Genomic DNA, 72,089 nt, shown 5'->3' with positions numbered 1-72,089 from the left:
CCCAATACTGACCCCTGGGAAACTCCACTACAAACCTTCCTCCAGCCCAAAAAATATCCATTAACGATTATTTGCTGTTTCCTATTACTCAGCCAACTTTGCATCCACGGTGCTACTGTCCCTTTTATTCATGAGCTATAACTTTTCTCACAAATCACTTTTCTGTTGTGCGGCATTGTATGGAAAGCCTTTTGGAAGTCCATGTACACTACATCAACAGCATTACCCTCATCAACCCTCTCTGTTACCTCTTCAAAAAACTCTAGCAAATTATTTAAACATGATTTTCCCTTAAGAAATCCATGCTGGCTCTTCCTAATCAACCCACGTTTTTCCATGTGACCATTAAATCTATCCCAAATAATTGTTTCTAGAAGCTTCCCCACCACCAAAGTTAAACTGACTGGTCTGTAATTACTAGGTCATCCTTACAACCTTTTTTAAACAAGCAATTATTTTGCAACCAGCTGCTATAAGGAAACCAACACTTTCCACTTAGGCAAGCCCCACCTCTGCCAGTTTATAGACCCTTGCTATTGGCAAGCTGTTAGAGTGGTGAGGACCAGTGACATAAAGAACTGAACTTGGTAAAGAAGTAGCTGGCTGAACTATACAGGCCAGACAAGTCTTAGATGCAATTCTCAATTTGTACTTATTTAATTATTCTCCGTTAGGTCAGCAATAGGGGTGCTACAACTGGCCTTAGTGCCTCTGGGTCAAGGAGAGATGACAACAAAAATAGGGGTGATATTGATGGAAACATGCTACCAGCCCTGCTTGAAGTATCCCCATCAAGGCTCAAGGCAATCATAATGTAACAATCATCGAGGATTTTTACTCTAAAGTAAAACAGACAGAACAGGAACAATCAAAAGGGAGGGGCAAAAGTGCAAGCAATTTCATAGAGATAAGAAGTGGCAGCGCAATAAAGGAGCAACTATAGGATTGTGAGAAAGTTTAAAGGAAGAATTAATTGGGAAAGTGAGCTAAAATATAAAATAGAGAAAATAATGATTGGGCTAAAGACTACTGTTAAAATAACGGTGAGATTCATAGGGGTCTCTGTTCTTTATGTGCAAACGCCACAGCAACTTCAGGTGAGGGCAGATTTTAGGCATTTTTTAAAGCGTATTCCTTTTAGGGATGTGAATAAAGTATATATCCTTTTGAGGAAAATTAGCAATAACACTGGGCTGAAATTGTACTGTGCAGTATGGTGACACGTTTACGTGAGATTCCTGTGCTATTTTAAACACTGTCCACCAATATCCATTACAAGCCTACCGACTCCCACAGCTACCTCGACTACAGCTCCTCACACCCCGCTTCCTGTAAGGACTCCATCCCATTCTCTCAGTTCCTTCGCCTCTGTCGCATCTGTTCTGAATTCAGTTGTTTCAAAAACAATTCCTCTGACATGTCCTTCTTCTTCCTTAACCGAGGTTTTCCACCCATAGTGGTTGAAATGGCCCTCAATTATGTCTGACCCATCTCCTGCGCATCCGCCCTCACACCTTCTTCTCCCTCCCAGAAACATGATAGGATCCCCTTGTCCTCACTTATCACCCCACTAGCCTCCGCATTCAAAGGATCATCCTCCGCCATTTCCGCCAACTGCAGCATGATGCCACCACCTAACACATCTTCCCTTCACCCCCCCTGGTGGTATTCTGTAGTGATCGTTCCCTCCGTGACACCCTGGTCCACTCCTCCATCACCCCTTCACCTCAACCCCCTCTCACGGCACCTTCCCATGCAACCGCAGAAGATGCAACACCTGCCCCTTTACTTCCCCTCTCCTCACCGTCCAAGGGCCCAAACACTCATTTCAAGTGAAGCAGCATTTCACTTGCACTTCCCTCAACTTAGTCTACTGCATTCATTGCTCCCAATGCGGTTTCCTCTACATTGGAGAGACCAAACGCAGACTGGGTGACCGCTTTGCAGAACACCTTCGGTCTGTCCGCAAGCATTACCCAGACATCCCTGTCGCTTGCCATTTCAACACTCCACCCTGCTCTCATGCCCACATGTCCATCCTTGGCATGCTGCATTGTTCCAGTGAAGCTCAACGCAAACTGGAGGAACAGCACCTCATCTTCCGACTAGGCACTTTATAGCCTTCCGGACTGAATATTGAGTTCAACAATTTTAGATCATGAACTCTCTCCTCCATCCCCACCCCCTTTCCGATTCCCCCCCTTTTTTCCCCAATAATTTATATAGATTTTTCTTTTCCCACCTATTTCCATTATTTTAAATGTATTTCCATCCATTGTTTTATCTCTACCTTTTAGCCTATTTCGATCCCTTCCCCCCACCCCACCCCCACTAGGGCTATCTGTACCTTGCTCGTCCTGCTTTCTACCCTTAATTAGCACATTCCTTTAGATAATATCACCACCTTCAAAACCTCTTTGTCCTTTTGTCTGTGACATCTTTTGGTTGTCTCTACCTATCACTGGCCCTCTAATCAGCTCTGCTTGTCCCACAACCGCCCCCCCCACCGCCCCTTAAACCAGCTTCTATTTCACCCGTTTTCTATTTTTCCTTAGTTCTGTTGAAGAGTCATACGGACTTGAAACGTTAACTGTGCTCCTCTCCACAGATGCTGCCCGACCTGCTGAGTTTTTCCAGGTATTTTTGTTTTTGTTTTGGATTTTCAGCATCCGCAGTTTTTTGCTTTTATGTTAATTTTTTTAAATGAGTTAGCTTTTCCTAAAACAGTAGAGAAATAATATGTCATAGTAATTAGTTGACAGATTTGCTACTGACATACAGTCTAATTTCAATCCACAAAATTGAATTGCTGGATAAGGATGACATAAATAACATGAAGGTGAATAAAGGTGACTTTAAAAGATACAAGTAAGCATTATAGCAGTTAGGAATGGGAGACATAGAAAACTAAAGTTACAGGATGTAAGAGGCAGTAGAAAGATGGATTGTAGATAGCAACAAGAATGACCTAAAGAAATACCGCCACTATACAAGTAACGGATGGGAATGTTAATGTCCAGAAATGTCTAAGGAATGCATTGGTTAGAAATATTATGGGATTAGCTCCCCCTAAGGGCATTATGTGGTATAGTACTAGGCCACACAGACAATAAGATGCAAGGTTTAACCTCACGCATGCATCTCACCTGGGCAGCAATTGGACAGGGAAGGGGAAATCAATCATGGTGTGGGTATTATCAGTGCCCATGTACTGCTGCTAGAAAGTCAACAAACATGGAAATTGAATGAAGACAGGATCAGATATTGGCAGTGATGATCCTGTACAGACTGCAGATTCTCTCCTATTTCCTTTCCCTTCCTGTGAATTGTGCACATTTAAAATGTTGTGCATCAGAAAGCTGATGTCATCTGACACTATTTGCAATGAGAAAACCAGATACGGGGTTCAGTACAGTTAACATGGTGAGCTGTTGTGGAAAGAAATCAAGAGAAAAAAGTCAAGGGTAAAATTGCACGCTGGATGCTAAATTCTGCTGTAAAGTCATAGAACGACTACTGCATGAAAGGAAGCCATGCGACCTGTTGTGTTCTTGCTGGCTCTCTGCTAGAGAACTCATCTCGTCCCTTTCCCTTGCCTTCTCCCTGTAGCTTTGCAATTTTTTTCTCTTCAGGCAATTATCCAGTTGCATTTTGAAAGCCACAGTTGTACCTGCCTCTACCACATTTCCAGGTAGTGCATTCCAGATCTTAATCACTTGCTGTGTAAACTATTTTTTCCTCATGTCTTCTCTTCTTTAACGAGAATAACCCCAGCTTCTTCAATCTATCCATTTAATTGATGTCCCTCTTCCCTGGAACCACTTTTCCTCACTGTTATGATCCCTGTAGAGACCGATAACATAAAAGAAGCAAAGTTCCCAGACAACCCCACGGAAGAAACCGATGGACAAAATTTCACTTTTTAAACTTTTACTGCAATAATCAAACCAAAATCAACATAAATGAAACATGAATTAACTGATAAATTGTATTCAGTGGAGACTATAAATTACACTTTAAATAGCAATAAAGATAGATCTCACAGATTTACTGACAGCTCCTTTGGCATTAATCTCAGCCTCAGAGCCCCTCAAAAACTCTGTTCTTCCTAGGTAGAGGTTCAGTTCCTGTATTGACGCTGGTGTTAGGCATGAAACCCCATCCAACAGCTGCTTTACTACACCTGAGTTCCACAGGTACAATGTCCACCAAAGGGCATACTTTCCCACATCTGTCTCAGCTCTGCTCACAAAACCATCCTTTTTGGTCTTCTCTTCCAACTGCACTGCGACTTCCTCCCTTAGTTGTTTCACATACACAGCCACTGAACTGTTCTCCTCCTGCTGAAAAACCCCACCAGGTGTGTTTATGATGGGGAGGCAGATAAAATATAACAGATGGCTAGCCCACTGCTTTCCACCCTCCCCCGACTTGGTCTCCATAAAACCAGGCGAGGGGTGTGTGAGTAGGTAAACCACTTACTAGACTGCCCACCCTTATGCCTATTGGGGCCAGTTATTGCCCCATTAAGGCCCTCAAACCACCTCCACTGCCATAATACACTGCACAGTGGCAGGCAGGTGAGAGTGAGAAGACTGTTTCTTTCGCCCAAGTTGGTGAAAATTTGGGAAGGAAGGAGGGTGCATCATTTGGAGGGTACCCTGTGTGCATCAGGAGCACCCCCTTAAGATCATACCCCCTACCTTTATATCTCTCCGTCTGGCCTCCAAAACCTGCTCCCCGCCCTCCTCACCCCCTTCCCTGGGGTGCCCGATCCCTCCCCGACCTAAAACCTGGGACTTACGTGGGTCCAGAGTCCATCTTTGCTGTCACTGAGTTCTGGTGCTGCTGGAACTACAAGAGCTGCCACCCAATCAGATAGGCTGGCAGATCTCAAAGGCAGTACTTTCTCTCACTTAGGGACAGAAGTGCCACTCTCTGCTTGTTTAGACCACCTGTGGTGTGTTATTACTGTGGGGCGACCATTTTGAAAGTCGGTTGGTTTGGTACCGACTTTTTGTCTGGGGGACAAGCAGTACACCCCCCCATAAAACCCAGGACCATGATCTGTAAGTTTTTTCTGGCCAGTGGCTGAACTTTGACTTCTCAGATTTGTGTTTCTCCTTCCCAAACAGCTTAAGCTTCCCTAGCAACCTGAACTACAGGCTGATTTCTCAGGATCTGATGTAACAGTCAAGAATTCGAATTTACAACCACCTTTCCCACTTGCAATTCTCCAGTGCTCTGACACCGCCCTCATACCTAAGGAGGATTGGAAGATCATGACCAGTATCACTGCAATTTACACCCTTACATTCCTCAGCAATTTCGGTTTCACCCATCCAGCCAAGGTGACTTATCAATTTTAACTACAGCAGCCTTTCTAATGGCTTCTTTTTTACCAATTTTTACTCCATCCAGTATCTCCGCTACCTCCACTTTCACTATGACTGGACAACATCTTCTCTTGTGGCAAAGCCTGATGCAAAATATTCATTTAGCACCTCAGCCATGTCCTCTCTCTCCAAATGTTGATCCTCATTCTGTTGACCTATTTTTTTTAACTGTTTATATGCTTAAAGAAGACTTGTGGATTCCCTTTTATGATAGTTGTCTATCTCTTCTCTCTTTGCCTCGCTGATTTAAATTTTTACTTTCTCTCTGAACTTCCTATATTCAGCCTGGTCAAAATGTGCCATCCATGAGGCGCTGCGGGCCATCAGCAGCAGCAGGATTGTATTTAACCATAAGCTGTAACTTCATGGCCCAGCAGATCCCTTACTTTACCATTGCCATCAAGCCAGTGGGTCAACCCTGATTTAATAAAGAGTGCAGGAGAGCACTTCAGGAGCAGCACCAGGCATACTTAAAAATGAGATGCCAGTCTTAAACACAGGAGAGGCGCTTGCATCGTGATATTGTCACCATACTGGTATTCCAGAGACCCAGGGTAATACTCTGGGGACCCGGGTTCGGATCCCACCCCAGCAGATGGTGAAATTTGAATTCAATAAAAACCTGGAATTAAAAGTCTGATGATGACTATGAAACCACTGTCAATTGTTAAAAAAAACCATCTGGTCACTAATGGGCTTCAGGGGAGGAAATCTGTTGTCCTTACTTGGTCTGGCCTACATGTGACTCCAGACCCACAGCAATGTGGTTGACTCTTAAAAATGCCCTCTGAACAAGGGCAATTAGAGATGGGCAATAAATGCTGCCTAGCTAGCATCACCCCACATCCCATGAATTAATTTTTAAAAAACATACATACAGTTGTTAAGGACAGTGTTGAGAGAGAACTGAAACCCCAATTCCCTTCCCTTACTGACTATAATCAGTGTGTTTTTGAAAAGGAAGATGTGTGTGTTTCTTAACCCCTGAGTGTGTGGTCAATTTGAATAACTAGCAGCAAACTTTCATGGGTTTAAATAAAGAGGATTATTTATTCACGCATTTACCCCAAATGTCTAACGCTATGTCACTTACTCAGCACACAAACATACACATGCTGGAGAAAAATATATTTAAAGAGAATAGTACACTTTTACAAGTCATAAACAAAAGGGTGGTTCGTAACATGTTTGTCTCGTCTTAGGAAAAAGCATACATTGCAGGGCTGGTGAAGAAGTTTTCACTCCTGATGGGTAGGCAGGTGGATTCAGTTGCCATTGTTGTACATCAAGATTATTGCAGGATTCTCTCAAAGGGATTGATTTTAAGAAGGTCACAAAGTTAATTACTTGGAGTCTTCATACCAGGAGGTCAGTTTTCTGTACTGATGGATTTGAAAAGGAACAGGCTTGGAGACTTTAAGATATTGCAGTCTCCAATTTTTAAAGGTTTAGATGTTGCTGCCCTTTCTGTTGCTGCCCTGCAGTTGTTGTCTGCAGACTGAATGGTTTCTCCTGGTTCTTGGGGTAATAAGACCTGTAGTCAGTTTAGTTCACGTGATCCATACTTCTATTGTCCACACAGCATGATTTAAAGTTAGAAGCCTTTGCTATACAATGGCAAGTGGATGGTGGCCATTCACACCTACTTATGATTTGACTGTTTTTTCTGCAACTTTCATTGTTAATTTTTGAGCTTGGTGACAGTAAGTCTAGGAATCCATGATTCTGAGTTTTGGGTAAGTCCACAAATAATAGAAGATGTGAATTTCACAGATCTTTTTCATCCTGGTATGTCCATTCAAAGGGCCAACCCATGGTCAATCAATTAGAAACTTTGCAGAGACTTGATGTAGTCTGTGCAAAAATTGCAAATATCACCTGACCCTCGGCAGCCATCTTAGCAGCCTTTTTAATGACTATTTTTAAAAGAAAAGACTGTTCCAGGAAATTCTGTACAGAATACAGTCCATGTTTAAAGTTATAAATAAGACTTGCTTTTCCTGGGCATGACAATGCAAAAGTAACATGCAGAGCTAAGCAATCCTATAACCAACCTATCAGATCAAGGCTTTGCCATCCTACCACATCCAGTCGTGAATGGTGGTGGACAACTAAATAACTAATCAGAAGAGGAGGCTCCACAGACTTCTCCACCCTCAATGATGTGGAGCCCATCATGTCTTTGCAAAAGACAAGGCTGAATGAAATTTTTAAACCACCTTCAGCCAGAAATGCTCAGTGGATGATCCATCTTGACCTCCTCCTGAAGTCACAACATCACAGATGTCAGTCTTCAGCCAATTCAGCACTAGCCACACCCCTAGCCAGGCTGCTCCAATACAGTTACAACACTGGTATCTGCCCGACAATGTGGAAAATTGCCCAAGTATGTCCTGTCTTCAAAAAGCAAGCCAAATCCAATCCAGCCAATTACCACCTCATTAATCTACTCATGATTATCAGTAAAGTGATGGAAGGCATCATCGACAGTGCTATCAAGTGGCATTTACACAGCAATAACTTGCTTACTTATGCCAAGTTTGGGTTTTGCCAGGCCACTTGACTCCAGACCTCATGATAGCCTTTTTCCAAAAGTGGACAAAAGGGCTGAATTCAAGAGGTGAGGTGAGATTGGTTTGACATCAAGGCAACCTTTTTGGCATTAAGGGGGTCTAGAAAGATTGAAAATGGGAATCAGGGGAAACCCCTCCATTGGTTGGAGTCACATTTAACTCAAAGGAAGATGTGGTTGTGTCCAAGTATCTCAGCCCCAGGACAGTGCTGTAGGAGTTCCTCAGGGTAGTGCTGTGGCTCAACCATTTTCAACTGCTCCGTCAATGACCTTCCCTCCATCATAAGATTAGAAGTGTGTATGTTGCTGATGACTGCACACTGTTCTGTACCATTTGCGACTGCTCAGAAACTGAAGAAGCCATTCCACATGCAACAAGACTTGGTTAACGTGGGTTGATAAGTGGCAAGTAACATTCGCACCACAAGTGCCAGGCAATGACCATCTCCATAAAGAGAAAATCTAACCATTTCCCCATAACATTCAGTAGCATGATGGATTTCTGAGGTCATGAACATAGGAGCAGGAGTAGGCCATTCGGCCCCTCAAGTCTGTTCCACCATTTAACTAGATCATGGTTGATCTACCTCAATGCCAACTTCCCGTACTAATCCCCTATCCTTTCACGTCATTGGCACCTAGAATCTATCAATATTTATAGAAAGACACTATGTAATTACAAGTCTTTATTACAAAGCATCCCAGCCACCACTTTAAATATTCACTCCCTCCACCACCAGCGCAAAGTGGCATCAGTGTGTACCAAAACGTGCATTGTAGCAATTCACCAAGCCTCTTTGTACAGCACCTTCCAATCCCACCACCTCTACCATCGAGAAAGATAAGGACAAAAGATGCATGGGAACACCATCATCTGCAAGTTCCTCTCCCAGCCACAAACCATCTGACTTGGAACTATATCACCATTCCTTCAATGTTGCTGGGTCAAATACCTGGAACTCCATCCCTAACAGTACTATGCGTGTACCCACACCAGATGGACTCCAGTGGTTCAAGAAGGCTCACCAACACCTTCTCAAGGGCAATTAGTGATGGCTAACCAATGCTGGTTTAGCCAGCAACACTCACACCCCATGAACGAATAAGAAAACTTAGTAGGCAGTCAACTGCTTAACATTCTTTCAGGTGACCATTCCTTGGGCTCACTTCAACTCATTTACCAAAGGCGGTATTTTCTGTGCCCATTGGCTGTGCTTGGTGGCGTGAACAGAGAATATGGCGAGAAGGCCAAAAATTGGTTTCATGATGTCGTGAAACCAGTTTGCAAACATCCGCTCTGCCCATCAATGGCGGGCCGCATTTTCCGACGTCGGACGTCAGGCACTTCATTGTAATACATCTGCATGTCATTATAAGCCCAGCTCGCTGGAATCATCCTCCCATGTTAAATTTACGGCCCACCTTCGTGGGAAATCATGCCAGTACACAACACGTCATGACAAGTGTGATGTGCAGAAGTCAGGACTTAATGTCAGGGCCTTGTTCACATCATAGACATCCAAGGACCAGAATATGCAACGGGACCCTGGAGGAACATCCATCGCATACTGGGTGGATTCTCATGAACATGACTCCGCCACGAAGCAGCTCACGGAAGGTGGAAAGTTATTGTTGAGGGTCTGCTCAGTGTCTTGGCCATGGTCTGCATTGGATGATCATTGAGGGGGAGAGGAAGGTCCAGCTGTGTTTGGGAGCAGAAGATGTACTGGGGGGTGGGAGAAGAAGGTCTAGTTGCAACTGGGAGAGGAAGGTGTGTTGGGGATGGGAGGTTGTGAGGTTGTGAGTGCGGTGGGGGGAACAAAGGTGTCAGGAGGGTAAGGTTGGAAGGTGGACAACGAAGGTGGTGTGGGGACGAGGTTGCAAGGAGTGAACAAAAGTGTCGGGGGGTGAGGTTGAGGGGGCAGGGAGTATGGGGGAGGAGGGGCTAATGGGGAGATTACAGCAACTAGGGAGGTAGGTGTAAGGGAAGGAGTCCAGATAGGAGAAGGAGTCCAGGGGGAGGAAGGAGCCCAGAGAGAGGAAGGAGTCCAGAGAAGGGAAGAAATCCAGGGGAGGAAGGAGTCCAGCAAGGATAAGGAGTCCAGGGGCAGGAAGGAGTCCAGAGAGGGGTAAGAGTTAGGGTGGAGGAAGGTGTCAGGGAGGACTAAGTGTGGGGGGAAGGAGTCCAGGTGGGGGAGGAGTCCGGGAGAGAAGGAGTTCCAAGGGGGGAAAGTCCAGAGTGGGGGGATGTCCAGGTGAATGTGCAAGGGAGTCGATGAATGCCTCCTGGGGAACGAATGAGGGTGGGCATGGTAGGAGTGAATAATGAGAATGACCGAGGTCAGAGTGAGGCAGTAGGGTGGGAGGGTGAGGGTGCGACGGTATTGGTAGAAGGGACGGCAAGGGTGGTTGGTGGGGACTCGGTTGCAGACACGGACCCAGGGGTTGGGAAGAAGGAGGTCATGGAGGTTAATCTGGATGGAGATGGGATTTTTGGGAAGGTAGGGAACATGCACGCTCACCTGGACACCCGGAAAAGAAAAGGGTTGTGGCTGGTAGGTGACGGTGGGGAGATGGAAGTGGGGTGCCTGGGGGGTTGACAATGATGGCAGAAAGGAAATGGGTGACTGGGGCAGGGGAAAGGACAGGAGACCTGAAGAAAAACTGTACTATTACCATGCTTGTCAAATCGAAAGTGAAATGAGACTCGTGGTGGGTGAGCACAGGCGCTGCATGGGAGTGTGATCAGTGTGTGGGCGGAGATGCACGACTGAAAGCGAACCCCAGCAGGCAGCATTGAAAATGTTCAGGTCATTGAGATGAGTGTGATGGGGGAAGGATCCATGTGCGCGGGAGAGTGCTTGCACAAGACTCCAAAAGACCCTGCACCACACACACCTCACCCTCCAGAATCACCCATGGGCTGGCTGAACTGCTGGTGGAGGGGTGGGGGGAAGCGGATGCAGGAGCTGACTTGCAAAGTCTGTAAATGAAGCTGAAACATACCATTACACATTATTCAGTGAAAGTGAATATATTTTCAGATTGTAAAGTGACAAAATGTGTTCACCCATGCAACCAACTGTGATCAGAATTTCTTAACTTGATTATGCCTTAAACTTCTAGGTGCTGCCCTGACATCCGCAGAAGGGGTGGAGACAGCCTGTGCAATAGTTGGCCTTGTTGCCTCTGATGACTTTGGCCTGTTGGAGAGCTGAGGCCTTGGGGGCACTAGCTTGCTTTGGCTGTCCTCCTGTGGGCCAGCTGCTCCCTCTGCAGTGACAGAGGATGAGGTTGAGGGGGTCACAGGCAAGGGGACTCGGAGGGAGAGGACAGCCTCTGAGATTCCTGAGTGGATGACCCAGGGATTTCCAGCTGCCACTCCTCCTCCATTCAGGTGCCCAAAGGCCCCGGCCTGATTCCATGAGGGGCAGGAGCACCTGGAGGGACATTGAGGTGCCCCGTATCCCTCTCATGTTGCCACTGCAGAAACTCACTCATGGCTACTACGATGGAGTGCATGTCTGCGTGCATTTCTGCATTCTGCTGGACCAGGGTCTCCATGGTGTCCGCTATCCTTCCCATGGAGACATCCATATGTGCACATGTGGGCACCACTTCATCAGAGAGCAGGGGTCGCACTTCTCTGCTGAGGGCTTCCAATAGCTCTGCGTGATGTTCCCCCGCCTTCTGCTAACTCTCCATGATAAGTTGGAAGGCCAAATCCAGAGGCTCGTCATCTGACTCGGACTTTACAGATGCCTCTTCCCCAACAGTCCTCCGAGTGCTGGGGTGCTCGCCAGAACTTGCCGCCTCCTGCTGCGGACACGTGCCCATGTGGTGACCACCAGATTGTGAACCAGAGCCTGCTCTGGATCTAGGTCCTACTGAGGTATGTGTCTCTGTGCTGGTGGAGGGTGTGGGTAAGTGCCGTGACAGGTCTTCCAGGTTGTTTTAAACCAGCTCTTCGATAGAGGTGGTGTCCTCTTGGCTGGAGATGTGGACCTGGATGTGGATGTTGGTTGCCTGACAGAGCTCCCTGTGAACCAAAGTAGAGATAATTAGTGCTTGGCAGCAAAGTCAAAAGCAAGAGAGAAAGCACTCACATTTGCATTGAGAGAGGGATGATGTGGTGCAGGATCCTCATGTGGGTGTTTGCCGCTGACCTCACCGTCGCTGCAAGCGTGGTCCACGTCCTCACCAGTCAGCTCCTCAAAGTGAGTGAGGGCCTAATGTGGCCTACTCCACCTCCAGCCTGGGACCTCTCCCTGCTTTTAGCCAGCTTCTCCTGCATGAAAACAGGTGGAGTGTGAGCAGGACGCATGGGACTACATGGAATGTTTGTGTAGCGAGCAGAGCCAGGGACAGGATGAGGACGCGAGCCGGAGAGGATATGTGAGGATGTATGTGAGAGTTAGTGGTGCTGTCCCTTGAAGTGTGAGATCCCTGTGAATGTGTGATGGATTTGAGAGCGTATGAGTTGAGAATGATGAAGTGGTTGACTTACCTTGGCAGAATGGATGCGACCACTCATCCTCTTGCGGCACTGGGTAGCTGTTCTCTTTTGCAGATCATTGGTGCTGACCACCTCTGCCACCGCCTCTCATGCAGGATTGGTGACTTTGCTTGCAGTTCTTGGCCCAGACCGGGATAGAGGACATCACGGTTGGCCACCATGGCATCCAAAAGGTGCTTGAGGGACGCGCCATTAAACCTGAGAGGGGGGCTGCACTCTCCTTGTATTTTGGGGCCATGTCTTCTATGCAGCAGTCCTAGTCTGGAAGTACTGATGTGTGCGTGCACGGCTGCACTTTAAATATGGCGCCCAGCATGAGGAGGTGGCGAGGTGACAGCATGGCGTGCAAATGAGAACCTGCCCACCACATCGAAATGGCGTGTTTCCTGGGATTACATGATTAATAGGGTGGGATTAGGACGATATAGCGTGAAAAGCCGCCATTGCGGCTAGCAGCTAAATAGGCCATTTTTCCTGCCTGCTACTGCACATGGCGCAAATCTGGGATGATTCCACCCCAAGATGGTGTCTTATGGTAAATGTGGGCTAAATTACCATTGCAACTCAAGACCTCATTTATGGTCTCAATAGGGTTGAGGCTTTTGGGTTTTCACGATTCAAAGAAAAGAATGATGAGAAAAAGGAGATTTCGCTTTTTGTGTTTACAAGAGTTTTGCATTGTATATGGGGATCTTGCATTTTTACATATGGAGATTTGCACTTTTGAACAGGAGGGCTCACATTACTACTATGCACCCTATTTGCTAGTTTTGACAGTTGTATTTCTCCCCACCCTCCTTGGATTACATTCTCAAAGTTCATTGATGGGTGCCCATAATAAAAACTAACACAACCGACGCCAATATTTAACATATTGGATGTTTGATGTCAATGGTTATGACAGTTAGTGCACAAAAAAGCATCCCAGTGAGAAGAGTCACAGATATCACCGGATGTATTTACAGTACACAATTCACAATAGCTTCAGGTCACTTTTGCTAATGTAGCTGCCTGCAAATTGTAATGTAAACTGTCAGGTCATGTGTAGAGACAGTTTTGTTGCAAGTAGCTTTAGGGAAATACATAAAACCAATATTGTTGTAATGTTGGTTTTTCAAAGTGAAAACATGACCTAGTTCCAAAACCTGGAGGAAGGTACCGCATAAAAATAGAAAGACGTTCAGCCTATTTTCCAAAAAGTAGCTATGTTTTATATCCCTCAGTTTTATTGTGCAGCTGCTCTACTTAAAACCTTTGCTACAATGCTGATATATCTCAAGTACATGAGGTAGAATAATAGTCATGTATTGTGTTTTTATAAAATTTGATAATTATTCGATGCACGTCGTGCCTCACCATCCTCTATCAACCTTGTTACTGTCATATTCTTAATTATGCTAATTTGAGTTTGACCATTTTTTAAATACTTAACTAATACTGAGAGGGAGAGGAACAATTTGCCAACAGCTATAGATATGGTAAATCGATCATTTTACAACCATGTTTAGTTAAATAAAGGTATAATGCGAAACATCTGTATTGGAAATGTATTCCAAAACATGCCCTGTACCTTTTATGATTTCTTATAATGTAGATTTATCTACACTTATCTGCTAAACAGTAAAAAAGCATCCAAATATTAAAACTATGATTTGTAAGATGAAAACCTTCACCCTGCTAGTAAAAGATGGGCCAGAATGTTGCCATCGGCTTGCGGGGACGGGCCCCGACATGCCGACGCGCAAAATGACACGTGATGATGTCAGACGTGCGTCCTGACGTCATCGCGTGTCATTTAGATATTTCATTCAGCGAGCATGCGCCAGAGGCATCTATGTGCCTGCCGAACTGCCAACGTCCTATTAAGGCCATTAAAAAAACAATTAAAGTTGTTTGCAATGTTGCCCATCCAACCTTAAAGTTGAAGAGTCCAAGCAACCTTCAAGTTTTTTAGGAAACCTCATCCATGAGTGGGATGAGGTTTCCTAAAGCTTTAATTAATTAAATGAAAAAATTTTCCTAAATATAAAATAATGTCCCAGCTCATGTGACACTGTCACATGAGGGGACATGTTTAAATAATTTTGTACTTTATTTATGACATTTTTTTAATCAATTTAATCTCCCTGAGGCAGCTCCATGCCTCAGGGAGATTGCTGTGCTCTTTCGCGTGCATGCACGAAAGAGCACAGGCCCCGACTCTCCCTCCTCCCCCCACCCGCACAGGCAGCACTGAGCACTACCAGCCGTGCATCACACTGAGTGGGCCTTAATTGGCCCGCCCACATAAATTGGTAGCATGCAGCCAATCACGGCCGGCAGTCGGCTCTGCGCCTGCTCCCGCCCAGCCCGCTCGACATAAGTAAGTTTCTGGCCATGATCTCTGTAGATATCTGGGGTTGCCACAGCAATAAACTGTGTTTTATAAAAAATAAAAGGAGGCAAGTAAAGCTCAGAGGTGAGAGATTTGTGTATTAGGTAATACCTTGATCCACAATGCACAAAAATATAAATTTATCCCAAACAGTCTGGTGACTGAAGTGGCTTTCTTGCTGGCTTTCTGATTTAACTCTTCTATCCCAGACTGCTCTTCCTTCAGGGCTATATCCTCTCCAACAATCCTACGAGGCATCAGATGCTCAACTTGCAGTGGTTATTGGACAGCCTAAGATGACAGCCTTGAAGTAAGCCATTACATTCTTGAGGCACTTGTAACAGACCTTCACATTCCTCTCAGTTTAGGAGACTTCAATTATTTGGTGTGCTATATCTACACAACAGTTTGAAGTATAGGAAGATGGCCGTGTTCTGAGGGAATGTTGAAACCTCAAACTCTGTAACAGAGGAATATAACAAAGCTTTTGTCTATCTATTTTATATTCTAAATAGTAAGTGTTCTCAGGATTCTGAAGGTAATGTGTCAGTAGGTGGCACTGTCAATGTAATGTTCTATGACAGTTTGAAAACAATGAGATGTGGCCTAAAGCCTCCTTACACTGTGAGGCCTCTTAACACATACCCGATAAATTGTCAAACTGATTGCATGCCTTTGTCGTCGCTGTCCCTCAATTCAATGATGATGCCTACTCAGGGTCACAAGTTTCTGCCCTGGGTCTTGGTGTAAATAAACAGGCCAATTCTCAACATGCAGATATTAGGGCACAAGTGGCATGATGTTCCACGAGGTAGTGGGATCCGGAGTGCAGGATTTGCTTCCTTTCCTTTCTCAGCTGCCCCTCCGCCTCATCACTAAGACATTGGGACTCAAAAAGTGAGGCAGCTCAATGGACAAGTTATCGCCATTCTGAATGATTAGTGGCAAGCTCCTCCTAGTCGTTAAGGTCAATTCAACCATGGTTCAAGAAGAGCTTCAGAGTGTTTTTTAAGTGTTTCTTTGTCCTCCCTTAGAATGTTAGCCATTTGAGAATTGAGAAAACAGGACCTGGTGGCAGAGACAATTTTCGGGCATCCGGACACAGTGTTCAGTCATGGAAGTTGATTTTGCAGTTTTGCCTGAATGCTTGTAAAGCTGACTTCAAGGACTGTCCTCCCATTGTATCTGGAGGATGCAGCGGAGCATTGCTGGTGGAATTTCTTTATTGGCCTTATGTGTCGCTGATACACATTCCATGTCTCACTGCAGTACAGGAACATGGTGACGACTACACTGGGACTTTTCTTGACTTGTGAAGGTCTTTGTTGTCAAACACTCGCTGCTGTAGTTTGTAGAAAACTGAACTGGTGCGGCTGATCCAATGTTGGATCTCCTTGTCAATAGTGGCTTTTTGAGACAGATGGCTGCCAAGGTATGAGAAGTGCTACAGAGTGTCTCCTTCTACATATATGGGAGGTGGAATATCTGGCTGACCATGTGTGGTTGATATGTGAGTTTTGGTTTGGCACAAGTGCCCGGTGTTGTTTTTGACATTTTTTGGGGGGGACTTCCTTAGCCACAGAAAATAGGCAATTCAGGGGAATGCATGCCAGGATTTTTCCCTGCTATGGACACGAAGGAAATAACTCAATAGTTTCCACAGCATGATTTATCTCCCTTTGATCCAAACAATGACATAATCCAGGAAGTGCCAGTGCTTTGATCTAGGATGCCTCCATGTGATTTTGTATTTTTTTTTGGTGGAAGAGTGTGTTTGTTATAATGAGGCCATGCTGAGCACTTATGTCAGCAGGAAGATGCCATTTGCATTGGCTTTTCCCACCCCGTTTTTCCCAGTGGTTTCCCTCCAGACATCAGAGTCGGTCAGCCTTGGCATTAAAGGCCCCCAGAGGGATGAGCTTTTATTCTTTTGGGATGGCAGTGAGGACTTCATCAAGGTCAGAATAGAGCTCACCCTTATCACTTCATCAGAGCTAGGGGTCAAGGCATAAGCACTGATGTTAGTCATATGTTGTTTATGGTTGAGCTGTAGGTGAAGTGTCATGAGTCTTTCATTTACACAATTATGGGTTTCTAGCAGTGCATCCAAGATCCTATTCTGGATAAAACCATCATTGTGGACACAAGCTTTGCTGTCTGCCTTTTGTTTTCCAGTAGAAGGTGTGTCGCCCTGCTTGTTCCTTCAGTTGCCCCTCCCCGGGAAGCAGGTCTCACTGAGGGCAACAATTTTGATTTGGAGTCTTCATACCTCATTGATACCAATGCACTTCTTCTTTCCAGGCAGTGATTCTTGAAATGAACCATGAGTGTTCTAACATACCGAGTTACAAAATTTGGTGTTTTCTTTATTAACCACAAAGATGGTGATCCTGCAGGGTGTTTATCCCCAGCCAGGTGAAAGTGGGACAGCTTATTTTTAGAGCACTTTACTAGTCCTCCCCCCTTCCGAGTGAGTGGAGGTATTCTGAAGAGACAGTTATATTCTGTTATCCAAAGACGCTTCTGTCCGAACATAGGTGCCCAACAACCTTCATGTCGCCTGTGTGCAGATTCTTGACTAGGGGCTCCCTGGTTCACAGCCCTGTCCTTGTTGCCAATCCTCCATTGCCACAGGACTTGAAAGATGGATGCTGGTAGAAGCCTGCATGAGAATTCATTTAACTTGAGGACCTTAGGGTTCCATGATTGTCTACATGATCTTGATAGATTGATGGTCAGACTTCAGTGACGTGTCAAAGTATGATGACCAGGACCACCTTGCCTCTGCAGCCATCTTCCACCTTTGCAGCTGGTGAGTGCATAGTCTTCCTTCGCCTGTTCTGCCTTCGACAATTTTTAGACCACACTTAGTCTGGCACCTCCCCCCAACTTTGCCTCCATGGGTGGCCCTACAAAGATCAAGGAGCTCCCAATGGCATTGTTCAAGGGATCATCAGAACACACAATCCTCTCCACCAAGTAAAGCTGGTGATCCATGGAGAAGGTTGCTCACTTAACTCAGGATATGTGAGGGTCTTTCAAGGATGTGTGTTTTGCCTCATTTGTCAACATTCATGCATCTCATCTTTATTAATGGAACCAGCCTCAAATAATAGTTAACTCCCCACCTGAAAGACAATGAGCTGAACTACTGCAGACAGATACAGACTAATACCATAAGACCATAAGATGTAGGAGCAGAGGTAGGCCATTTGGCCCATCGAGTCTGCTCCTCCATTCATTGGGATCATGGTTGATAATCCTCAACTTCACTTTCCTGCCTTTTCCCCATAACCCTTAATTCCCTTACTGATTAAAAATCTGTCTATCTCAGCCTTGAATATACTTAATGACCCAACCTCTACAGCCCTCTGCAGCAAAGAATTTCACAGATTTACTACCCTCTGAGAGAAGAAGTTCCTCCTCATCTCTGTTTTAAATGGGCACCCCCTTACTCTGAGATAATATCCTCTGGTCCTAGACTCTCCCACAAGGAGAAACAACCTCTCAGCATCTGCCCTGCCAAGATCCCTAAGAATCTTATATGTTTCATTCTTCTACTTCTCATTTTTCTAAACTCCAATGAGTACAGGCCCAACCTACTCAACCTCTCCTCATAAGAAAATGCCTCCATACCCGGGATCAACCTAGTGTACCTTCCCTGGACTGCCTCCAATGTCAGTATATCTTTCCTTAGATAAGGGGACTAAAAGTGTTCATAGTATTCTAGGTGTGTTCTAACTAGTATATAACTTGTATTGTTTTAGCAATACTTCCCTATTTTTATACTCCATTCCCTTTGAAATAAAAGCCAACATTTAATTTGCCTCCCCTATTACCTGCTGAACTTGTATGCTAGCTTTTTGTGATCCAATCCCTCTATGCTGCAGCTTTCTGCAGTCTTTCTCAATTTAAATAATTTTCAGCTCCTCTATTCTTTCTGCAAATTGCATAACCTCACATTTTCCCACATTATATTCCATCTGCCACTCACCTAATCTGTCTATATCCCTCTGTAGACTGTTTGCATCATCCTCATCACTTGACTTCCCACCCATTTTTGTATTATCTACAAACTTGACGATAGTACATTCACTTCCCTCATCCAAGTCATTAATATGTATTGTAAATAATTGTGGTCCCAGCACTGATCCCTGTGCCGCTCTACTAGTTACAGGTATCCATCCTGAAAATGCCCCCCTAATCCCAACTGTCTGTCTTCTATTAGTTAGCCAATTTTCTATCCAATTAAATTATCCTGTCAGCCAACAAATAGGCCTCAAAATTGGGCTCTATAGCATTGCAGGCGTTGACACTATGTGAGCCCAGAGTGCTAAAATTGGTGGCTGATCCCCTTCTGGCCACTTCTGTTGCAGCCTACATGGCGCTGTTATGGCACAGTAGATGGTAAATGCTGAGCTGTTCAAATCTCAGAGGGAAACTTGAAACAACTGTCACAACTAATTTTCAATTTGTATGTTTCGAGATGCAGGCTTTGAATTCAGTAATAATAAGACCATCGAGTCTTAAGAAATTTTTATAAAACTAAATTAAACATTTATTAATAGAAGAAAAAACTGTAAGCACATACAATTACTGCTACAATAACTTTTAAATCCCCTAGTTAATCTGATTCCCAGTTACACCTTCATTAAGGCAACAGTAAAACACATAGATTGTAAAAGACCCAAACAAAGTAAACGATACCCTGAATAGTCGAATTCAAAATTAGCTCTCTTAACTTCAGTCCCTGGAGGCAGCAGTTTGGTACATACAGTCTGAAGGCATTTCACACTTGTTGAATTTTAGACTGCCTTCCCTTACACACAGCCTTCACTCCTTTATACGTACTTTGAATGCAAATACCCATTGTTTCACTATGTCTTTGAACTTTACCTTCTCGATATTAAAAATCTCTCATAGCACTAAGTTTTACCAGTAATTTTTGGGAAAAATAAATAAAGACACTACTTCTTCCTACTTCTGCTGACTAGGTATACATTACACCCCCACTTTTGAATTCAAGCCATACTGGTTTGTTTAAAAATGCAAATTGCCCCCTTTACACTTCACATTCTAAAACTTCCCAATGTTTATCTAATTAGCATTTCAAACCTAATTTCTCTCCTTATATCAAAGCACCCAGACTAGCTGCCTCTTTTTAATTAAGCCACACACATACACACACACACAAACATTGACACATTCCACAATTACTCTAATTTACAATAAATTCCAATAACATTATGAGAACTATTATATCTTCCTGACATCCCCCTCCTTATTAAAAAATGAACCACCATAATTTAAAAAGATAGCTTCATTTTTATTGACCCATCTTATACTATCTCCTATGCTTATCTATATACTTACACTATTACATTACTGGATGCATGCATTAACATAACATATGTGTACAAATCTTTCTTATCAACAGAAATCAATCCAGTTCAGAGTGCAGGTTTTTAAACGTCCAATTTTCCCTTTAAGCTTTAGACTCTTGATAAAGCATCTGCATTCAGATTCTCCCATCCAGCAACATATATAATCTGTAGGTTAAATGGTTGCAGTAATAAATTCCATCTGAATAGCCTTGCAGTTCTGTCTTGAAATTTGTCCAGAAACATTAAAGGATTGTGGCCTGTGTAAACAATTGTTTCTGACGAATTGTTTGCCACATAAATTTCAAAATGCTGCAATGATAACACCAAACCCAAGGCTTCCTTTTTGATCATTGAATATCTTCTCTGTTGTACATTCAACTTTCTTGAAAAATACCCTCTATGTTTTTCAATTCCATTTTCATCTTCTTGTAACAGTATGGCCCCAATGCCTATATCGCTTGTGTCAATGGCCAGCTTAAGTTGCTAGGCGTAACTGGGTACTGCCAAAACTAGCGTCATGGTTAATACAGTTTTCAAACTAATAAATGCCTTCTGAAACTCCTGTGTCCATTGAAACTTGTTGTTCTTTTTTAATAGTTCACTCAGTGGAGTAACCACACTGTTAAAATTTGGCACAAACTTCCGATAAAACCCACTCATGCCCAGAAATCTCAAAACTTCTCGTTTTGTGGTAGGCACTGGGAAATCCATGATAGCCTTGACTTTCACATCTCTCGGAGCTACCTTACCATGTCCGATGGTATGGCCTAGATATGTAACTTGCGCTTTTTCAAATTCACTTTTAGCCAAGTTCATCACCAAATTACCTTCTTGTAATCGAAAAAACAATTCTTCCAGATGCTGTAATGCTCCTCCCACGTAGGACTGAAAATTGTCAAGTCGTCAATATAAGCAGCACAATTGCTAAGACCTGCAATTACTTTGTCAGTCTTTGAAATGTTGCAGATGCATTGTTCATTACAAAATGGCATGACTTTAAACTGATATGGTCCATTTGGGATCACAATAACCGAGATCTCCTTTGCTGTCTCCGATAATGGTACTTGCCAATATCCTTTTAGCAAGTCAATATTTGTGATAAATTTTGATTGTCCCACTTTCTCAATGCAATCTTCCAACTTTGGTATAGGATATGGCTTTTGTCACCACATTCACCTTTCAATAGCCCACACACAGTCTTTGTGTTCCATTTGGTTTCGGTACCAGTACAGTAAGCGAACTCCAGTTGCTGCAACTAGACTCAATGATATCATTTTGAAGCATAAGCAAATTTCTTTCTGCACCTGTGATAGCTTTGCCAGATTTAATCTATGAGGATGTTGCCTTACCGAAGATTAAACTTCTACAGGCACATCATGTATAGCTAAATCTGTTCTCCCCAACTTATTTCCATAAATAGCTTTGTGTGACTGCAATAGTTTTTCCAAATCACTTTGACACAGGTCTGGCAAGTATTCAATATTACATTCAAATTTTCAAGTACCCCCTCATTATCCAATTTGATTAGAGGAAAATCTATTTCAAAGCCCTGCATTTCTACTTCTTTCTCATTATTTACTACCATTAACTTTTTGGTCCTCTTCCCTGCCAAAATACTTGTTAAGCATATTTACATGACACTGCTTCTTTCTTCTATCTGGAGTATTTATTAAGTAATTTACTTCACTCAGTTTCTTTTCAATCCTGTAAGACCCACTAAACCTTGCCTTTAATGTGTCACCCAGAACCGGTAACAGAACTAGCACTTTCTCTCCAGCAACAAAATTCCGAGCTGTAGCTTTCCTGTCTGCTTTCACTTGCTGTGAAATCTTTAAATGTTCCCTAGCCAACTCACATGCTCTGTCCAATCTCTCTCTGAACTTTGATACGTAATCAAGGAGAGTAGTTTCTGAATTTTGACCCATCAATTTTCATAAATCAATTTCAGTGGTATCCTTACCTCATGACCATAAACTAGTTCGAAAGGACTAAAACTAGTCGATACATTAGGAACATCTCTAATAGCAAGTAACAAGAATGAAATTCCTCCATCCCAATCCTGTGGATAATCCTGACCACGCTCTCATCATAGCTTTTAGTTCATAGCCCATTGTGATTTAGGATGATAAGCTGTTGACTTAAATTGTTTTATCCCCAAACTGTTCATTACTTCCTTAAGCAGCTGTGATATGAAATTTGAACCCTGATCTGATTGTATTTCCTTAGATAAACCATTCCTTGTAAAAAAAATTAGTTAACTCTTACACAATCTTCTTTGTTGTAATATTCCTCAGAGGTATTGCTTCAGGAAACCTGATAGACACATCCATTATTGTCAGTAAATATTGATTTCCACTTTTAGTCTTAGGGATGGGTCCTACACGATCATTCATGGCCCTAATAAAAGGCTCTTCCTATGCTGGAATTTGAATTAAGGTGCCTGCTTAATCACTGCTGTGGTTTCCCTATCATCTGACATGTGTGACATGTTCTACAGAATTTGGCTACATCCATATGCAATCCAGGCCAAAAAGAATGTTTTTTTCATTTTCGCCTGTGTCTTTCTAATTCCTAAATGTCCCCCCATTGGAATTTCATGAGCTATCTTCAGAATCTCATTTTTATATCCAAATTGGTATTACAATCTGATGTACCTTGCTCCAGCTTTCATTTGTTGAAACATGATAAGGCCTCCATTTTCTTATTAAAACATTACCCTTACGGTAATAACATTCTGCAATACATTTTGCCTTTGTTTCTGAGTAAGCTTTCTGATATAAATGTTATATTTGCAAATCCTTTCTCTGCAACTGCGCCAACTGCCTTGAGTCAAACACTTCAGCTGAATTGTTTTTCAGTCTTTCTTCCTGAACAATATTATCAAACGTAGTGTCAGCTAATTGGATTTCCACACCTCCTCCCTGCATTTGAGCTTCCTGTTCTTCTTGTTCCAACCTATGAGCCTGCAATCTTGTTATCACACAATCTGGAAACAACCCAGAATGCTCTTTCTGCAACACTTCTATTGAAAACACTTCTACAGGCTGCTCAACTACCATAGGAATCACCTACATTTGTGATCCAGCTATATCATTACCCAAGATAAATTGAACTCTTGAATTGGGCAATTTTTCCCCTCTGCAACAGTCACTTTGCCTGTTTTACACTTACCCTTTAAATTTACCTTCCACAAGGGAATAGGTTTAGCGTCTCAATGAACCCCACTTATTATCACCTGTTCTTGCAATACTCTCTCTGAACAACAAATCTCACTATCCCACAACATTAAGGATTGACTAGCCCCTGTGTCTCTTAAAATTTTAACATCTTTACCTACTCCACCCTGTGGAAGACCATCCCTTCTCATCCAAAATCTTTAAACATCTCTGAAACCTGCTCCTTAGAATTCTCTTGGGTAATTTGTGAACATATTCCCACTTGTTTACCTACCACTGATTCTTCCTGTTTTACCTGTTTACAATTCCAACAGGTTTTCCCTGCAATCTCTAGCACACTGACTTCATGCATCCAACTTTATTATAATGAAAACACCTCAATTTTTGAATGTCATTTCTACCCTCAGCACCTTCCTTTTTATTCTGAGAAAAAACTGCAAATTTCCACCTACTCCTTCTCTTCCCTGACTACCCACCTTCCTTTCACCTTCCCATTTTCTATCCTTTTATGATTTAAAAGGATGGTGGAAAAAAGGTTTAGCTCTATGAACTAACTCATAATCATCAGTTATCTCTGCTGCTTGTCTTAACATTTGAACCCTCTGTTCCTCCACATGAGTTCTCTCTACCAAAGGAATTGAATCTTTAATTTTTTCCAAAAGAATTACCTCTCTAAGAGCTACATGTGTTGTCTCTTTCTTTAATGCCCATGTCCACCGGTCACAATTACTTTGTTTTATTCTTTCAAACTCAATATAAGTTTGCCCAGACTGTTTTCTCATGTTTCTAAATTTCTACCTGTATGCCTCAGGAACCAACTCACATGCACAGAAAATAGCCATTTTTACCACATCATAATTCACCGACATTTCTTCTGACAGTGAAACATAAACCTCATGTGCTCTGCCCTCCAAGCTGGATTGCAACAACAATGTCCAGTTTTCCTGTGGCCATTTCACCTGTTTAGCTATCTTCTCAAATAAAACAAAGAATGCTTAAATATCTTTTTCCTCAAACTTTGGAAGAGCTTGCACAAATTTAAACATCTCTCCACTGGGTTTTAGGCTAAAGGGTTTTTCCTCATCAGAACTTTCCTCTGAATCTGAGGTCTCTTTTAACTTCCAGCCTTTTAAGCTGGTATGCCCTTTCTCTTTCCTTTGCCTCTCTCTCTTGGTCCTTCTCTCTTGCCTGGAATTCTAGTTCCATCATCCTTTCTTTCTCCTGCCTTTCCACTTGCTCCCTTTGAAATCCTCTTTCCTTTTCTGCTTCCAATAGCTCATGTTTTTTCATTTCTTTTGCTTTTTCAAGTTCAAGCTTCTTCATTTCTAACTGAAGTCTCACTGCCTCCAGCTGTGACTCATGAGCGTCAGGTATCATTTCCAACTTTAAATATTGTGCTATACCTTCAATTATATCTGCTTTCTTAGCCACAATTGTCATTTATCTACCAATCCCATTAACTTAACTTTAGTTACCTTTTGTAAACCAGCCAAAGTTATAACTTCAACTCCCAGTCAAGTCTGAGCAACTGCCAAAGCCATATTGCAGTCTCGCCACTTTAAAAAAAACCTCACACCAACTCCTGAATTCAAAGTGCTTCTCATACTTGTAACCTTAAGATTCACCAACTCCAACTGAACCAAGGAATTTCAAATATATACAGCAAAGAGCCCTATGTTATGGCATAGCAGCTGCTTAAATCCCAGAGAGAAACTTGAAACAACTGTCACAACTAATTTTCAATTTACATGTTTCGAGATGCAGGCTTTGAATTCAGTAATAATAAGACCAACGAGTCTTAAGAGGTTTTTATAAAACTAAATTAAACATTTATTAATAGAAGAAAAAATTGTAAGCACATACAAATTACTGCTATAATAACTTTTAAATCCCCTAGTTAATCTGATTCCCAGTTACACCTCCAATAAGGCAACAGTAAACACGTAGATCTTAAAAGACCCAGGCAAAGTAAACGATACCCTGAACAATGGGCTGCGATTCGTCTGCCCTGCCGTGACCTCATCAGATCATCTTGTCAAGCACCATATTTAAACCGCACCAGCACACATCATTCATTGCCTGCGGCTCAAAACCGGTCCATGACATGATGGTTCCCAAGGTAAGAAGCCCCAGTGCCCCTGAATTCAGTGACAGAGCGCAGGTGATTCTTCTGGACGCAGTGGTAGAATGCCGGAATGCTGGGACGTCCTCTAACTCGGTGATTGAAAAGGATGTCCACCAACCTCACCACTCCAACTTGTTAGGAAGTGGCTAGCATGATTAATGCCAACTCTGTGCAGTGCAGATCTGCCATCTAGTGCAGAAAAAGGATGAATGATCTCATCTGCACCACCTGGGTAAGTCAACTTTCTCCTCACTCTCAACGCTCACTCTCACAAGTCCATCAAGCATTTGCAGAGTTATACTCCACAGGGAACTCACACACTATCAGCAGAAGGGACATCACCACTGACTCACTCATTCACACTTTGACATCTTCATCTGATCTCACAATCTGTGCAGCTCACATGCTCAGCCCTTACACAGGTGCACTCAACACCCACAGAAGGCAGGCATCGTTACATTCTGCCTTGGCATCTATCCTGCTCACAGTCTGTCCATCTGTCTTTATGCAGGACAAGCTCGCCCACAACAAAAGGGAGAGACCCCAGACTGAAGGGTGGATGCCTGAACTCAAGGCCCTCACAGAGTACAAAGAGCAGGTGGCAGAGCTGGCTGGAGAGGACCAGGACCGTGCCTGTGCCGACAGTGAGGCTGGCAACTCCCAACCAAGTGAGGACCCATCACTAGCTCAATGTTCACCCAATATCATGAGTGCTTTGTAATGTTGTTGACTATGCAGCAAATCACTAATTATCTCTTTGCTCTTTGACCGGCACTAGCAGCAAACACAAGAGGGACACTGGCAGCCAGTTCCTCAGACCAGCTCCCACACCGCCTCGGATGAGGATCTGAGAACCCTTTAGATGTTGAGCTGTCACAGCATTCACCCACACCCTTCACCAGCGCAGAGACACATACCTCAGTGGGACCAAGTTGTAGAGTAGACTCGAGTTCACAATCTAGTGAGAACAGCACAGATTCTGCTCCACAGCAGGCAGAGGCAGGGACATCCAAGGTCTCTGACACTCAGAGGTCTGCTGGAGGCCAGGATTCTCAGGAGCCTCTGGACATGACCCTAACACAGATGTTGGAGCTGCAATGACAGACATGGGAATATCAGGCAGGGTTGTTCGATGCAGTGAACAGATTTCAACATACGATAGAGGAGCCCGTCCGTGTTCAATCTGAGGTCATAGCACTGACAAGCCAGTATACCAAGGTCAACACTGGTAGGATGGTGACTGCTATGGAGACCTTGGTCCAGGACATATGGCCTGATGTGTGCCCGGAGTTACATTCTAGCACTGTAGCCCTAGGTGGGATCCATCAGTGGCTAACTGAGAGGGGGACAGCATACTTCAACCTCACTCCAAGTGCCCCTCTCCTCAAGGAGTCAGCCAGGGGCCCTCAGTCACCCATAGGGACAAGGACCAGCAGCTGGGCACCCTGGGAACATCCACCCAGGTGACTCCAAGAGTGTCCAGCCAATCTCAATCCTCTCTGCCTGTGAGCCCATCAGCTGCAGCTCCACAGGCGGAGGAGGGCTGCCCCACAGCAGGAGCCCCAAAGTAAGCTGGGGCCCTCCAGGTTTCAGCCCTTTAGAGGATACCCACCAAAGCCATCACAGGCAACAGGGCATAGCAGTCACTAGGCTGTCTCTACTTCAGCTTTGGATGTTGGGGATGCACAAAGATGTAGCGGTAGAGTTAGAAAGATGAAGAAATACTAGGAACACGAAAGTTGCATGGGTGTTCACAATCTTTGTATCATTTCCACAAATGACAATAGATTTCCATTCATTCCACTTCTCCCGCTGTGTATGCCTTTTTTATATGATGATATGTTTCGTGGACAGTCAAGTGTCACACATCTCCCCCTCCCCACTCCCTTCTCGCAGATGTTCCATCATGTGCCTCAGGTTGATGTCATGTTGATCCCTCTCAGAACAATGTTTGTCCGTTCTCTGCTCAGTATCAGCATTAGTGTAGTGTCAGCTTCAAAGAAATTTGTGGTTGCGCAAGGCATCTCTGAGGTCTGCTTCAGAGATTCATCTGATGTTGAGTATTCACTGCGGAAACTTGAGTCTGATGTAGCTCCCTGATGCTTCTGCATTGTAGACTGCTCAATGTGTATCCTAGATGATGAAATGTAGAGGCGTCTGGAGATGGGACATCTTTCATGGAGCTCCATACTATCTCCGTCAGCCTTGAATGTGCTCTGTCTATAAGCACAAACTCTGAGCGCATACGTGGTCCTGTCTATCTGCGGCATTCTCTAATGTCTGTGTAGAAATCTGAACAGCACCCCAATATTAATGCCCACCTTCTCACCTCCGTGTTTCTGAGCTCAGAACCTTACTGACACATGTTGGTCCTTGCGTTTCCTGCTAGGTGTTTAAAAGTTTGTTAGGGGTTGTGTGCAGAGGTGCCACATGGCTAACGTGAACATGGCAGGATGCAGCACTGGGCCATAAGGTCTGGCTAGCATTTCCTGATATTAACCTACTGCAGCTCCTTGAATGGTTATGTGCAACTAACAGTGGCGTCATTGTGCCTGGTTTCCATATGCATATGTTAGGCTGCTGGGATGAAAATGTTTAGCCCTGAAATGGGATAAGGATGAGGATGGAATACATCTGATGTGTGTTCTTTATTAGGAATGATTTGGTATCTTGTGGGCTACATGGTGTGTCTGCATTTTCAGGAGCACAAAGGCCAGGGCTGGTCATCAGGGGACAATGACAGACTCCAAACGGAGGCATTTTCATGAGTGGCAGGCAGCTATCAGAATATGGTGCTTGTGAAATGTTTGCGGACCAATGAAAGGTGATTTGAACTGCAGCCCCACATCCTTCACTGAGAGTTATAGATGACTGTGTGCCAAGGATGTTTGTAACGCTGAGGACTAAGTATGATGAAGAGGCATCTTGCATGAACAATTGGCTGAGCGCTAAAACCAAATTGCGCAATCACATTCAGACTCACGCATAAAGACGATGTACGCTCAGTAAAAATCTACGACCTTGAGGTGCCTTGTCAGAATACAGATGTACTGCCATGAGTGCAATGAGGAATGCAGTGTTGCTCCTGTCTCTTGTAGGCTGCTGTAGCCAGTGGGATGTTGACAGTATGCTTGAGGAGGCAGCACCATCTCAACAATGCTCACGAAACGCCCTGTTGCACTTCACAAAAAGGCCACATGCTCCCGAGGCTACTTGACCTTTCTAGGATAAGATGTGATGCTAGAGTGTAACTATTCATTCAGAGATTGAAGCGTAGCGTTGGGATGAAGAGGATAGCAATGAAGGTGGTAAGGTGGACCCAACATGGAGGGCACTGATCAAAGAGGATCTTCAAAGCTGGTCAGCATCATCCTGGAACCTGGTGGCTATTAGTGTTTCACATGCATGCCTGCCTCCTCTGGCCCATGCAATGGCATCTTCTCCTGCTCCATCAGCTTCCTCGCCCTCAGCCCTCTTGATGTTTTCATCAGAGCAGCTCCTCCATCTTGTCATCTGGCAAGACATCTCCCTTTTGGAGCACCAGGTTGTGTAAGGGGCAACAAGTCACGGGGATGTGTGAGACCCTCTGGGGAGTGTACTGTAGAGCACCACCTGGCCTGTCCAGACTTCAGAATCGCATCTTCAACATACCAATGATCTGCTCTATCAATGAGCATGTTGCAGCATGAGCAGTGTTATACCTTCCCTCAGAGGCACTTTCTGGCCACTGGACACTCATCATTAACCGCATCTTTTGTGGGTAGCCTTTGTTCCCGCTTAGCCAACCCTGAGTGCATTGAGGTCCCTTGAAGATCTGTGGGACCTGCCATTGACTCAAGATGTATGAGTTGTGGCGGTTTCCTGGGTATCTGGCACATACCTGCATAATGCGCTTTAGATGGTTGAGAGCAGCTGAACATTGAGAGAGTGGGACCCTTTCCTGTTTATGAACTGTAGTGACTGCTGCCAGGAAGCTCTTAAAGTCACATGAGTGCAGTCAATGGTACCCTGCACCTGTGAGAATCCAGAAATAACTGCAAAGCTCAGTACTCTGGCAGCCTGACTGGCATGATCACAAGAAAACTGCACATAATTGTGATCTTTGCTAAGTAGGGTGTCAGTAACCTCCCATGTGCATTTGTGAGTAGATGCTTGAGAGGTCCCACAGAAGTCCCCAGTGGACGCCCAGAAGGACCCACTCGCAAATAAGTTCAGAGTGGCAGAGTCTTTGACAGCCACTGGAGCCACAGTGCAAGCATCTCAAAATGACTACCGGTGTGGAGTTTCCCACCCTTTTGCTTGGTTTGGCAGGCATTCTCATGGGTGGGGCTGCTTCCCGTGGGTCTTACCATCCTACGGAGTCATCTGAAACCTCGTAGTCGCTCCAAATTGCATACTGGACTGCTTGATCCAAAGTAAGATCATCTTTGGTCTGTTGAACTTCAGAGAATTTTCATCCCAGACACCCATGAGTATGCAATCACAGATTAGTTCGTCCTTCAGCGCATCGTATCCACAAGAATTAGCTAGGCGATATAGGTCCGTTAGAAGTAATTCAATCGATTCCCCAGGTTGTTGTGACTGCTGGGTAAAATATGCTCATTCAATGACTAAGTTTTGCTTCGGGCTAAAAATGGTGTCAAAGGCTTTAAGAATGGATTCGAAGTCCATGGTGGACTCTTGCACCCCTTGCCTTAGGAGAACACCATCTACTACGTGGACCTACTGCATAAAGAAAGGAACCTGTTGTTGCTTAGCATTGGATAAAGTGGTGTTTCCATAACTTCCACTGCTGGCCTCTCTGTGGCCCCTCAACGCAGTGAAACCGGCAGGGCAAGGACAGGACTGCTCACCAGGTATGGTCGATACCTCTCTCTAGTATGCCTCCTTCTGCCGCCAATTTTACGAGCTGCTTTCAAAGTTTTCTTCACTCTGTGGTACCTTCAATAACACTGATGTGTTTTTACATCGATGTCTCCACTGCTGCACCATGTTCTGAGGCATGTTCTTCTATCTTAGACTCTGGGCATGGGATTTCATTAGTAGACAGGCTGTAGACATACTCTGGTATCTGCTTACGACTTGTTTTTTAGAACTACATCCTCTAAACAGATTACAGAGTAGGCACATTGCTCCTCAGCCTGATTCCAACCTCTCTCGATAGAGTCCAACTCATGACTGACTGATGTCAATAGTACATCATCATCTATGTCATACATTAGCATATCCCATCTGTTTACCCTTTACACTACAGTATGTGGAAGCTATGAGATGTGGATGTGAGGCTTGCAGCATTGGTAAATGTGTAAGTCTGAATTGGAGCCTTTGAATACTAGGCATGAAGCTGACTTCTAGAGATTGATGTTGGGTGAATGATGGGGGTGTGGTGCATTGAGCGACATGTGAGTGCTACCTACATCACCTTAAGAGGACAGAGGATAATTGTATATCATGATCCCCATTCTCAAAGACTGAAGTCCATTTTTTTTCCCACAGTATGCCAATATCAGTCATGAGAAAATTAAGTAAAGAATTTCAAGAAAACTTTACTGTGTTGCCCTACCCCTTCCTTCCATAACAATGGTCCTCAAACATTTTTGGTTTCAGGATCTCTTTTCAAATGGATTAGTAATCATGGAACCCCATCTAAATTTTAATATTCAAAATATGAAAGTGCTGCACCATGTTCTGAGGCATGTTCTTCTATCTTAGACTCTGGGCATGGGATTTGATTAGTAGACAGGCTGTAGACATACTGTGGTATCTGCTCATGACTTGTTTATTAGTACTACATCTTCTAAACAGGTTACAGAGTAGGCACATTGCTCTTCGACCTGATTCCAACCTCTCTCGATAGGGTCCATTAATAGTCATTTTCAGGAAACAGGTATTTCCTTACAGATAACAGTGAGATAAGTGTGCCTGCTTGTCACTGAAGAGTCTTTCTGTCCTTGTGTGGTTCCCTCCTGGATGAGATTCTGTGCTGCTTGTGTGGCGGCTGCACTCCCAACCCCCTCCAGCTCGCATTTCTATTTCACGAACCCTGGATAGTCGCTATGGACCCCAGTTTGAGAACCACTACTCTGTAAGAGCTGGAGTGTCTCACACTTACCAAATTTAGCATTTGGCTTGGCAGCAACATCTGATCTGTGCTGGGACAGCAAGTGTGGAGGTGGCAGAAAATGTTATTAGAAGAATGGGAATTCTTATACAGGTTGACCCTGTTAGCAGCTTCACTGATCTGCAAAAGATATATCGCTTTAGCAGTGGAATATTGTACGGCCGTTTAAATAGGCGATAAAAATGATGAACCGTGAGTTTCCTCAGAGGTGCTGCTGTTCCACTGCCGTAACTTCACCAGAATTGCGGAAATCCCATTTACACGCATAAACAAGTTTCTGTCACATTTGTAGTGAAGTTGCAGTGGCAGAGCAGGAACAGCTTGAAGAAATTTCCAGCATGAATTTCTTTTCTCCTTGTTTCTGATACAATCTGGATCAAGAGTACATAGTCCACAAAATATAAGCTCGGGCCCTGGCCTTCTGTAAAACATTTAACTTATTAGTCAAGCTCATTTTTAAAGTAGTTTCTCTCCAGTGCCTAACATCTCTGAAGCATGTACTGACAAAACACTGCAAGAAAACAAATATGGAAACTTCGTGTAGGCTAGATGAAGAAATATGATATGGGTGAATGGAAAATGCACCTCCATCTGCCTGGAAACTCTGTACAAAGGCCTTATTGAAATTTCAGTTGTAGAGACATGTTGTTGCATCCAGATCAGGATATAAATCCTTCAAATCTAATTGGAACTAGGCTGATCGACAACACTTTGTAATTTCACTTATGTTGCAGAAGTGACAAGACCAGAAATAAAACAAAAAATCAATTAATTCAAAAAGTCAATAAAAATCCTTGCATCAGACATCTTATAACAGGTGTGTTGATTACATTACAAAATGAATTGTTGAGGTTTTTGTATATTTAAAAATGGACATTTAAATATATAGCGATGTCACTGCTTCATTATGATAGCATAAGTATGGTAATGTAACGTATGAAATATTTTTCTACTATTTATTCTTTTTATTTAGTTACTCCTGTTTAAGTCTCTAGTATTTAGGATCCAGTATTCGACTGAAAGGGAAAGCAGTTGCTTGCTCCAAGGCCCCTGCTGAGTCTGCTCTATAACAGAGAAATGAATGAGCAAGTTGATTTGTCCCCCTGTTTCCCATTCCAGTATGTAAAGTAGTCTCCACACTTTGTTGTCATCCTTCAGCAGCACCTTAGCTTAGGTTGGAGATACGACTACATATCCTGCAAGCTTAAAAGAACCTGGACAATACTTTTTTATTTTTCTGCGATATAGTACCAATGCAAGAACATTGCAGGTTCAATTTCAGTTGGAATGGCAGATGTACCATAATTGGAGTGTGATCATGTTGGAAGGAAAATAGAAAGGATATTTGCTTCTGATTGCTTTTCAGTGATCTTTGAGGAGAACAGGTTCAGTTTTGGCTATGATTTCCTCAATGATTGAATGATCTGTTGACTTGTTATCTATGCTTACATTTACATTTACAGTTTATTTCTCTTTGAATAGCAACAGCAATGTGGTATGTATGAGTGTCCAGTTTATCATGCATCAATTATTTTCCTAGAGTAAAGGATGTGTTCCTTGCAAAGTCTTTGATACACATGGTAAACTATGAAAGAGCTATAAGCTTGTCTGAGGGCTTTGCATGGGTCATCAGTAAATGTGGAGAGTTGAAAGGCAATGCTTTAAGGCATGCATCATTGGACATTTCTTTGTGCTGCTGTTACCAAAATCCTTTTCCCCATGGTACTCCTAGTGCACCATATTCTAGGCACCTGGAATGGCACTAAAATAGTAAATGAGCCAATCTCTCATGGTTGTGTAAAGTTAGCTCATAAAGTTAGCTTCACTCCAACTGAAGCCCATATCCCGTGAATGAATTTTTAAAAAAGTTCAGTACATTGCTGAATGCAATGTTGCTAAACATTTTATTTTTATTCATTCATGGGATCTAGGCATTGCTGGTTAGGCCAGCATTTATTGCCCATCCCTAATTGCCCTTGAGAAGTTGGTGGTGGCTGCCTTCTTGAACCACTGTAGTCCATGTAGTGTAGGTACACCCACAGTGCTGTTAGGGAGCGAGTTCTAGGATTTTGATCCAGCGACAGTGAAAGAATGACGATATATTTCCAAGTCAGGATGGTGTGTGGCTTGGAGGGGGGCTTCCAGGCAGTGGTGTTCACAGAATCACAGAGTCACACAGTGCAGAAGAAGCCCTTAGGCTGCACCAACACATGAGAAACACCTGACCTACCTACCTAACCCCATTTGCCAGCACTTGGCCCATAGCCTTGAATGTTATGATGTGCCAAATGCTCATCCAGGTACTTTTTAAAGGATGTGAGGCAATCCACCTCCACCACCCTCCCAGGCAGTGCATTCCAGACCATCACCACCCTCTGGGTAAAAAAGTTTTTCCTCACATCCCCCCTAAACTTCCTGCCCCTCACCTTGAACTTATGTCCCCTTGTGACTGACCCTTCAACTAAGGGGAACTGCTGGGTCCTATCCACCCTGTCCATGCCCCTCATAATCTTGTACACAGCGATCAGGTCACCCGCACTCTTCTGTTCCCATGCATCTGCTGCCCTTGTCCTTCCAGGTGGTAGCAGTTGTGGATTTGGAAGGTGCTGTCTAAGACACCTTGGTGAGTTCCTTCAGTGATGCCACACACTGCTGCCACTGTGCTTCGGTGATGGAGGGAGTGAATGTTTGTGGATGGGGTGCCAATCAAGCGGGCTGCTTTGCCCTGGATGATGTCAAGCTTCTTGAGTGTTGTTGGAGCTGCACTCATCCAGGTCTAAGGAAATAGAGATAGTTTAAGTAAGTTATATGTGTACTTGGGTGTGTTAAGAATAAGGTATATTTTTGAGTTTAAGTTCAATTTGTATTTCTGTATTTGTGTGTTAAGAGAAGAAGTTGAGTTTTAGTTTCACTCTAAAAGATGCCTGCATTTTAATGAAGATTTTTTGATTCTTGAAGGGGAGTAAAATAAACACAGAGTAGAAAAAAAACTGTGCTGTTGCATTGCAACAGGACGCCTCAAGGAGAGATAGAGAAAACTAGAAAAAGCAGCTTCAATTCAGTTGAAGCCAGGATTCCAGAGAGGCTGGACGGCAAAGGGACAGGTAGAAAGTATCAAACTAAAGTTGAAGCCAGCTGCCAAGAGAGGCTGGGCAGGGGAGGAAATTGTAGAAGCAGATTCCAGAAACTAAGAAAGAAAGTCCCCAAATCCAGGGGAGTGGAACAGGGAAGATCCAAGAGGTCAGTCTAGTCAAAGGACAAGGATAGGAATCTGGTAAAGGTCCTGTTCTGTGGATGTGAAACTAAGGGGCAGAGAGGAAGGCTCCAAGCTTCAAACTTAAAAAGAAGAAAGCTGCAGGATGCAGATTAAAGGTAATAAAGGCATGTAAAAAGCCAGAAGGTCCAAGGAGATAACTGAGGACCTGTAACGCTTTCCTATGGGCATGTGAAGCAGTGGTGTTCTGTTGGCATGGCTGTGTCAGTGAGAGAGAGTGTGTGGGAGAAAACTTGAATTCACGAGGTGATCCAGGGTAGAGGAACATCAGAAGGAGAGTGTGAAACCTTGGAGGTGGACCCTTGTGGAAGGCGTCTGAGAGAAAGTGTTGTTTGGCGGAAGATTCCAGAGCACATTCTTTGAGTGGAGATTGAAAGCCCTTGAGTGAAAGACGGAGTTCAGTGAGACCAGTTGGCTCACAGTGTGATAAGTGACTGGGGGGAGTTGAGGAGAGATCCATAGCATCTGTTTGTGGTGGCAACTGTCATTTTGGTTTCAGGGTGTGGTGTGTCTCATCACAGGTCCTCTATTGGCTTTCTTGGCCTGTGTACTTACTGTGAACATTAGAGTATAAGGTACCTTTTGTAACTTGTGTTATCCTTACAAATCTGTGTATATCTGTGAAGATATAGTTGTGGGTGAAGGCGTATTGTAATATAGTTCACCATTTCTTGTTCAATAAATGTTTTATTCTTTTGTTAAAAGTTCATATGCTGACTCCTGTGACTCTGTTCAGTAGCCCATCTCCACATATCTAAACAAGAATTAAAAGTTAGGATCTATCAAGCCGGGTTCCACCCTGGGATTTGACTTGTCCAATAGTAACATCAGCTGGGATCATAACACAGGCAAGCGGAGAGTGTTCCATCACACTCCTGACCTGTACCCTGTAGATGGTGACAGATTTTGTGGAGTCAGGAAGTAAGTTACTCGCCTCAGGATTCCTAACCTCTGACTTGCTCTTGTAGCCATAGTATTAACATGGCTAGTCCAGTCCAGTTCAGTTACTGGTCGATGGTTACCCCGATGATGTTGATAGTGGGGGTTTCAGTAATGGTAATGCCAGTGATTGCCAAAGGGGTAATGGTTAGATTCTCTCTTGTTGGAGATGGTCATTGCCTGGCAGTTGTGTGGTGTGAATTTTACTTGCCACTTAGCCCAAGTCTGGATATTGTCCAGGTCTTGCTGCGTTTGGACTTGGACTGCTTCGGTATCTGAGGGGTGACGAATGGTACTGAACATTGTGCAATTGTCAACGAGCATCCCCACTTCTGACCTTATGATAGAAGGAAGGTCATTGATGAAGCAGCTGAAGATGGCTGGGCCTAGGACACGACCCTCCTGCAGTGATGTCCTGGAACTGAGATGATTGACCTCCAACAACCACAACCATCTCCCTTTGTGCTAGGTATGACTCCAACCAGCGGAGAATTTTCCCCTTGATTCCCATTGACTCTAGGGGTAGATTAGTGACGGTGAGGTCAAGTATGTTTTTCTCTCTGGTTGATTCCCTCACCACCTGCCACAGACCCAGTCTAGCAGCTCTGTCATTTGGGATTCGGTCAGTAGTGGTGCTACCGAGCCATTCTTGGTGATGGACATTGAAGTCCCCCACCCAGAGTACATTCTGTACCCTTTCTATGCTCAGTACTTCCTCCAAGTGGTGTTCAACATAAATATCATACCTTTTCCATTTAACATATGGACTAATTTGTACTGTTGCCAAAGTGTAAGCATTTATATAATCCTTTATTATTACAAGGCAATTGCACATATCCAGTTGATTTTTTGTGCTGAGTATTGACAAGCCTTATGGTTAATGCACTTTTTAAAATGTAACATTGAATATTTCTGAATGCATAAGAAAACTGAGCTCTCCATGTTTAATTATCTAAGTGTCTATTTGCTAACAAATCCAAGAAAAGTACATACCACTGAAACAAAAATTTTCAGGTGATCAAGTTTTTGCTTTATTGTCCAGCCATTATGTATTAAGCTGCAAAATGTTTCACTGTAAAAATGCATTAATTTCATTTTAGCATTGTTTTCAAAACTTTTTCCCACTGTGATTCCATTTTACTGCTTTTAAAACTTCGTGACCCCAGACTGTGAGCGGGGATTGGGGTCTGAAAATTGTGAGAGTTGGGGGGCTATGATACAACTTTGCCCATATTGATCCCCAGTAACTGAGAGAGAATTCCTCCGCCCTCTTTGTGATATCAAATCTCACTGCTCCCTCCTGCTTGGCAACTCTTATAGTCACTGCCTCCCGGCCACTCGCCACTTCCCTCTTTGACCCTGCTGGTCGCCACCTCCCCCCCCAGCTCCCAAACCCTGCCACTCGCCATCTCCATCCTGCTCCCTGATCCTGCTGCTCACCACTTTCCCCCCCGACTGTGTCACTCATCACCCCCTTCCTGCTGCCTGACCCTGCCACTCACCACTTTCCTCCCCAACCCTGCCACTCACCATCTTGCCTCTGCTCCCCAACCCTGTGGCTCGCCGCTTTCCTCCCTGGCCTCCTGCTGACGCCTCCCTCCCACTCCCCCACCCTGCTGCTCCCCCACCCTTCCTCCCTGACCCTGCTGCTCACCACCTTCCTCCCCAACCCTGCCACTCAACACTCCTGAGCGCAAAGTAGTTACTACATTGGATCAAACTCCAGGCAGCAAAATGGAGGCCAGCTCCAGCAAATCTCATGATAAGCAGCCAGACTCTTACCACAAAGCACTTCAGGGAGTTGTAGTTCTATCAAAGTGCCCCATTGCAGGACTTCCTTTAAGCTGCTCCATGGCCGCCATTATGAGTCAAAGTTCAGTGGTGGGTGCGGAAGTGAGAGTGATTCCCTCTGTGGGACGGGACGGCTGACCATGTGCCACCTTGCATTGTTCAGTTCATTACATATGTGTCCATGAGGAGCTTGCCGAATCCCACGGCATGGAGGGCAGGAAGTTGCCAGCCCCACCGTTAGCTCATGAGGCGAAGCTCCAGCCGCCATATTTAAAGGGAACCCAGATAGCCATTCTCTCACTGCAAGCAAGGAGCTCTGGGTTCTGCCGAGGCCAGGACGTTACAGGCCAGACCATGTGTGACCCCACAGTTCAGCGAAACCTCCCTGGGGATTCTTATGTAGGTTGCCCAGGAAAGGTGGGAGGTGCTGTTTCCCAGGCATGGCAGCAGGAGGCCTTCCCACCTGCCCAAAGTGGCCTAAATGGAGGTGGCAGTGGAGGTTAGCACCTGTGGGACCCACCAAAGAATTGCCCAGCAGTGCAGGAAGGGGATTAACGATCTGCCATGCTCCACTACGATAAGTGGCATAATCTACTCACGGCAAACTAACACTCAAAGGCATTACATAGTGTAAGTGTGCGAATGCACAGGGATGTCAGACAGAAGTTTGGGTTGCAGGACTGGGCAGCAGATGGGACATGTGCACTGAAAGTGTGCCAGCCACGTCATGCTCTCAATCTATTAGTTGCAGGACACCCTGCTTGTTGATTACTTAAGGGGGGGGGGGTGCGGAGTGCTCAGGAGCTGCTATAGACATGTATGCTCTTAAACTGGTCATGCACCCATAGGAATGAAAATAAATCCTTCTGTCTGTGTGTAGGACAAAAATGCCCACAATAAGAGGGAGCAGGCCAAGACTGGAGGCAGCATTCCAGACATCCGAGTCCTCGCCCCTTTGAAGAGCAGGCTACCGGTGTGATAGGACTCCCACAGGAAGCCAGTGAGGATGCCTCAGTCTGCAGTTATCAGAGGCGTCTACAGAGCAAGGGCAGAATTTTTACCTCGGCGGGCAGGCATGCACCTGACCCCACCGAGCATAAAATGACGCGCAATGACGTCAAGCAAGTGTCCCAATATCAAAGTGCAGTCGCACGATATTTTGTTCAGCAGGTGCGTGCCGGAGTCGGCAGCACGCCCGCCAACAATTAAAAAGTCTGTTAAGGCCATTAAAAAGTTAAGGCCATTAAAAGGCCAAGCGGCCATTGCACTTTTCAGGAAATCTCATCCATGGGCTGGATGAAGTTTCCAACAGCAAATAAAAATAAAACAAAATTTTTAAAATTTAATTAATAACATGCCCCTGCTCTTGTGACAGTCGCATGAGCGGGGACATGTTTTATAACATTTTATAAACCATTATTGTTTTTTGGAAAACTGTTCATCTCCCTGAGGCAACTCTGTACCTCAAGGAGATTTTCAAGTGCACACTCGTGTGCATGCGTGAAGTTCCCCAAGCTCACTCTCCTGACCCCCCACACAGGCAGCGCTGAGTGTTGCCGCTCGCGTTTCTCGCTGGGCGGGCCTTAATTGGCACACCAGCATGAAATCATGTTCCGGCCCCAATCACGGGCAGCAGATGGCTTCCCGCCCACCCTCGCCAAGCCGCCCGACAAGGGCTAAATTCTGCCCTAACAGATTTCCTTAATTAAGGAGCCTGCTCAGGCATCTATTAAATCTTTCTTTTCTCCATTCCAGGTACCAGCAAAGAATGGGCTGGCCCACAACGGAGACCAGCCACAGCTCCATCTCCAGCCCTACCTCTGAGGAGGATGCCTTAGAAGCCTCACACACTGCGCCGTCACAGCTTTCACCTGCATCCCCCACCAGTGCAGAGACATTCACCTTGGTGGGTGCACGTCCAAAAGTAGGCTCAGGGTCACAATCTAGTGAGCACATCACAGTCATGGGTCTACAGCTGACAGAGGAAGTGATAGCCAAGGTCTCTGACACTCAGGGGACTGCTGGAGAACAGGCTCCTTCTCAGCCCATGCAGATTATGTGCCTCTAGACTCAGCCCTAAGAGACCTGTTGGAGTTGCAGAGACAGGATGGGAGCATCAGGCAGAGATGCCAAAGGCTGGAGGAGTCCATCCATGTTCTGTCTGCTGTCATGGCTCTAGCATGCAACTGCCTGCCCTGCTGAGCATTTCCAGCATTTTCTGTATTTATTTGGAGTTGGTACTTATTACACGTTCTCATCTTAAGTTAAAAAGAGCAGTTGTGAGGCAAAAAAGTCACTTTTCAGTTTCTTCACTTTGCAAAGATTGAAAGCAAGCTTTAAAGTCTGCTTTTAAAATAGTCATTAAAAAAGATAAAAAGACAAAATACATGAAGCTAGCTGCTTTTATTGCGTCACCTAAAAGATACAGTTGTCTTTACATATAGTGTTAGCATAATTGTAGCCTTTTTATGACACAAACATGCTTCAATTTAGTGATGAATTATTCCCACTGGTGGCTTTGTACAATGACCATACAGAGCTATATTTTGCAGAACATCAAATCGATCTTGCCTGGAGTTTCTCACTGTATAAATATATCTTTTCACTTAGCTATTGCAAAGCATTTATTTCTCACTTCTTATTTCAGCTGTTATCTTTTTGATTTCTTTTACAAATGTTATTGATGAGACTACATAGTATCATAAGTAAAAACTGTAGCATATGGCTGTTGATGGTTTAACCCCTGGTTATCATGGAACATCAAAAAACATCTCCTAGTCCATGGTAGTGGTTCATCTCTTTGCTGTAATACTGTTTGTCTTTTCAGCTTCCAGCTCTGTTTGCCAACAAGCCAGGATCTATGAGAATACAAAATAAAGATTAATTGCATTTCTTCTGTTTGTTATAATTGCAAAATATCTCCATTTTAATGAGCTATAAACATACAAAATTGTGGATTGAAGAGCCCATTGGATTAAACAGCCCATTCAGACCTTTGACACTGTTCCCTCTGATAAGCCGTGTACAAACTGCATTGCCATTATTTCACTCCTAATTGAGTTAATCCCTTGAGGTGGACCAATAGCCACAGGTAAATAAACTATTCCCTAGCATGCCACTATTTCTTAGTTAATCTCTACAAATTTTTATTAGATCCCAAAAGACTAATTTAACCAAAGCTTTGACATCCTGTTCTTCTGCTACAATTTTCATCTCCTCACTTCTCCAGGACAACAGTGATCCATCTGTGGAGAGGAACACAGTTAACGTTTCGAGTCCGTATGACTCTTCAACAGAACGAAGTTTTTAACCAGCTTATATTTCACCTCTTTTCTATTTTTACTTAGTTCTGTTGAAGAGTCATACGGACTTGAAACATTAACTGTGTTCCTCTCCGTAGTTGCTGCCAGACCTGCTGAGTTTTTCCAGGTATTTTTATTTTTGTTTTGGATTTCCAGCATCCACAGTTTTTTGCTTTTATATTACAGCAGTGATCCACACTGGGACATGGTTATACAGGCACTATCAGCTTTTCAGCACCCCAACCAAGTGACCTTCCTTTGTAGATGAATATTGGCGGGCTTTTCCAGCATGTCAGTTGAACCCAAGGCTGCCTTTGTGTTATCTCCAATTATGCACTGTTTCTAATGTCATTCAATTATAACAGTCTAAAGTTGGAAACTCCCTCCCAAAGTCAAAGTTGCTAAGGTCAATGATAGCACCTTGGATATGTGACTAAGACTGAGATCATGGCATTTTCTAGTATTTGTTAGACATTTCCAGCATCTGCAGAAATGTTGCTTTTGTCTCATTAACTTGAACAGGCCACCTTCACAACTGAAATGGCTACTGTCCTCCAGCTAGCACTCAGATAAATGTGTAGGAGAGGTTCAGGATGGAGAAACATGATAAGGAAGTACAGGGCAGGGGAGAGCTGCATTTTCCTTGTAGAGACCTAGAGAAACAATCCTACTTCTTCTGGCACCACAAAGGAAATAAATAAACTTACCTGGAGGGCTAATCAGCTTCCTAATCCATTTCACCTAGCAGGATAGCCAGGGTCGACTCAATACTCAAGCCTAAGTTAAAATAGCCCATTAGTGACACTGGAGCCTAATTAGCATATATGAATTAAAACTTCAGGATCTTTGGGCAAACAGTTTAGTCAATTGTTCAACACTGTTACTTAAAATTGGACGTGGCAGAAACCAGGGAGCTTTTCAGTTGGCAAATAACAGGGCATTTTGGTGGAACACAGACTGGCATGCTTATAATTCCCTATCCCCCCATTAATGACCTTCTGCTCAAGCCTTGGATTTTCTACAAATTACAAAGGCAATCTCACATAATTCCTGATATGTAAGAGCTCCCAGTACTGCTATGATGATAGTTTACATGGAACTGAAACCTTATGCTTTGTTTTAAATAGGTTGAAAACAGAGAGGTGCCAAAATAAACACCATACTTTTATTTTGTATAACCTTTTCTGAGGTAAGTTTGTATGGCAGTTCTTTATTTAATATGCAAGTTACTTGAGACTACCAGAGAAACAGTAATACATATAGACAAACAGATGAGGCAGCTTAGTAAATAAGCAATAAGATCCTGATCAATGTGTCATTAATCTCAGTTAACTAAAGGTACTGGATCCTATGACTTTCAAAATAAAAGAAGTAAAGGTAATGCATTAAATATGGCTTGGAGCTGATCTGAGATAAAGGTGACAATAGTGATACCAGAACTGGCCTTCTTCCCTGGGCTGGAGGCAGGATTAATCAATCCAGGTTCCTGCTCCTGATTGTTATCGAATGACCCCCCTGCTGGAGAGTGCACGTGTTAATATTGGGTTGATCACGGTCAAGCCGTTTCCCGCTCATGTCAACAAGTTTCTGATGTTCACATCCAAAACTGTGAAACTGATATCCTAACATGAGTCAATGTCTTTCAAGAGAGAAAGGGGGAAAATTGGATGTAAATAAATGTGGTTTGGATGAAGGATGCACATAAGGTATGGGAAAAGCAACCACCTCTTTTGGGAATATCATTGGGCACCAACTAAACCAGTGTGTCTTCATCCTAGAAGCAATTTTTCTTTTGGTTTTATTCGTTGATTTTTACTTTAAATTGGGGACTTCCAAGGTCCCTTATGAACCTTATTATCACCAAAGGACCAATTCTGAGATCCACACTATTCTGACAAGATTCCATGCTGCCTTGCGAAATTACCTCCCACATCTTTGTATAAAATTTAATCCTAATTATTATCTATATTGACAAAACCACAAGTTTTGTCAATAACTATTTTTCTTATTTTTGTCAATGAAAATACTGTGCTAAATATTTACTGACATGCTATGAATCAGTGGAGGGACTTTAGATGACATCACAATAGATGAAAGTCAGTTAGTTTATGAACATCTTATGGCTCTTGAGGTTGAAATACACTTTTGAACTCACTTCAGTTATGTGTTATTTTATTTATATAACTTACAGATTTCTTAGGAATTTGCTCACCTTAACGTGATGTACTGTTTTATGACCAATATATTATACTGCTGCCAAATATGGAAACAAGTCCCTTTAAGGCCACTAAGCCCAATTGTTGTTAAGTAAATAGGGGCTTGGGTCAGTTAGAGTTTAAATGCTGTCATGTCAAGGAACTTTGCAAATTGGAATATGCCTGTCAGTTTAAGAGGAGCACCAATCATTTTAAATTTGCTTCTATCACTTTAAAAAAATTATCAACGAGCTTTCTATGGTATTATTTGTAGTGAGTCAAAAGGGATACTGTTTTGTAGCAATTGGCATACTAATAAAGTGTGACTAAGAAAATACAAGATGTAACTGTGGCACAGGAGGCGGATGCAATAAACAAAACTTTTTTCACATAGATATTAGTGATATTGAACATGGGGAGTCAAGTTTAGTACAATACTAATATCAAACAAGGTTCGAGAACAAGGAGTGGAGAATAATTGGAGGTTCAGGGAGGGAAGAGGTTGATGAGAATGGAATGAAGGGAGAGAGAAATTGGAAGGGAAAAAGGGGGAGAAGGAGAGAGGATGGTAAGTGTGAGAGCAGACAGGAGAGAAAAGGAAAGATTGTGAAAGCAGGAGGATGTCATGGAGGGGGACAGGTTAAGAGGATGGTACAGGATGAGAGGTTGGAGGAGACAGGGGTGAAGAGAGATGGGGAGGAGAGTTGGGAGGGTGAGAGATGCTAAAAAACTGCTTTGTGGGGTCAAAAGGCAATTAACAAAATGCTAGTCAGTAGATGAAAAGGGATCGAAGGCAAAAAAAACTGGTCATAGAGGAGGTGATGGAGTATATGATGCTCAGTGAGGGTTGGGTGTCCAGGTGGTCATAATGCTGATCGGGCAAGGGAGATGATGGGAAAGTTCATTGCAGATAGGAAAAAACAAGCTGGATGTTGTGGTAGGGCTGGGAGTGTGGGCAGAGGATGTTGGGAATGAAAGTCATTGATAAGATTATCAGCAGGAGGCAGCGGACCTCAATCTTTATTCAACCAGGGACAGAATGTTATTGGCGGGGTGGGGGGGGAGGAGATGGGTGGACAGCTTGACTCCCCAGAGGCTAAGTCAGCAGTGTGGGGCTTCCACCCCTTACTGGGGATGAAGTCATGCCTTTGGGAGCTCCCGGCCAATTGGCCTGCAGCTCTATCAGTCCCAGCAGCGCCAAGAGCACATTAGCGGGCACTACTGCAGCTGCAACGAGGAAGCAGAAGGCCCAATGGATCCCAGAGACCGGTAAGTCTGTAGTCTCGGGCAAGGAGGGTTTGGTGGGGGGGTAGGTTTGTTTGTGTGTTGGGGTAGTGGGCTTAATGCAGCAGGCAGGTAGGAAGAAATAGGGGGTTCTATCATAGAGTGACCACCCCCAATCTGCAAAGGGCAGCTCCTGAAGGTAGAACTCGCCCTTCCTCCCCACCCTTTGAAGAATTAAAAAAAGAAATTGGGCTACCCATTCCTGCCTTACTGCCCACACAAATTGTTTTATGACAAGGATAGCATATTATCAAGGTAAATTGACCCTTGATTATCTATTTAAATATGGTGGGTGGGCTGCCTTTTTCAGTGCCTGCCCATCCCCATAATATGGGGGTGAGCTTGGAGATGGGCGGGAAGGCGGTTGTTTGGGCACCCACCCTATTTTACATGCCCCTTCCCCTCCGAAAACACGACCCCCCGAGCACATAAAATGCAGCCCCAGGTTTCAAAATGAAATGCAGCTGGAGACAAAGCAGACTCTGTCTGAGCTGACTATCACAAAGCTCAGGTATATGTAGGGTGAAAGATAACGGCTGGCCAGGAAAGCATTGAGATAATCAAGTCCAGTAATAATAAAAGCATTGATGAGGGTTTCAGCAGTATATCCCATTTCTCCAAAGTTTCAGACAATCTCCCATTAAAGTTATGGCAGGAGAGCAACAAAATTATGGTAAACCTTTATTAATCATTGATCAGGTGTCAATTGGAGTATTGTGTGCAAATTTGGATGCCATACTTCAGGGAGGATGTCAAAGTCTTAGGGAGGATCCAGAGGAGATTTACTAGAGTGGTACTAGGGATGAGGGGCATCAATTAGTGTGGAGATGCTAGAGAGATTGGAATTGTTCTCCCCAGAATAGAGGAGGTTAAGGGAAGATTTAATAGAGCTGTTCAAAATTATGAAGGGTTTTAACAGGGTAAATAAGGAGAAACTTTTTCCACTGGCAGAGGGTTGCAGAATGTCAATTAGGCTCATTAATGAGCCAATTGACATATCCCTGAGCCCACCGCAATTTAGTGGTAGCTGAAGAGTTAAGCGCGAGCCACAAGGCCTTCCACTCTCTCTGAAGGCCACCTTGCAAGCCCAACAGCCTCCAGGAGTTGGGGAGCATGGGTTCCTTGCAGTCAGGCACTCTGCTTGTTTAAGGGAACTGGTATTAGGAAGGGGGATTGCTGCTGAAAGCCATCTCCCTGCCTTTGCCTTCCACCCCCTCCCCCATCTCCCACGATCCCCAGCCCATGATCCCCATCCTGCATTCACTCACCTTTGGCTTGGGGTCCTTTGGGAATCCTGGGCCTCTGGTGGGTGTATTGCCTCCAGCTTCCACCACTTCCAATGGTGCTATGAGAAGCTGTGGCCTCTGTTTGGCCAGCAGCTCTTGGCAGCCGAGCCTTCCACTACTGGGGACCGCAATCAAGGGAAGGACCAACAGTGACCATATAAGTGCCTGAAGGGCACTTGATTCCATGGGGCTTCCCCAACAGAACTGAAAGGGCTTCCTGCAATTCTCTGACGAGAGGGCTAGACCCCTGTTCGCCTGACAGAATCCTGGTCATTGTATTTTCCAGTACATTTTTAGTATAGTAGCAGCAACATTTTCTGTGGCTGAATGATTTTTAGTTATACCACCCACTTCCATGCATTTCTGTATACCTGTACAATCTTGGATACGACATTGTTTATAAACAAGTCCTTGTTTCTTAATCCTAAAAGTTTCCTGACGGCTTAAACTATAGAAAAGGCAAGCAATTCTATTACTAATTAATTTTCACTGAAAGTGCACTAATTAAAGTGTTAGCATAAAATTCCTTGTGTGCTATTTTATAATAGCTATAATAATCTATAATAGATTAATGATTGCTTTGAAATAATGCACAAGAGTTTTGTGAAAATGCATTAAAAATAAAGACATATCTATATAACACCTTTCACAAGCTCAGGACAACTCATAACCCTTTACAGCCAACAATGAGCCCTTTACAAACCAATGAGCTGCCTGAGAAAATGAAACTTCTAAGTGTGTAGTAACTAATGTAAGATTTGTTTGAGGAAAACAAATTAAACCCTTCCTATTGGTTGAGTCTATTCTTTGGGAAAAGGCTATACTTATGGATAATTCGCATTGCAATTACAGTACATAAAATTGAAAATTTGTTTTTGAAGAAAAAGCAGACATTTAAAAATACTTTTTAATGAAAATTTATAATGAATTAAAATAGATCTTCAAAAAGATTCAATGTTTCACCAAGAAAATCTGATAAATTTAATGATATTTGATGCATTTTTTTTACTCTCCTTTATCTTTGAAAAGCAATAAATAATACCTGCCTGGGCAAAATGATTGGCTAGATTGTTGTTTATCTTATATCTCACAGCCTAGTCAATTTATAACTCAGTGGCACTTAAGACATTCAGTTAGTTTAATATATCCTTGGATGTCTTGTGTTGCTAAGGTTGTTATTTTCTCTTTAAATCTAGATGTCACTTTTATTTTAAATTTATTTAAGAGTGTGCTTTAACAATATGTTAGCTATACTGTGTTTATTTTATCTTAGACATTGATAAAGATCAGTCCAACCCACTTGATCACTACAGGTCAGTGGTTTGAAATGATAAACTTTGAAAAAAACTCAACACCTTGCTTGTCAACATGTACATATTACATATCACAATTATTCAAATAATGATATTAATTAGTTATCTTTCCCAATCCATGTTGCTAGCATTCTTCCCAGTATGTATGTTTATTTTCAGATTAATACATTACATAATTGCCAATTAAAGACAATAAATGTACCAGTTTTCTCTTTGAGTCAATAAATTACAATGCCTCTTTAATTAGGTCAGTAAAATTGCCATCTATTATTTGTCATTTTGAAACAATGCGTGAAAAATAAAACCTTTTTACAAAAATTGGTTCTATTTTGAGCTTCGGAATATGTTGCCTTTAATTGTGCAATTAAATTACTAAACTTTGTTATTAGTGTTTGCATGTTTAATTTCTGTACTAATAAACCATTGGATTTTCCATTCCTAAACAGGACCAAATTCTATAGCTGCTTATTTTCCCACTATCCTGCTCTCAGTTAGACCTGCTTACCATCTTCCTATCAGTTCACTTAATTTAAAAGGAAAGTCAGACAAGGTGTTAAACAGGCAGTCAACACTGATCATCCATTTTACAGATCTTACAAAGTCAGCTTCACCTCTATTCAATTAGTGTTAATCATATACAGTTATAAGCTGGGATGTTTTGTGTGTGCTACTGCCATTAAGAGTTTTTTTTTCAATTTAAATCTGGATGTCATTTGTAGGTTACAATTTACTATTTAACTATTAATCATTGACTTGATACATTGGCAATTTCCATGCAAGTGATTAGTAGCAATGAGGCTGGTTACATTTAAGGCTACATCTCTTGGTCTGAAACAACTAATTGTGCAGTGATATGTACAACTGGAAGACTGGATTTATAGGAGAATTTTTGCCAAGCAGGTGGAGGTGGGTGCCTATGGGGAGTTAAATCTCCTAAAGGTGATGTTGGGTCAGGAGCCCAACATCATCCTTTTTCTGGCTTTTACCTGAGTGGGTTAACTAAAAAAAAGTTAGAGATAGTGTCAAACTTAAAGAAAAAGCATTTAATTGTGCAAAAATGGATGGCAAGTCAGGAGATTGGACATAATATAAAAAACAACAAAGAATGACTAAAAGATTGACATGGAAGGAAAAATTAGAGTATGAAAGAAAGCTAGCTAGAAATATAAAGACTGATAGTAAGAGTTTCTATAGATATTTTAAAAAGAAAAGTTAACAAAGTGAGTGTTGGTCCTATAGAAAGTGAGTCTGGGGAAGTAATAATGGAAAATAAGGAGATGACAGATGAATTAGACAGGTATTTTTGCATCATTCATCACCATAGAGGATACAAGTAAATGGAAGGGGGGCAGGAACTCAAAAAAATTAAAATCACCAGGTAAGTGGTACTGAGCAAATTATTGGAGCTGTGGGCTGACAAGTTCCCAGGTCCTGATGGACTTCATCCTAGGGTCTTAAAGAAGTAGCTAGGGAGATAGTTGATGCATTGGCTTTAATTTTCCAAAATTCCCTACATTTGGGGAAGGTTCCATTAGATTGGAAAATAGTGAATGTAATTCCTTTATTCAAAAAGGGAGACAAAAAGCAGGAAACTACAGGCCAATTAGCTTAACATCTGTCATAGGGAAAATGTTAGAAGCTACTACTAAATACATTATAGCAGGGCACTTGGAAAAATGAAAAGTAATCAGGCAGAGTCAACATGGTTTTGTGAAAGGGAAATCATGTTTAAGCAATTTATTGGAGTTCTTTGCAGAAGTAGCATATGCTGTGGATAAAAGATGGATGTACTATACTTAGATTTCCAGAAGGCCACATCGAATATTATTGCAAACAATGAAAGCTCATGGTGTAGGCGGTAACATACTGGCATTGATAAAAGATTGGCTAGGAAACAGAGTAGGCATAAATTGGTCATTGGTCACAGGGATCAGAGCTGGGGCCTCAGCTTTTTACAGTTTATATAAATGATTTGGATGAAGGGACAGAAGGTATGGATGCTAAATTTGCTGATGACACATAGGTAGGTAGAAAAGTAAGATATGAAGAGAGTTTGAGGTTACAAAAGAATAGGTTAAGTGAGTGGTAAAGATCTGGCAAATGGAATATAATGTAGGAAGATGTGAAATTGTCCATTTTGGCAGGAAAATGAAAAAGAAGCATACTACCTAAATGGTGAGAGATTGCAGAGCTCTGAGGTGCAGAGGGATCTGGGTGTCCTAGCGCATGAATCGCAGAAGGTTAATAAGCAGGTACAGAAAGTAATTAGGAAAGCTAATAGAATTGTTTATTGTGAGGAAGATTTAATACAAAAGCAGTATGCTTCAATTATACAGGGCATTGGTGAGACCACATCTGGAATATTATGTAAGGAATGATGTAAATGCATTGGAAGCAGTTCAGAGAAGGTTTACTAGACTAATACCCAGAATGGGCAGGTCGTCTTATGGGAAAAGGTTAGACAGGCTAGGCTTGTATCCGTTGGAGTCTAGAAGAGTAAGAAGTGACTTGATTGAAACATGTAAGATCATGAGGGGTCCTGACGAGGTACATGTGGAGAGGATGTTTCCTCCTGCGAGAGAATCTAGAACTAGGGATCACTGTTTAAAAATAAGGGGTCGCAGAGGATCGTAAATCTTTGGAATTCTCTTCCTCAAAATGCGTCTTTGAATATTTTTAGGGCAGAAATAGATAGATTCTTGATAAGCAAGTGGGTGAAAGGTTTTAGGGCGTAGGTGGGAAATGTGGAATTGAAGTTACAATTAGTAAGCATGATCTTATTGAATGGTGGAGCAGGCTCGAAGGGCCAAGTGGCCTACTCTGCTCCTAATTTGTATGTTTGTGTATATCTATTGAGAATGTGGAAAGGGCTTAGCTCCTCTCTTGAACATTGCAAGCTCCATTCTGCTCACAAATCTTTCCTACTTTTCAAGAAACAAGCAACTTCCTTGCCATAGGAACAATTCCATTTTGTTTTCCTGCTTCTCATGCAACTCTAGCTTCATTTATCAATTTTACTCTGGCTTTTACTAAAATGAACAGAAGTAATATAGTGTGTTATATTGGTTTATGTTACTTTACATTTTCTTGCAGGCTACAAATTCCTAAGCTCTCTTATTTTTCCTTACAGTTTGTGTTGTAACAATGTAGAGTATATTGAAGGGTTTTCAATAAACTTAATTCCTGTTCAAACACACCACAGTCTATCGTGTGCACTGCTGGTTAAATCTACAGCAGCTGCATTTTGGGATTTGACTCATTTGCAAGTACAAAATAACAGGCCTGGATATGGTAACTGAAGAGTAGGGTCACCTTCTTCCTGAAACAACACATTTCCAAGATCATTATCCTGCTCGGCAGTACAGCTTGCTCAAGTTTCACAGTGTTGTAAGCCTTTGTGTGTGCTTAGACTGGTGCTGAGTTGAATGTATTCTCAATAGGATTTCATTGTTGCCTCAAAAACTTTTTATTCATTCAACTACCAATTATTGTTCCCATTTTCACTTTCACCAATGGTCCCCACTTTAAAAAAAAATGTTCATGGGATTTTTCAATCACTCATGGTTAAATGCACCATGTGGTACAATGTAGAGACTAAAAAGGTCCCGGATTTCCAACTGGTCTACATTGTTAGCTGATGTAGTTTTGGCAGACCAGTTGGCCTAAGCATCCCTTAACCAGGGAGGGGCAAATAAAAGGATTCCTGCTTTAGATCGCTAATATTCCCTGATGGAAAGAGAGAATAAATGATTGTTAGATGAGGAACGGTTAGGTGTGCTATCCCATGATATCAAATAACCTGCCAACACTCACATGTAGAATGGTTCACTTGGGCGTGGTGATGAAGGGTTGCCATTGCTTCTGGAACTATACCCTCTTCTACGTTCACTTTCTTTTTATTAAAGGAATTAAGCCTGTAAATGTGCCCTTACCAAGAGTATTTAAACTGTAGGTGTTGTTGGAATATAGGTCTACCAAACCTGTGACAGCACATGAAGTCCTGTTCTGGTGTCTTCCTACCTGATGACCCTGATCCCATACTGATAGAGGGCTGTCATTTCCATAATGCAGATTGGTACAGTGAAACCTTTGTTGTATTGTGTGATGTTCTGCAATATGCAATTCTCCAGCAAAAATTTTGAAAAACAATTTAAATAATCAATTATCATTTTCAAACTAATAAGGCTGCTTGAAGTCCTAATTCCAAAGACGAATGGTAAGGATAGATTAGATCAATAAAATGAATAATTAACTGCTAGAGAACATTGCCAGGTATGTTCTGTCAACAAAAAGCATGACAAACCCAATCTGGCCAATTACGCCCCAGCAGTCTATTCTCAATCATCAACAAAGTGATGGAAGGTGTCATTGACAATGCTATCATGTGCACCAATGCTTTGTTTAGGTTTCACTGGGACCACTTGGCTCCAGACCAAATTACAGAGACTCTAACTCCCCTTGACATTCAATGGCATCACTATCATAGAGTTCCTCTGTGGTGAACATCCTGGGAGTTACCATTGACCAGATACTTAACTGGATCAGCCACATAAATACTATATGGCTATAAGAACAGGTCAGAGGTTAGGTATACTGGGATAAGTGACTCACCTTCTCACTCTCAAGCCTTTCCAACCTCTACAAAACACAAGTCAGTGATGTGATGAAATACTCCCATTTGCCTGGATGAGTGCTACTCCAGAAGCTCAACATTACCCAGAACAAAACAACCTACTAGTTCTGTCGAAGGGTCATGAGGACTCGAAACGTCAACTCTTTTCTTCTCCGCCGATGCTGCCAGACCTGCTGAGTTTTTCCAGGTAATTCTGTTTTTGTTTTTGTTTTGGATTTCCAGCATCCGCAGTTTTTTTGTTTTTATACTTATTCAACACACCACCCACCATCTTAAACATTCCCTTACTCCACCACCAGATCAATGTGGCTGCTGTTTCCAACACCTACTAGATACATTGCAGCAACTCAAAGGCTTCTTCCACAGCAACCTCTTAAACTCACAACCTCTACCAGAAGGGCAAGGACATTGGGCGCATCGGAACACCGTTACCTCTAGGTTTCCCTGCAAGTCACCAAGTACTCTGACTTGAAAATATATTGACATTGCTTCATCATTGCTGTGTCAAAATCATGGAATTCCAAACCTAACAGCTTTTTGGTAGTATCTTCAAGAGACTGACTGCAACAGTTCAGGAAGATGGCTCACCATCACCTTCTCAAGGGAAAGGAGGGATAGGCAATGTTCCAATGTGGTGGGTAAAATGGTTTCTGCCCAAAGCCTTTGTTTTACCTAAGATGTCCTCAGAGGTCCCATGACTATGGCAAGCATCAGTACATAAGAGGCAGCAGTGTACAAAGGCATTTCTCCATACATCCTCCTTTCATAAAAAGAGAGGAGCACATTGCATGCATTAGTATTTGCAGTCACAAGTTACTCATATGCACAGTCTATAAAGAAAATCATCATGTGTAAACAGAAAGCTGTTCATTCTAGCCTGCCTTACTTTTATCTGTCTTTACACACACATTGCACACATAGGCCAGGATTTTCCCCTCAGCGATTTGGGGCAGGGCCCGCTCGCCAAGGGGAAAATGACGTGGGATGACGTCGGGAGGAACCCCTGACGTCATCCCAGCCCCTTTAAATTTCTAGGAAGGCGGGCGGACAGCGAAATCAGCTATCCACCTGCTGACCTGTCAATGACAAATTGAGGCCATTGACAGGATAATTAAGATAATTAAAGACTTGCCCGTCCAACCTTAAGGCTGGCGGGCAGGCCAGGAGCCCCAACGGGCTCCAGATTATTCATGAAATTTCATCCACTGGTGGGATGAAGTTGCATGTCTGTTTTTTTAAAAATTTAATAAACTTTATGTATTTCTTATTAATATGTCCCATCTCGTGTGACATTATCACATGAGGGGGACATGTTAATTTTTTTATTTTTCTATTTTTTGACTTTTCTTACCTGTCAGTAAACTCCCTGAGACAGGACTTTGCCTCAGGGAGCAGTGTGCTCTTTTGTGCGCATATATGAAAGAGCGCACTTTGACAGATGGGAATCCCTACCACCACCACCCCCCCACCCCCACCCCCACACCCCCCCCCCCCCACCCGCACCGCACAGGAAGCACATAGTGCATAGGGCGGAATCATCCCAGATTTGCACTAAGTGCAGCATGGGGCAGGAAAAAAGTGATTTTACCTGCTGGCCACAATAGCAAGTTTTCACGCCGTATCGTCCCATTCCCGGCACATCCTGCCTCATTAATAATGCATTCCCAGGAAGCACACTGGATCTCTGGCAGGGCAGCCTCTGATTCGCCCACCTCACCATCACCTCAGGCCTTCAGTAATCCGGGCACCATATTTAAAGGGTGCCCCTGTACAGAGCTAGCACTCTCTAAAGGATCAGAAGCTGCTGGAAAGTCATGGCTGCCAAAGGAAAGAAACATGCTGACCCCAAATTTAGTGGCGCCTCCCTTGGGCACCTACTGGACACAGTGGAGGCCCGCCATGAAGTCCTCTACCTGTGATCTGGGTAAAGACCAGCAAGCAATCCAGCATGGGAAAAGGTGGCAGCAGTGGTCAGCACCAATGCCCTGCAAAAGAGGACAGCCACCCAGTACCAAAGAGGATGAATGATCTCTGTTCCACCAGGGTAAGTCACTCTTCCCACCTCTCAACTCACACACTCTCAAACCCATCACACGTCCACAGGGATCTCACTCACTGCCTGTTCAAGGGACAGCACCATTCACTCTCTCATCCTGTCCACAGCACCACTCGCCGCCCACACATGCCAGTCATCTTTCTCATCTGGCCTGATAGGCATCCTACTTAAATTCTCTCCATCTATATTCATGCAGGACAAGCTGGCATACAACAAAAGGGAAAGGTCACAGACTGGTGGAGGAATGCCCGAAATCAAGGTCCTCATAGACCTTGAGAATAGAGTCATCTAGCTGGCCCATGATGACCTGGAACTGCTGGAGGCCAGAAATTTGCTGAGTCTGAGACCTCTGGACTCAGTTATACCTCAGTTGCTGGAGCTGCAAAGGCAAGCTCAGGAATGTCTGCTGCACACCTCAGGTTGCAAGGCACATTGGAGGGGTCTGTCCACCTTCAGTCTGAATTGATAGTGCCGGCATGCAAATGCGCAGAGGTCAACATTAGTAGGGTGGTGGCCGCCATGGAAACCTTGGTCCAGGACATCGGTCCAACATTGCTGCATGGGCTGAACTCCATCAGCGAAACCATAATTGGCCTCCATCCGTGTAAACGCAAGAGGGGTGCAGGGCAGCTCAATCTAACTCCAGCTTCCCCTTCTCCTCAAGCAGTCAGCAAGGGGCCCTCAGGCACCCATAGGGAATAGGATCAGCAGGTGCATGCCCCAGGGCCATCCACCCAGGTGACTCTGGAAGTGTCCAGCCCATTCAAATCCTCTCTTCCTGTGACCCCAGCAACTCCAGCACCACAGGCCAAGGAGGGTGCCACTGCCACGCAGCAGGACCCCAAAAGCAGGCCGGGTCCCTCCAGGTCTCGGCACTCCAGAGGGCACCCACCAAGACCAGCACAGACAAGGCGTTACAGGCAGCAGGCTGCCTCCACCTGCGCTGTGGATGTTGGGGGAGCACCAAGACATTGCAGCAGGGTTAGGAAGGTTAAGAAGATGTAACTCTTTTGAGTTAAAACCAATTAAACTAAATTAACAAAATTGGGATAAATCAGGCACAGCCCCTAATTCAGGTCAGCTGTAAAACCAAGAACAAAGTTTAAAGGAAACTTACAAACTTTAAATTAAAATGTGATTATAGGGGTCAACAAAACACCCCAGTCCCCGCGGTGCCCACCAAGCACGGAAGGCCTCGAGAGTGCCAGCAGACACCGCGTGCTCCCTCTCCAAAGACACCCGGCTGCGAACGTAGCCGCGGAAGAGGGATAAACAATCGGACGGGACTCCCCCATCGATCGCCCGCTGCCTGGACCTGTTAATAGCCAACTTGGCCAGGCCCAGGAGCAGGTTCACAAGGACGTCCTCCTCCTTCCCTACCCCCTTCCGCACCGGGTGCCCATAGATCAGGAGCGTGGGGCTGAAGTGCAAACAAAACATCAATAAAAGGTTTTTCAAATAACTAAAGAGAGTGCAACCTACCACACCCTATATATGCATGGTCCACAGACTCCACAAGACCGCAAAAAGGGCAGGTATCTTGGGAGTCCGTGAACCTATGCATCCTACGGTTATAGGGGACTGCTGCATGCAACACCCTCCAACCCAGGTCCCCGATAGAAAGGGGAAGGACACCTCCGTAGAGGGCCTCCCATCTGGGGCCTCCGCCGCCGGACGGCAACAAGGCACGCCAGGGCGTGTCCGGGCGGCGGACGGGCGAGAAAATGGAAGGTGTGCAGCAGCAGTCCATACAAAAAGCTCCTCTTTGCCGTGCCAAATGGCACAGAAGGCATGTCCCCGAGGCGGCTCATATTGCAGGGCACCAGCACCCGAGGGAAGGTTCGGGGCTTGGGGCCAATGTGGTATTCTGTCCGAACAGGGGAACGTTCAGACGGAAGACCACCGCGCACCTGGGCCACCTCAAGACCTAAAATAACATAAGGTCCGAGCACGACCGTTCTCATGTCTTGGATGGCATCGGCTGCAACCTGGACACTCACAGACGTGCGACGCGGTTAAGAAGATGTAGTTGCACAGCCTGGGCATGGGTGTTTATCACTTTTGCATAATGTTCACTATTGTAAATAAACTCCCAAGAATGTCTCCTTTTCTTTGGTTCCTTGTTATGAAGAACACAGTATTCGTGTCACTCAGATGTGAAACCTCGATTCCTGCACAAGATAAAGGCAGGCATTTCAGTCCATGGCCTCTTCCCTGTACAGTGTATAACCTTCAGACCAAAGTGATGGTCCGGCTTCAGACTGACTGGACACATTAGTGATGCCTATACCTCGATGGTGCTTGTCATTGCTGCCAGAATGTTGTGGGCGGGTGTCATAGAGTTCCATCATTCTCTCTGCAAGCTCTCAGTACCTTTGAGGTGGAGCTGGCCCCCCATCTCTTCAGCATCTGTAACAGGTGCTGAAAGCTGACAAAGGATCAGGTACATATAAAATTTCAAGGTTGTGTCTCCATGATATGACCCTGATCACAGAGCTTGAGTGGGCAGAAAAGCTTCGGAGGCCTGACTCCAAGCATGTGAAAGGAGCTGCAGCTGAGCCCTTGCCCCAGCACCGCATTGAAAGCCAGCCAGGAAAAAGTGACTTGCTTGTGCTCCCCCCACAAATGAGGGGCAGCACAATGGATGTCCTACTCGCAATGCTCGCAAGTACTGCAAAAGGTTGTGTGCACTCACCTTCGAGTTCCCTTCAAAGTTCAGGTCGCCGGGAGCACACCTTTTAAAGGCAGTCATGAAGCACACCATTCTGAAGTCATGCTGACGTGGATGGTAAATTTGACATAGGGGTGTGATTCCAGAGAGCAGGACTTATAATGAGACGCTAAAATATTAAAATTAGGTTCCTGTTGTGTGGCAGCAGGAAACACAGCCCGCCATTAACTGGTGGAGCAGACGATCGCAAACTGGTTTCACAACAGCGTAAAACAGATTTTTGGCCTTCTTGCCGTGTTGTCACCACTCCCTGCCTGTCATGACACCTGACGCCAACGGGGCCGGAAAATTCTGACCATAATCTTTAAAGCACTCAGATCTTCTAATGTAATACATGCAGGGTTTTGTTGGTTGTTCGTCTGGTGTCTGCTGGCTCCTGGGTTTACGTTGCCTAAGTTGGGAGAAATGTCTTTGAGCACTGCTGCCTCTTGTGTCTGTAGTTTGCCATAGCCATGTGACCTTTGAGGTCATCTTGGGTAAAACATAGGCTTTGGACAGAAGCCATTTTACCCACCACATGGAACAGGCAATAAGTGCTGGCTGAGCCAGTGACACCTATATGCCATAAATAAATAAATTTGTTGTAATAAGGTGTGTCCAACTGATATATGCTCCAAGGAAATTATCTTCCTTTTCTGTCCAATTTAAAATACTTATACTCTGAACTCAGAAATAAATGTTGTTAGTTTCTTTCATGCTCTCCATCTTGTACATTCCTTTTCTTCTAGTTTTTTGCTTTCCTGAAGTAAAGAGGGTTCACTTGATTCGGCCCAGCTATTCCCAGACCTCTGACAGTGCATTTCTCCATCTGCCCACTAGGTATATACAATTGAAAGACATCAACCCGCAGTGAAAAATTAATTACAATCAACTGGCAGTAAAAAAAAATTACAGCTTAGGTAAATTGCACAAACTGCATGGATCTGAATTGATTTTATCTTCACAGCAACACAAAGTTTGTATTGAAATTTGGATGTGAAACACCCAAATCGAATTTAGACAACCTGCATAAAGCAAAACTTAAGAACTTGTGAAGCTAATCTATAGCATCTCCTAAGTACTAAAGAAGTAGACAAGGTGGTTGTCTCAATGTGAGTTCTTTGGGACAGAAGTGGCCCTTGTCTCACAGCAACTAAGTTCTGAAATGGACAGACTGTAAGCACCATGTCATGTGTTGCTGCATCAGCAACCTGAATATGCCTCCTTTATGCTACCCCTACCTGTGTTGACAACAGAGGGAGTTGGCAGGAAATCACATATGTGCTGCTATTCTAAAAGATAGTATCATGATTTGAGCACATTGTTGCTATATAACTTATACTGCTCAATAGCACTAAGACACAACCATCAATTTGTAGGAAAGCATACTAAATGGTACTAATGAAATTAGTGATGTCCTGCCTCACCTGCATTTGCAACTGGTCATCAGATCTCTCTGGAAGCAGTTTAAGTGTCCAGCAGAAAAGCACAGATGCCCAGAGGCTTTTGTAATTGGGGCTCTGTTTCAGATGATCCTGGAGCTATAACACACTAGATGGTAGATGATTTCCTACATTTGTAGTGAATAGGCTCCTCCACACAAGCTGCTAACTGCAGCACACTGTCCGATAGGATCCCCCCCCCCAGTGCCTATATTCATGCCTAAAGTTCTTCCAGATGAGTTATTTATAAAATGCAAGATCCATGAGCTGCTGATCAGCAATCTTTTAATCTAAAATGTAACCCCTCTGACCAATCCTCCAATGAACTTGTGTTCTATGTGTCACAGTGTATAGCCTCTGCCCCATCCCATTCACTTACTCTCCTGGCGTGAATGTTTCTGCCAGTGGAAAATGTGCTGCAAAGCACAGGAACCACTGGATACGGAGGGGTCTGCTTCTTTCTCTTGCTGTGGATCATCTAGAAACAAAGTTAGAATGGTCTCTAACTTATGTCATTCCTTTTAGTTGAAGGAATAACATGAGGATTTTACAATATATTAACAATGAATACACAGTGCAATAGGAAGATAAACTGAAAGCCATGACAAACATTCAGTTGACACATTTCTTCCTACTTCCTCATCTCCGACACTCTAAGGCCTGTCTCACTAAGATCTGCAAAGCTCAGCCCTGAAAGAGGATGAGAGGCCTCAGCTTCTGCGGCCCCCGCTCCTTCTGTCGTCACTCTCTTCTGGCCATTATGGGCTGTCTTTTCCTTGAAAAAGAAAGCAAAAAGTCAAAATTACCTTTTGTCCCTTGACATGCAGTAAACCAAAGTATCAGAATGCAGCCTATAATGGGTGTGATGACAGGTGTGCGCAACAAGCAATTTAATTCCACGTGAGGCTTTTGTGGGAGGAATGCAGATAAGGATGTGAGTCAAGAAACACTTCCAAGTGATCATAGGGGTGTAAAGGTGAGAGTGCTACCTGATGAGCATTGATGGTAATCAGTTCAAGCAATTTAATACAGTGCGAGAAGGAGGTAATTGTAAGTGACAGACATGCATAACAGTGCATACTTGGATGTTTTGTCAGGCTCTTTTGTGCCTTACCAGACCTGATATGGTTTTGAAACTTTATTTCCAGCACTGACCAGATATGGGGTATTTTCTCTGCACTGACTACCCTGACCACCTCCTCCCACTGGCCTAGAGTTGTTCTTCTTGGAGGCTCTCCACTTTTTTCCATTCCAAAAAGGGCTTTCTTTTGCAGCTTATCCTCCCCTGTGGTAGCGTTTTTTGAACTATTTTTCAGGATGTGAACACTGGTCTCAATGTCAGCATTTATTGCCAATCCTTAGTTGTTCTTGAGAAGATGGTGCTTGGGCTTTTTCTTGAATACCTGCAATCCATACTGTGACACTAGTCCTACATGATTAACTCGTCTAGCAATTACCACATGGATAGATGAACGCGGTTCTAATTTTAGTATTTGTGAGGAAGGTTAGTGATTTTCCAACTATCTGTAACATGTGACACATGGGGATGACATTGTCATGTAATATGGTTTTGATATTGCATAGCAATGACATCAGCTAAATCCTATTACTAGAATTAATTTTCCTCTGTAAATTAATTTGTAAGACTCAGGTCCTCAAGCCATATTGGACGAGAATAATTCAATTAGTACTCATGATCTCTCCAGCTGAAATCTCCATTTAAATTTCCACCTGCAGTTCCCAACACAACCGAAAAACAAGTTAGAATGCGATAGTTCTGCAAAAAATGTTATAAAGTGCATAATGAAGCCCTGTAGGATAAAATGTATAGCCCACTTCTAACACTAATCATAATTCTATATGCTATTAAATTGAGGTAAATGTTTATGCTTTAATTGCCATTATGGAGATGTGGCTACAGGATGATCAAGATTGGGAACTGAATATCCAAGGATATTCGTAATTTAGGAGGGATAAGCAAAAAGGAAAAAAAGGTGGGATAGCACTCTTAATAAAGGATGGGATCAGTACATTAGTAAAAGAAGATCTCAGATCAAAGGAACAAAATGTAGAATCAGTTTGGGTGGAGCTAAGAAACACCAAGGGGCAGCAAACATTGATAAGAGTTGTTTATAGGCCACCAAACTGTAGTGCTAATGTTGAGCACAGCATAAATCAGGAAATCAGAGATGCATATAACGTGGGTAATACAGAAATAATGGCAACTTCAATTTACACATAGTCTGGTTAACCAAATCAGTACTAATGCTGTGGAGCAGGAATTCCTGGAATATGTGCGAGGTAAGTTTCTGGAGCAATACTTTGAGGAGCTAATTAGGGATCGGGTTATTTTGGATTTAGTGTCCTGTAATGATAGAATTTTGCATTAAGCTTGAATGGGATACAGTTCATTCTCAAACTAGTGTTTTAAACCTGTAAAAGGAAATTATGACGGTACGAGGAGGAAATTCGCTATGTTGGATTGGGAAAATGCACTAAAAGATTTGACAGTAGATAGGCTAGTATTTAATGAAATATTACATGGTTTACAACAGATATACATTCCACTAAGGCACAAATATCCAAAGGGGAGGGTAAGTCAACTGTGGTTAACAAAAGTCGTTAAAGATTGCATTAGATCAAAGGAAGTGGCTTATAAGGATGCCAGAAAATGTGGTAAGTCTGAGGATAGGGAGCAATTTAGAACCCAGCAAAGGAGGACCAAGAAACTAATTAAGAAAGGGAAAAGAGAATATGACTCCAAACTAGTGAGGCACATAAAGGCAGACTGTAAAAGCTTTTTTAGGTTTGTGGGGCAGAATTTTGTATGTCAGGCAGGCTCGGCGGGAATGAGCAGGGTTGGTCAGGAAGCTGACCGCCACCTGCAATCGGGGCCGGACCGCAGTTTCATGTTGGTGGGCCAATTAAGGCCAGCTCAGCGTGAAATGTGAGCAGCAGCGCTCAGCACTGCCTGTGCGGGCAGTGGAGGAGGGTGAGCGCGAACAGCGCGCATGCGCGCGGGTGCACACTTGAAAATCTCCCTGAGGCACAGAGCTGCCTCAGGGAGATGAAGAGTTTTTTAAAAAAAGATTTTAGAAATGTTATAAAACATGTCCCCTCATATGACTCTGTGGGGACATGTTATAAATGAAATTTAAAATTTTTATTTCAGTTTTATTTGATGTAGGAAACTGCATCCTGCCCGTGGATGAAGTTTGCAAACCTTTTCTCCTGCTCGCGAACCATAAGGTTGGATGGGCAGCGAAAAATTTGTTTCAGTTACCTTGTTAATGGCCTTAACAGGCCTTTTAATTGTCAGCGGGCACACTGCCGATTCTCACGCGCGTCCGCCGACCGAAATATCGTGCAACATTTTATTCTCAAGCGAGTCGGGCGTGCACCTGCCGAGGTAAAAATTCTGCCCGTGAAAAGGAAAAGATTAGCTAGGGCAAATGTGAGCCTATTACGGGTGGGGACAGGAGAATTTATAGTGGAGAACAGGGAAAAGGCAGAAAAACTAAACAGCTACTATGCATCTGTCTTCACGGAAGAAGATACCGCAAAATCTCCCAGAAATACTAGGCAATCAAGGAACTTGTAAAACTAAAAGAAATTGGTACTAGAATAGAGGTAATACTTGAAAAGTTAACAGTATTGAAGGTTGATAAATCCCCTGGACCAGATGAGCTTCATCCAAGGGAGTTGAAGGAGGTGGCTAGAGAGATGGTGGATGAATTGGTGGCTTTCTTTCAAAATTATCTAGATTCTGGAAGGGTTCCTGCAGACTGGAAAGTAACAAATGTAACCCCACTATTTAAGAAAGGAGGAAGAGGGAGAATGGAGGACTACAGACCTGTTAGTTTGACATAAGTAGTAGGGAAAATGTTAGAATCTATTATAAAGGATGTGATAACTGGACATAGAAAAGAATGGTAAAATTGGGCAGAGGGAAAAGCTGGAATCAGATGTAACGTTATTACAGTTGAATAAAGGCAACTACAGAGGCATGAGGGAGGAGCTGGCCAGATTTGACTGGGAGATGAACCTAGCAGGAAAGACAGTGGAACAGCAATGGCAGGAGTTTCTGGGAGTAATTTGGGAGACACAGCAAAAATTCATCCCTAGGAAGAAGAAGCATACCAAAGGGAAGACGAGGCAACCATGGCTGACAAAGGAAGTCAAGGACAGCATAAAAGCTAAAGAGAAAGCATACAATGCAGCAAAGAGCAGTGGGAAACCAGGGGATTGGGAAGCCTACAAAGACCAACAGGGGCAACTAAAAAAGAAATAAGGAGGGAGAAGATTAAATATGAAGATAAACTAGCCAGTAATATAAAAGAAGATTGCAGGATTTTCTTTTAGATATATAAAGGGTAAGAGAGGCAAAAGTGGACTTTGGGCCACTGGAGAAGTAGTGGGGAACAATGAAATGGTGGAGGAACTGAATAGGTACTTTGCGTCAGTCTTCACAGTGGAAGACACGAGTGACATCCCCAAAGTTCAAGAGAGTTGGGGGTCAGAGGTAAGTATGGTGGCCATTACCAAGGAGAAGGTGCTAGGAAAACTGAAAGGTCTGAAGGTGGATAAATCACCTGGACTAGATGGATTACACCCCAGAGTTCTGAAGGTGATAGCTGAAGAGATAGTGGAGGCATTAGTGGTGATCTTTCAGGAATCACTGGAGTCAGGGAGGGTCCCAGAGGACTGGAAAATCACTAATGTAACCCCCCTGTTTAAGAAGGGAGTGAGGCAAAAGACGGGAAATTACAGGCCGATTAGTCTGACGTCGGTCATTGGTGAGATTTTAGATTCCATTATTAAGGATGAGATTTCAGAATACTTGGAAGTGCATGGTAAAATAGGGCAAAGTCAGCATGGTTTCATCAAGGGGAGGTCATGCCTGACAAATCTGTTAGAATTCTTTGAGGGGGTAACGAGTAGGTTAGACAAAGGAGAGCCAATGGATGTTATCTACTTGGACTTCCAGAAGGCCTTTGACAAGGTGCCGCACAGGAGGCTGCTCAGTAAGATAAGATCTCATGGTGTTAGAGGCAAGGTATTAGCATGGATAGAAGATTGGCTGTCTGGCAGGAGGCAGAGAGTGGGGATAAGGGGGTCCTTCTCAGGATGGTGGCCGGTGACTAGTGGAGTTCCGCAGGGGTCAGTGTTGGGACCACAACTTTTCACTTTAGATGAAGGAACTGAGGGCATCCTGGCTAAGTTTGCAGATGATATAAAGATAGGTGGAGGGACAGGTAATATTGAGGAGGCGGGGAGGCTGCAGAAGGATTTGGACAGATTAGGAGAATGGGCAAAGAAGTGGCAGATGGAATACAATGTGGGGAAGTGTGAGGTCATGCACTTTGGTAGGAAGAATAGAGGCATGGACTGTTTTCTAAATGGGGAGAGAATTCAGAAATCTGGAGTGCAAAGGGACTTGGGAGTCCTAGTCCAGGATTCTCTTAAGGTTAACTTGCAGGTTGAGTTGGTAGTTAGGAAGGTGAATGCAATGTTGGCATTTATTTCGAGAGGACTAAAATATAAAAGCAGGGATGTGCTGCTGAGGCTTTATAAGGCTCTGGTCAGACTACGTTTAGAATATTGTGAGCAATTTTGGGCCCCATATCTCAGGAAGGATGTGCTGGCCCTGGAGAGGGTCCAGAGGAGGTTCACGAGAATGATCCCAGGAATGAAAGGCTTAATATATGAGGAATGTTTGAGGACTCTGGGTCTATACTCGATGGAATTTAGAAGGATGAGGGGGTATCTGACTGAAACTTACAGAATACTGAAAGACCTGGATAGAGTGGACGTGGTGAAGATGTTTCCATTAGTAGGAGAGACTAGGACCCGAGGGCACAGCCTCAGAGTAAAGGGAAGACCCTTTAGAACAGAGATGAGGAGAAACTTCTTTAGCCAGAGAGTGGTGAATCTGTGGAACTCATTGCCACAGAAGGCTGTGGAGGCCAGGTCATTGAGTGTATTTAAGACCGAGATAGATAGGTTTTTGATCAGTAAGGGGATCAAAGGTTACGGGGAGAAGGCAGGAGAATGGAGTTGAGAAATTTATCAGCCATGATTGAATGGCGGAGCAGACTCGATGGGCCGATTGGCCTAATTTCTGCTCTTATGTCTTATGGTTTTATGGAGTCATCATGGATTTATGAAAGGGGAATCATGTTTGACAAACTTGTTGGAGTTTCTTGAGGATATTTGTAGCATTGATAATGGAGAACCAGTGGATGTGGTATATTTGGTTTTTCAGAAGGCTTTCGATAAGGTCCCACACAGGAGGTTAGTAAATAAAATTAGAGTGCATGGGATTGGAGGAAATATACTAGTATGGATTGAGAATTGGTTAACAGACAGAAAGCAAAGAGTAGGATAAAACGGATCAATCTCAGGATGGCAGGCTGTTACTAGTGGGGTACTGCATGGATCAGTGCTAGCTCCACAACTATTCACAATCTATATAAATAATTTGGATGCGGGGACCAAGTGTGATATTTTCAAATTTGCTGATGACACTAAACTGGGTGGGAACATAAGTTGTGAGGAGGATGCAAGGAGGCTCCAGGCCAGGCTAAGTGAATGTGCTAGAACATGGCAGATGGAATATAATGTGAATAATTGTGAAGTTATTCACTTTGGTAGAAAAAACAGAAAGACAGAATACTTCTTAAATGATGAGAAGTTGGGAAGTGCGAGTGTCCAGAGGGACCTAGGTGTTCTTGTTCATGAGTCACTAAAAGTTAGCACGCAGGTGCAGCAAGCAATTAGGAAATGGTACGTTAGCCTTCATCGTAAGGAGATTTGAGTACAGGAGTAAAGATGTCTTGCTGCAGTTTTATAGAGCCTTGGTGAGACCTCACCTGGAGTATTGTGTACAGTTTTGGTCCCCTTATCGAAGGAGGCTTATACGCCATAGAGAGAGTGCAACAGAGGTTCACCAAATTAATCCCTGGGATGGTGGGATTGTCTTTTGAAAAGAGTTTGAGGAGACTGGGTCTGTATCCCCTGAAGTTTTGAAGAATGAGGGGTGACCTCATCAAAACTTACAAAATTCTTACAGGATATGAGAGGGTGGATGTAGATAAGATTTTTCCCCTGTTTGGTGAGTCTAAAACCAGGGGATATAAGCTCAGGATAAGGGGTAGGACATCTAAGACTGAGATGAGGAGGAATTTATTCACTCAGAGGATGGAGAATCTTTGAATCCTCTACCCCAGAGAGTTGTGGACGCTCAATCATTGAGCATGTTCAAGACAGAAATCGATAGATTTCTAAGAAGTAATGACATCAAGGGATATGGAGATAGTGCGGGAAAGTGGCATTGAAGTAGATGATCAGCCATGATCTAATTGAATAGCGGAGCATGCTCAATGGGCTGAATGGCCTACTCCTGTTCCTACATTCCTATCCAAGTCTGTCCACTTCTGCAATACAGATCATTGGTCCTTTTAATACATCCTGTATATATACTGAATGAAAAGGCTTCATTTAGCATTCATAGAGTCATAGAGGTCTTCAGCACAGAAGAAGGCCCTTCAGCTCGGTCAGACAAGTACCTAACTACTCTAATCCCATTTTCCAGCACGAGGCCCATGGCCTTGTATGCCATGGCATCGCAAGTGCACATCCAAATACTTCTTAAATGTTATGAGGGTTGCTGCCTCTACCGCCCTTTCAGGCAGTGAGTTCCAGATTCCCACCACCCCTGGGTGAAAAAATTCTTCCTCACATCCCCTCTAAACCTCCTCTCTTAAATCTATGCCCCTGGCTATTGATCCCTCGATCAAGGGGAAAAGTTCCTTCCAGTCTGCCCCTCATAATTTTATACACCTCAGTCATGTCCCCCCTCAACCTCCTCTGCTCCAGGGAAAATAACCCCAGTCTATCCAATCTCTCCTCATAACTAAAACTCTCCAGCTTGGGGAACATCCTGGTAAATCTCCTCTGCACTGTCTCTAGTGCAATCACATCCTTCTATGACGCGAATTCCAGAACTGCACGCAATACTCTAGCTGTGGCCTAACAGCATTTTATGCAGTTCCAGCATAACCTCCCTGCTCTTATATTCTATGCCTCGGCTAATAAGGACAAGCATCCCATATATGTTCTTAACCACCTTATCTATCTGTCCCGCTATCTTAAGGGATCAGTGGACATGCACACTAAGGTCCCTCTGATCCTCAATACTTCCCAGGGTCCTACCATTCATCGTGTATTCCTGTGCCTTGTTTGTCCTGCCCAAGTGCATCACCTCACATTTATCCAGATTAAATTCCATTTGCCACTGATCAGCACATCTGACCAGCCCATTTATATCCTCTTGTAATCTAAGGCTATCCTCCTACGTTCAAATCTAAATCGTTTATATATACCACAAACAGCAAGGGACCCAACACTAATCCCTGTGGAACCCCACTGGACACAGACATCCAGTCACAAAAACACCCCTCGACCATCACCCTCTGCTTCCTGCCATTCAGCCAATTCTGGATCCAATTTGCCAAATTGCCTTGGATCCCATGGGCTCTTACCTTCGTTATCAGTCTCCCATGCGGGACCTTATCAAAAGCCTTGCTGAAGTCCAAGTAGACTACGTCAAATGCATTGCCCTCATCTACACACCTGGTCACCTCTTTGAAAGATTCAATCAAATTGGTCAGACATGACCTCCCCTTAACAAAACCATGCTGACTGTCCTTGATTAATCTCTGTCTCTCCAATTGTAGATTAATTCTTTCCCTCAGAATTGCTTCCAATAGTTTCCCCACCACTGAGGTTAGACTGACTGGCCTGTAGTTCCCTGGTTTATCCGTTCCTCCCTTCTTGAATAATGCTACCACACTGGATGTCCTCCAGTCCTCTGGCACTTCTCCTGTGGCCAGAGAGGTACTGAAAATTATTCCCAGCACCCCTGCTATCTCCTCCCCTGCCTCACTCAACAGCCTGGGATACATTTCTTCCAGGCCTGGAGATTTATCTACTTTTAAGCCTGCCAGACCACTTAGAACCTCCTCCCTTTCTATGCTAATTTCTAAAATTATATAACAGCCTTTCTGCCTGATTTCCATACCCACGTCATCCCTCTCACTTGTGAACACCAACACACAGTATTCATTTAGAACCCTACCTACATCTTCGGGCTCCACACACAAATCACCACAATGGTCCTTAGTGGGCCCTACTCTTTCCCTAGTTATCCTCTTACTCTTAAGGTACTTGTAAAATAACTTTGGATTTTCCTTTATTTTACTTGCTAATGTTTTTTCATGCCCCCTTTTTGCTCTCCTAATTTCCTTTTTAAGATCCCCCCTACACATTCTATACTCCTCTAGGGCTCACGCTGTTTTGAGCCCTCGGTATCTGCCATAAGCCTCTCTTTTTCTCTTTATCCAATCCTGTATATCCCTCGACATCCAGGGTTCCCAGGATTTGTTGGTCCCACCCTTTGTCTTTATTCGAATAGGTTGGCCCTGTACTCTCCCTATGAGTCCCAATGCTCTGATGCAGATTTACCTAAAGATAGCTGCTCCCAGTCCACTCTGGCCAAATCACATCTGACCTTTTAAAAATCAGCCCTCCCCCAATTTAGAACTGTGATTTCTGTCCCATCCTTGTCCTTTTCCATAACTCCATTTAATTCAAGGTTGTTATGATCACTATCTGCAAAATGCTCGCCCATTGATACCTCTACCACTTGCCCGGCTTCATTCCCTAAAATTAAGTCCAGGACCGCCTCCTCTCTTGTAGGACCTTCTACGTACTGGCTTAAAAAACTCTCCTGGATGCATTTTAAGAATTCCGCTCTCTCTCTAAACCTTATGACTAACCCAGTTAATGTCGGGGAAGTTGAAATCCCCCACTATTACTACTATATTATTTTTACACTTCTCTGAAATTTGCCTACATATCTGCTCTTCTATTTCTCTCTGACTGTTTGGGGGCCTATAGTGCACTCCCAGCAATGTGATTGCTCCTTTTTTGTTTTTTAGTTCTACCCATATGGCTTCATTTGAGGAGCCTTCTAAGATGTCATCCCTCCTTACTACTGTAATTGATTCCTTGATCAATATTGCAATACCCCCTCTTTTACTTCCTTTCCTGTCTCGCCTGAAGACCCTGTATCCTGGAATATTTAGCTGCCAATCCTGCCCCCCTCTCAACCATGTCTCTGTGACAGCAATGACATCATACTTCCATGTGTTAATTTGTGCCCTCAACTCATCTGCCTTATTCATCAGACTTCTTACATTAAAATAAATACCATCCGACCTTGCCAAACTCCCTTGTGCCTTAACTGGCCTATAATTTCAATGCCTTCTAGACTCACTTGCTCTCTTCTAATTTTGGCTGTGCATCTCCCCCTGCTGAACCTCCTCTCAGGATCCCATTCCCCTGCCAAGTTAGTTTAAACCCTCCCCAACAGCACTAGCAAACCCCCCCCACAAGGATTTTGGTCCCATTCCTGTTCAGATGCAACCCATCTGCCTTGTACAGGTCCCACCGCCTCCAGAAATGGTCCCGTGGTCCCAGAAATCTAAAGCCCTCCCTCCTGCACAATCTCTCCAGCCACGCATTCATTTGGACTAACCTCCTATTTCCATACTCACTAGTGCATGGTAATCCATAGATTACTACCTTTGAGGTACTGTTTTTTAATCTGCTTCCTAGCTCCCTAACTTCTGCTTGCAGGATGTCTTCCCTCTTTCTACCTATGTTGTTGGTACCAAAATGTACCATGATCTCTGTCTGTTTGCCCTCCCCCTTTAGAATGCCCTGCAGCCGTTCAGTGACATCCTTGACCCTGGCACCAGGGAGGCAACAAAACATCCTGGAGTCACATCTACAGCCACAGAAATGCCTGTCTGTTCCCCTTACTATCGAGTTTCCTACCACTATTGCTCTTCCCTTCTTTTTCCTCCCCCCTTCCACACACCACCCCCCCAACCCCCCCACCTGTGCAGCCGAGCCACTTACAATGCCATGACCATGACTGCACTCCCCAGAGGAACCGTCACTCTCACCGTTTTCCAACATTGAAAAACGATTCTTGAACGGGATGCACCCTGGGGATTTCCTGACTACCTGTCTGACACCTTTCTTCTGACTGATGGTCATCCATTCCCTCTCTGCACTTCCATAAGCTGCGGGGTGGCCATGCCTAAAAACATGCTATCCACAAAACTCTCAGCCTCGCAGATGCACTTCAGTGCCTCCAGCTCAAGCTCTGAAACTCGGAGCTCAAGTAGCTGTAGCTGGTGGCACTTCCTGCACTCATGGTCGGTCAGGGGCAAGGAGCATCTAGGACTTCCTAGATGTTCCAGGAGGTACATAACATGGGACTGAGCTGCCCTGTCATGCCTCTAATTGAAAAAAAACCCTTACTTTAAGTTAAATACAGTTTAAAAAGTTAAATTATTTATGTACTTTAAATAAAAACTAGAACCCTTACCTTTCCTTGGCTTAATCTATATTAAACTGGAGAAAAAAACTGGAGAAAAACAGTTACCCACTACTCACCAGTCAGCTCTCACCTTTGTGCTGACATCACTTTTTGAAGCTTCCCCGCACTTGCGCAGGTTCTGATCTCTCCGCTGCTCTCTCGCATTATCTCATGATGTCACTCTTGTTATTTTCAACAAGAACTGACCGCAGGACACTCTTCCCAGACTGCTTCACCGCGATGCTGGCTGCAGGACAACTCTTCCCAGACTGCTTCACCATGATACTGACTGCAGGACACTCTTCCCAGACCTCTTGGGTGATTAATGCGAGATTTGAAATTATTTAACTTGTCATAGTTGGATACATGGATGTTCTAGAAATGGATGCTTTTGTACAGCATCTGGGATTATGTTAAAATATTAGAAACTAATTCAGTTTTGATATTATAGTCCTAAAAGCATAATCCTGCAATTGCAGTAATTTTGAAAAATAGGAAGCCTTCATTCATCAGCAGAGATTTTAAAAATTAGTTATAAAGAACCATGGTGAACTTTTCCATGTTATTTTCCCATTTCCATTGATTACTGAATGCTTTCGATTAAACAGTGAATCTTGATGATATCAGATTCTGACATATACCTTGATCCTCTACAATATACATTCAGATATTTGGTATAGTTTCAGAGAACAGGTAAATTCCTTTCCTTTTTGGCATAAAAAGTACTGATTTTCTTTTTGTTTGTAATTCTTCTCTCAGCTACATGATGTAAAAAACTGGCTGGTGTTTCAGTAAAATGTCTTTTGGCAGTAAAGCATCTCACATAGAGGATGAAAAGCAGCATCCAAGGTGACCTTGTGCCGCTTTGTGCAGTAATCTGCACCATTAATTACCCAATACTAGAATGTTTGTTAAAATCATGTGATCTAATCTGCCAGCCAGTGGTCATCAATCCCCCCAATAGATTTTCATATTCTGAGAACTGAATATACATCAGTGCTCTGAGTTAGTGTAGCAGGGTTTTATAACATTGTGATTGCCTATAACAGCACTGATATTGATTCAACAGTGATCTAATACTACTTGTACCCTTGGACTCAAAAAGGATTCAAAAAAAAGTTCACTAGAGTGCCTTGGTCTAGGAGGCTGCTCATACAGAGATTTTTATTTCTTGTGCCTTCATATGGAAAACCACCCATGTCAGGAAATTATTTGAATATGGGGCAAGAATCATGCCCTCACCCCAGGTCAAAAATGATTTTCCTGAAAGAAACTCTTTATAGATTAAAGATAGGTCCCTTTGCTTCCTAAGCCAGGGTGCTGTAATGAGTTGAAACACCCCGATTCATCTCAGCTGGGATTAGCTGACAGCACACGCAGGCTTATTTTCACCATTTATTAACTGAATCAAAACATTTTTTGACAGAATCACTTTGGTAGGAAAAATAGAAAAGCAGTTTTTTTTTTAAAGTGCAGAGACCAGTAAATTTTGGTAGTCAAAGGAATTTGTTGTCATTGTACATGAATCACAGAAAGTTACAGCAGGCAGTTGGGAAGACAAATGATATGTTAGCATTTTTTGCAAGGGGGTTGGAGCATAAGAGAAGGAAGTTTTGCTGCAATTATGTTGCAGTTTGGTGAAAACAAATCTGGAGTAGTATGTACCGTTTTGGTTCCCTTACCTAAGGGTGCCTTAGAAGTGGTGCAGTGAAAGTTCATTAGAATGATTCCCCGATGACGGGTTGTCATATGAGCAGACATTGAGTAGAATGGGCCTATATACTGTGGGGTTTAGAAGAATGAGAGGTGATCTCAATGAAATGTATAAAGTTCTTAGTGCACTTGACAGAGTAGGTGGTGAGAGGCTATTCTTCGAGACTGGAGAGTCATGAACTAGGGATCATAGTTCAGGGTAAGGGGTTGGCCATGTATGACTGAGATGAGGATCAATTTCATCACTCAGAGAGTTGTGAATCTTTGGAATTCTCTACACCAAATGAAATGATAGATTTTTGAGCTCTAAAGGTCTTAAGGGATATGGGAAAATGGAGCTGAAGTAGTTAGTGATCGGCCAACATCTTAATGAATGGCAGAGCAGACATGAGGAGCCATTTGGCCTACCCCGCTCCTATTTTGTATGTTCTTAGAAAAAATGAGGAAAGGCATCCCCTCCCCACTTCAAATTTTATATTTCTCAGCCATACTCAACATGGAGAATGAAGAAATGAAGCAGGTGTGTTTAAGGTCCGCTTAACAGCTGGCATCACTGAGTAACTGAAGACAATTCCACACTGATCTCAGTTACTGAGTGATAGCGAGATAATATTTTCTCACAGGTGTCTCTTGAGCTAATATATTTAATATTTCAGTCCAACAATATGGTTCATGGTGTCCTCAATAGTTTGTTTGCTGTGTGCACTGGTTAATGTGGAACCATACAGACATGAAGGTCCTGTGTTTGATCTCTGGCCTGTGCTGGGTTAGTTCCTCCAGCTAGCATGGCAATAGGGTGTTACTTTTAGCTTCTGTGTTCTGGGTTAGGGAATGAGACGGAGGGTTGGGGGTGGGTGGAGGGAATCAATCAGGAATTCAATTCTTGTTATTCATGAATCATTGCAGAGTGCAGACTTGGGTTTGAGAACAGACTTTGGCATTGATTGTTTTGCTCCTGCATGAAAAATATTGAAATTATGCAGGACCATTGAACATACTCCAGCATGTCAATGTTGTTGAGAAAATAGAAGAGGA

Source organism: Carcharodon carcharias, chromosome 2, assembly GCF_017639515.1.
Source record: "Carcharodon carcharias isolate sCarCar2 chromosome 2, sCarCar2.pri, whole genome shotgun sequence".
Lineage (NCBI taxonomy): Eukaryota > Metazoa > Chordata > Chondrichthyes > Lamniformes > Lamnidae > Carcharodon > Carcharodon carcharias.
Note: the sequence above shows the minus strand (reverse complement) of the source record.